Consider the following 72,089-nt stretch of genomic DNA (forward strand, 5'->3'; position numbering starts at 1 on the left):
AAGCAGTGGATCAGCAGAATAGCCAGGCAATTTGTATGTTTAAAAGGAAATAAATAAATATGGCAGCCTCCATATACCTTCTGTGTATCCAGCTTCAAGCCTGGTACACACACGCGAATTTGAATGGCCTATAACTAGCTCATTTTACTACATCCATGCAGTAGGAGGCACAATACATTTTGAATACTCTGAGGGCCCTTTTACATTTAATCAGTTGCTCTCAGTTATAACTGAAAGAAAATTGATTTTTAAAGTAATGCCTATGTTTTCCTATGGCACAGTTCACACTTAGGGCATGTTTCCACTACAAAGTGATGCGAGTGCGGCTACCTAGCTGCATCGCGTCACTTCCGCCGCTGGCCGCATCACTTCCGCATCTCCCGATGCGGAAGTCAATGGAGGAGATGGGACGTGGCTGCGGGCGGATGCGGCCGTGCGAGAATCTGCAGCATGCTGCAGATTCTCGGATCGCTCCACACCGCTCCGCACAACATGCACGCAGTGGAAACTCTTCCATTGCTGTGCATGTGTTTCAGGACACCTGTGGTGCGATGCGGCTATGTAGCCTCATTGCACTGCTCCTAGTGGAACCGGGTCCTTAACGCGTTTTAACTGAAATCTTTTTCACAATGCACTGCTATGGAAAAAATGCATACCAACAGATTAAGTGTAAATGGGCCCTGAACAGATTGTGCAGGCAAGCTCTCATACTGCATGGAAGTGGCAAAATTGGCCAATCATTGGCCAATCAACATTGGATATGTGTACACACCTTAACCACTTCCCAACCACAGGTTTTCCCCCTTAAAAATCAGAGCAATGTTCACATCACACTCCTCCCATTCATTCGCCAATAACTTTATTGTTACTTATCACATTAAAATGATCTATATCTTGTTTTATTCACCACAAATTAGTCTTTTTTTGGGTGGCACTTCTTGCTAATAATTATTTTATTTTATATGCATTTAAAAGGTAATAATAAAAAAAAAAAAAAAGAAAAAAAAGAATTATTTCTCAGTTTTCAGCCATTATGGTTTTAAAATAAAATATGCTTCAATACATAAACCCACATGTTTTATTTGCCCATTTGTTCCGCTTATTACACCTTTTAAATTGTGTCCCTAGTACAATGTATGGCGATAATATTTTAGCTGTAAATAAAAATGTATTTTTTTTTTGTTTAGTGATTTTTAATACTATATCATTAATTGCAAGCCTTTATTTGCAAAGTTTACAGTAATATACCCTCATGGCATACATATTAAAAAGTCCATAAGGTAACAATTTATGTTTTTTGTTTTTCTTTTTATTGTGGTAACTATAGGGTAGGGGTGTAAGGGGTTAAAATTTAATACAAATGTATGTATGTAAATGTATGCATCTATTAGTGTATTAGGGTGCATTTTACTTTTTGGCCACAAGATGGTGCACTGCTTAACGTCCTTGTTCTATTAATAGAACACGGAAGTACTGTTTATGTTCAGGTTTTGTGAATGAGAGGCCTCGTCTCGCTGCCGCAGGCTCCCATTCATTGCAGGCACCATGATCGGGTTTGAGAACAAGCTGTACTCATTCCTTGATCACAGAACGGTGAGATTGCGGCAGAACGTCGGGTCTGCAATGCGGCGATCGGGTGAGGTGAGGTAAACAAAGTGGGTGCATGTATTTACGCCACCGGTTGTAAAGCTTTGTGCGAGGGGGGGTGTAAATACATGTACCAGCGGTCGTGAAGAAGTGAACCTCCTGAGCGTTACGCCGCTCAGGAGGTGTTGTTAATTTTTGCCCGATTTTAAAATAAAAGTCTCAAATGGCTATTAATCCTCTAGCTAGCACTAGGCTAGCTAGAAGAAGTCCCCGGCACCCTTTGATCGCCGCCGCTCCCCCGGTTTATACGTTACCCAGCCTGGCTCCAGCAATCGGCGCAGCCTCCCCGGACAGCTCCGGTCTTCTATGGGGAGGATCGCACATGACGTCACCGACGTCATGATGTCATGCGCAAACCCGATCCTCCCCATAGAGAGACCGGAGCTGCGCCGGGAGGCTGCGCGATCGCTGGATCCAGGGGGGGGTAATGTATAAACGGGGGGGGATCAGCGGGGATCAGGCGGTGCCCGATACTCTTACTAGCTAGCCTAGTGCTAGCTAATGGATTTACAACCATTTGGGACATTTATTTAATTAAGGGGGACTCCTGGGGCAACATAGCGGTATGCCCGACACAGTGTCGGGCATACCGCTAAGGAGGTTAAAGGTGTCTGATAACAATACAACTTTATGAAAAATGCCATATTTTAAGCACATAAATCAGATCAAATTGTTGTTTTTTTGTTTTCTTTTTAAAAAAAGCGAAGTTGCTCTCAATGTATATACAGTAGAATCTCATTATAGTAAAATCTGACATAGTGAACCTCTGGCTATAGTAAACATTAAGTTTTCCTGGTCCTTTGGACTTTATTAAAGAGGGATCCTAATATATGTGTGTGTGTGTGTGTGTGTGTGTGTGTGTGTGTGTGTGTGTGTGTGTGTGTGTGTGTGTGTGTGTGTGTGTGTGAATACATGAGTGAGTGTCTGTTCACCTGGGTGCTGGTGAAGGTGATAGGAAGAATAGAAGCTGTGATCAGTGTGACTCCTTGGCAGATGTGGACTTGTTATACTGAACTTTTTTTTATAATTTTATTGGCACAGTATCTAATAGCCACAGTTGTGTGATATAGTTATATTGGACTTTTTATCCAATTTTATTGGTATAGTATTTAATGGGCATAGTTGTGTGAAGCGCCACCTTCTAGGATTTAATTGTTAATGTGAATAGAAGGGGCTGCTCCAACTTGAGTGGACCGTGTAGGTATCCACTACTCTTAGGTGTAGCGCTTTGCTCCTTGTATATGATACTCGTCAATGGAATGCCAAGAGCCGCATGAGTAACCTCTCATTTACACTCTGCTCAGGACTCTGCATAGGGAATAAGGCGCTTGGAGAGGTAAGTGAGCTACCCTTCTATCATTAGGCGCCTGTATGCATGTGCCTACAGTGCCTTATGGTAAATCCGGCCCTGGGTACAGGGTGACTGGTGCAGGAGGTGGGTGTCAGGCCGTGAGAGGTGGAGCTGGTGCAGGGTGACTGGTGCAGGAGGTGGGTGTCAGGCTGTGAGCGGTGGAGCTGGTGCAGGGTGACTGGTGCAGGAGGTGAGTGTCAGGCTGTGAGCGGTGGAGCTGGTGCAGGGTGACTGGTGCAGGAGGTGGGTGTCAGGCTGTGAGCGGTGGAACTGGTGCAGGGTGATTGGTGCAGGAGGTGGGTGTCAGGCTGTGAGCGGTGAAGCTGGTGCAGGGTGACTGGTGCAGGAGGTCGGTGTCAGGCTGTGAGCGGTGGAGCTGGTGCAGGGTGACTGGTGCAGGAGGTGGGTATCAGGCTGTGAGCAGTGGAGCTGGTGCAGGGTGACTGGTGCAGGAGGTGGGTGTTAGGCTGTGAGCGGTGGAGCTGGTGTAGGGTGACTGGTGCAGGAGGTGGGTGTCCGGCTTAGAGCGGTGGAGCTGGTGCAGGGTGACTGGTGCAGGAGGTGGGTGTCAGGCTGTGAGCGGTGGAGCTGGTGCAGGGTGACTGGTGCAGGAGGTGAGTGTCAGGCTGTGAGCGGTGGAGCTGGTGCATAGTGACTGGTGCAGGAGGTGGGTGTCAGGCTGTGAGCAGTGGAACTGGTGCAGGGTGACTGGTGCAGGAGGTGGGTGTCAGGCTGTGAGCGGTTGAGCTGGTGCAGGGTGACTGGTGCAGGAGGTGGATGTCAGGCTGTGAGCAGTGGAACTGGTGCAGGGTGACTGGTGCAGGAGGTGGGTGTCAGGCTGTGAGCGGTTGAGCTGGTGCAGGGTGACTGGTGCAGGAGGTGGATGTCCTGCTGTGAGCAGTGGAACTGGTGCATAGGGACTGGTGCAGGAGGTGGGTATCAGGCTGTGAGCGGTGGAGCTGGTGCAGGGTGACTGGTGCAGGAGGTGAGTGTCAGGATGTGAGCGGTGGAGCTGGTGCAGGGTGACTAGTGCAGGAGGTGGGTATCAGGCTGTGAGCAGTGGAGCTGGTGCAGGGTGACTGGTGCAGGAGGTGGGTGTTAGGCTGTGAGCAGTGGAGCTGGTGCAGGGTGACTGGTGCAGGAGGTGGGTGTCAGGCTGTGAGCGGTGGAGCTGGTGCAGGGTGACTGGTGCAGGAGGTGGGTGTCAGGCTGTGAGCGGTGGAGCTGGTGCATAGGGACTGGTGCAGGAGGTGGGTGTCAGGCTGTGAGCGGTGGAGCTGGTGCAGGGTGACTGGTGCAGGAGGTGGGTGTCAGGCTGTGAGCGGTGGAGCTGGTGCAGGGTGACTGGTGCAGGAGGTGGGTGTCAGGCTGTGAGCGGTGGAGCTGGTGCAGGGTTACTGGTGCAGGAGGCGGGTGTCAGGCTGTGAGCGGTGGAGCTGGTGCAGGGTGACTGGTGCAGGAGGTGGGTGTCAGGCTGTGAGCGGTGGAGCTGGTGCAGGGTGACTAGTGCAGGAGGTGGGTGTCCAGCTGTGAGCGGTGGAGCTGGTGCAGGGTGACTGGTGCAGGAGGTGGGTGTCAGGCTGTGAGCGGTGGAGCTGGTGCAGGGTGACTGGTGTAGGAGGTGGGTGTCAGGCTGTGAGCGGTGGAGCTGGTGCAGGGTGACTGGTGCAGGAGGTGGGTGTCCGGCTTAGAGCGGTGGAGCTGGTGCAGGGTGACTGGTGCAGGAGGTGGGTGTCAGGCTGTGAGCGGTGGAGCTGGTGCAGGGTGACTGGTGCAGGAGGTGAGTGTCAGGCTGTGAGCGGTGGAGCTGGTGCATAGTGACTGGTGCAGGAGGTGGGTGTCAGGCTGTGAGCAGTGGAACTGGTGCAGGGTGACTGGTGCAGGAGGTGGGTGTCAGGCTGTGAGCGGTTGAGCTGGTGCAAGGTGACTGGTGCAGGAAGTGGATGTCCGGCTGTGAGCAGTGGAACTGGTGCAGGGTGACTGGTGCAGGAGGTGGGTATCAGGCTGTGTGCGGTGGAGCTGGTGCAGGGTGACTGGTGCAGGAGGTGAGTGTCAGGATGTGAGCGGTGGAGCTGGTGCAGGGTGACTAGTGCAGGAGGTGGGTATCAGGCTGTGAGCAGTGGAGCTGGTGCAGGGCGACTGGTGCAGGAGGTGGGTGTTAGGCTGTGAGCAGTGGAGCTGGTGCAGGGTGACTGGTGCAGGAGGTGGGTGTCAGGCTGTGAGCGGTGGAGCTGGTGCAGGGTGACTGGTGCAGGAGGTGGGTGTCAGGCTGTGAGCGGTGGAGCTGGTGCAGGGTGACTGGTGCATGAGGTGGGTGTCAGGCTGTGAGAGGTGGAGCTGGTGCAGGGTGACTGGTGCAGGAGGTGGGTGTCAGGCTGTGAGCGGTGGAGCTGGTGCATAGGGACTGGTGCAGGAGGTGGGTGTCAGGCTGCGAGCGGTGGAGCTGGTGCAGGGTGACTGGTGCAGGAGGTGGGTGTCAGGCTGTGAGCGGTGGAGCTGGTGCATAGGGACTGGTGCAGGAGGTGGGTGTCAGGCTGTGAGCCGTGGAGCTGGTGCAGGGTGACTGGTGCAGGAGGCGGGTGTCAGGCTGTGAGCGGTGGAGCTGGTGCAGGGTGACTGGTGCAGGAGGTGGGTGTCAGGCTGTGAGCGGTGGAGCTGGTGCAGGGTGACTGGTGCAGGAGGCGGGTGTCAGGCTGTGAGCGGTGGAGCTGGTGCAGGGTGACTGGTGCAGGAGGTGGGTGTCAGGCTGTGAGCGGTGGAGCTAGTGCAGGGTGACTGGTGCAGGAGGTGGGTGTCAGGTAGTGTTGGGCGAACAGTGTTCGCCACTGTTCGGGTTCTGCAGAACATCACCCTGTTCGGGTGATGTTCGAGTTCGGCCGAACACCTGATGGTGTTCGGCCTTTTAAGTTCGGGTTCGCCCCGAACTACTAAATGACCGCGAACAGGGCCGAACAGGGCCCCTGTTCGGCCGAACAGGGCCCTGTTCGGCCAAATACTGCCCCCCTATGGGGTCGCAGGCATAAGGGGGGAGCATGCCCCAATCGCGGGGGGGGGGGGGTCGGAAACTCCCCCCACCCCCTCCGCTAGCGCTCCCCCCTCTGCCCGCTACCCCATACAAAAGTTTAATGAAGTAAAACAGTACCGGTCCGGTGGTAGTGGGTGGCTGGCAGTGGGCGGTTCAGCAGTAGTACGGTACTACTGCTGAACCGCCCGCTGCCCGGCCTCCCTCAACGCGTCACTCTCCGGACTCCTCCTCCTCAGTCACTCACTAAACAGTGCCGCCCACTGCCAGCCACCCACTACCACCGGACCGGTACTGTTTTACTTCATTAAACTTTTGTATGGGGAAGCGGGCAGAGGGGGGAGCGCTAGCGGAGGGGGTGGGGGGAATTTCCGACCCCCCCCGCGATCGGGGCATGCTCCCCCCTTATGCCTGCGACCCCATAGGGCCCCCAAAAGCGGGATGTTCGGGGAGTTCGGGGTTCGGCCCGAACATGCCGAACATCGCGGCCATGTTCGGCGAACTTTCCCGAACCCGAACATCCAGGTGTTCGCCCAACACTAGTGTCAGGCTGTGATTGGTAGAGCTCCACCGGTCACATCCTGACACCCACCTCCTGCACCAGTCACCCTGCACCAGCTGGACACCTAAGCAATGCCTGGCATCACACCGATATTATAAATGGACTTGTTTGGTGTTTATGCCTGCTGTGAATTATACTGTCATCACTCATCAGATGCCATTAAATTTAAAAAGGACGGAAGGTGCACGCTGATTTGCTTTTTTCTTGTGGACATTACTGCTTTTGTGGATTTTATTCTATATTGAAGCAGTGCACACGTCTGGGCGACAGTTAAGCTTGAAAGCAGGATAGCTGCTGCAGGGTTGAGGAATATCTTTTGCCTGTGTAGTTTTTCATCTCACCAATGAAGTGTATTGGGAAGTGCCACACACAATCCTTGCCTTTTTTCTTGTTTTTCTCAAGTTCACTGATTCTATCTACTTCTGCTCTATTACTGACTGTATACTTGTATTTAGCTAGCCAGTGAGTGATTATTAAGTTATTTGTAGTCAGTGTAGTTCAGTGGGAGAGTGTATTGAATACTGAATGCTGTTCGTAGTGCAGGCAGCCAGGTTCACTGATTATACTGCTCTATTAGTGATTGTATATCCTTGTATTTAACTAGCCAGCAAGTGATTAACTTCAGTTAGCAGTAGTCAGTGTCAGTGACAGTGTACTTACTGACTGATTTCTGTGCTTAGTGCAGGCCGGTTCAACTTCACACTGATTCCACTGCTCTATTACTAGCTAAGCCAGCCAGCCAGTGATCAACTTCAGTTAGTTGCAGACAGTCACTGCCACTGTTGTTCAGTCACTAAGTTTAGTCAGTGACATTGTACTGTTCTATTAGTGCACTGCAGGCAGACCGCTGTCCACTACTTTTTGTGTTCTATATTTTTCTGTATCTGACACTTGTATTCAGCTCATAGCCAGTGATCAACTTCAGTTAGTTGCAGTCACTGCCACTGTTCAGTCACTAAGTTTAGTAAGTGACATTGTACTGTGCTAGTAGCATGCAGCCTGTTACTTTGCTGTGCGCATAGTTCAGTCAGACTGCCCCTATCCAGTGATTTTCGTGTTCTATTACTATATTCAGTATTTGCGCCGTCTGCACGTTTGTTTGTATTTTTTTTTTTTTTGTTCTTTTCTGAAAAATCAATAAAAGCTCCCTGTTATATTCCATCTGTCCCCAGGCTCACACACGTATTGACTGTAAAAAGCAGCACACTTTCTCCACCTTGAAATCTTGTGCATAGTATACAACATGTCTGGCAGGGGTCGTGGGTGTGGCAGGAGATTAAGTGCCATTGCCTCCACCAGTTCTAGGACTTTTCTACGGCCAGGGAGAGGGCGCTCAGCTGTGGGGGGTGCAGCAGAAAGGCGTCAATCCGCAGCACAGCCTGGGCCAAGTCAGCCGACACCGGTGTCGCCCATTTTCAGCACCTTGGCTCGACCCCGTTTGGTTATTCAGGAGCTTGACTCGCATGCATTGATGGACATGATGACGGAGGAGAAGCCCATTATGAGTTTCTCACAGACCTCCGCTGTGAGCAGCACTCTCAGCAGCAGCAGCCAACACCCCACACAAATTTTGACATCCACCCCAGCAGCCAGTGGTCAGCAGCCCTCCCCAGACGAGAGCGTTGTGTCCCTCAGTCCGGCATCTGGGTGAGTATTGATGGCTGCCATTGAGGAGATGATGGGGCCTGATGTGGAGGAGGAGGTTGGGCTAGAGCCAGCATACCAAGTTTATTTTGAGGACGATGAGGGGTCTGTGTCTGGGGATTTTGGGGCGGCAGAGGTGGTGAGGAGGTCAGAAGAAGAGTTGTATTTTGATGAAAGTGATGATGATGATGATCGGCATCGTCTGTATGTGCCTCAGGCCCCAGAAAACATGTTGTATCTTTAGGTACTTAATCCTGTGCTCCCAATGCCAGGGTCCACAGATGGATACAATTGATGGGCAAAATTCTTGTGCTGTGGTGTCACCAATGAGGGGCCATGCCTTTCTGTGCTGCTGCTGAGTCCTTAGTCCTCCTTCTGCTGCTGCTGATGTTGGAATGTAATACTTAAAGGGAACCTGAAATTAGTAAAATTATTTAAAATAAACACATGATGTAGCTGCAAATAAATATTACAAACTTACCTCACTGATACAGGTTTTGGACTAGTCCATCTCTTTATAGGGGATTCTCAGGGATATATTTATTTTCAAAAGCACTTAGTGAATGGCAGTTCCTCTGTTCAATTGCCAAAAAAATGTGTAGGGAGCAGGGAAGCTGGCCAGCATCATTGTTTAAATCCTTTTTCAGGAATATCTTTATTAAGAATAAAAGCCTTGCTGAGAATCCCCTATGAAGAGATGGACTAGTCCAAAACCTGTCACTTCTGTCCAGGGGCGCCGCGAGGCATAAAGCGAACCAAGCGGTCGCTTGGGGCCTCAAGATCGTAGGGGCCTCGGCGGCTCAGTGACGTCGGCGTGACGTCACTGTTTCCCAGCAGCCCCGCGGGGCTGGCAGAGCAGAGCAGGGCAGGGCTACGGGAAGATGGCCGCCGCTGAAGCCCTGCTCTGGAGACTATTTATATGCCTCCAGTACAGGGCTTCGGGTGGTCATCTTCCCGTAGCCCTGATTCAATCAGCGCGGGAGATTGGAGGAGGGAGGGAGCTCCGTGGGAACTGCGCGCCTGAGGAGCTGGCCAGGAGAGGAGACGGGGAGAGAAGACTTCTGCAAGTGCCACTGCCAGGTGAGTAAATCCTTTTCTTTTTGCAGCTCTGAAAATGTGCCCTAATTGTGTTTGATTTCTGCTGAACTGTTCCCTAATTGTGTTTGATTTCTGCTGAGAATGTGCCCTAATTGTGTTTGATATCTGCTCTCTGCTGAACTGTTCCCTAATTGTGTTTGATTTCTGCTGAACTGTGCCCTAATTGCGTTCGATTTCTGCTGAACTGTGCCCTAATTGTGTTTGATTTCTGCTGAAAATGTGCCCTAATTGTGTTTGATTTCTGCTGAACTGTTCCCTAATTGTGTTTGATTTCTGCTGAAAATGTGGCCCTAATTGCGTTTGATATCTGCTGAAAATGTGCCCTAATTGCGTTCGATTTCTGCTGAACTGTTCCCTAATTGTGTTTGATTTCTGCTGAAAATGTGGCCCTAATTGCGTTTGATATCTGCTGAAAATGTGCCCTAATTGCGTTCGATTTCTGCTGAACTGTTCCCTAATTGTGTTTGATTTCTGCTGAAAATGTGCCCTAATTGCGTTTGATTTCTGCTGAAAATGTGCCCAAATTGCGTTTGATTTCTGCTGAAAATGTGCCCTAATTGCGTTTGATTTCTGCTGAAATGTGCCCAAATTGCGTTTGATTTCTGCTGAAATGTGGCCCTAATTGTGTTTGATTTCTGCTGAAATGTGGCCCAAATTGCGTTTGATTTCTGTTGAAATGTGGCCCAAATTGTTTGTTTTCTGTTGAAATGTTGCACAAATTGCGTTTGTTTTCTGCTGAAATGTTGCACAAATTGCGTTTTTATTTTCTGGTGTCTGGGGTAACTGTTGCTGCATTTATTATTTAATGGTCATAGTTGGCTATATTTTCTGTGCTACGGTTAAGCTCCGCCCATACAATGTAATGGCCAAATCCATCTGCGCGCGCCTCAATCACCCCCACATCCATTTTCCCCGCAAACAGCCCCGCCCCAATCCGCCATCCAGCTCCACCCACATGTCATGGCTACGCCCACTTATGCAGGATACCCACACCCATTTTTCAACGCGGCGCGCTTCGTGCGCCGCAGTATAGGGCCACTTCCTACAGTCCGCTTGGGGCCACAAAAACCTTAGCTGCACCCCTGCTTCTGTCAGATTTCTACTACCTACTGTAAGTGACAGCATTATAGGAGAAAAGTAATTTATGGCTCATTTTACTCTGGAAAAAAATGTACTTCTTATTTGTATATTTTTGCACATATTTTAAATTTTACAGTTTTCCGCTGTAGTGCCCCTTTAATACTACAAATTTCAGAATGTAATGTGATTTCTGCCCTTTAGAGATTAAAACACGGCTCTGCATAAACTACGTAATTTTTGGTGGAACTTTTGCCATGGATCCCCCTCCGGCATGCCACGGTCCAGGTGTTAAGCCCCTTGAAACAACTTTTCCATCACAGTCCCTCTAGGTTTTAAAGGGAAGGTTCAGGGACGAGTAAAAAAAAAATAAAAATCTGCATCCACTTACCTGGGGCTTCCTCCAGGCCGTGGCAGGCAGGAGGTGCCCTCGGCGCCGCTCCGCAGGCTCCCGGTGGACTCCGGTGGCCGACCCGATCTGGCCAGGCCGGCGGCCAGGTCGGGCTTCTTCTGCGCTCCAAAATGCGCCTCACGGCGGCGTGCTGACATCATCGGACGTCCTCCGGGCTGTACTGCGCAGGCTCAGAACTACTAAGCCTGTGCAGTACAGCCCGGAGGACGTCCGATGACATCAGCGGGCCGCCGTGAGGCGCATTTTGGAGCGCAGAAGAAGCCCGACCTGGCCGCCGGCCTGGCCAGGTCGGGTCGGCCACCGGAGACCACCGGGAGCCTGCGGAGTGGCGCCAAGGGCACCTCCTGCCTGCCACGGGCTGGAGGAAGCCCCAGGTAAGTGGATGCGGATTTTTTTTTTTTTTTACTCGTCCCTGAACCTTCCCTTTAAAATTCACCTGCCCATTGAAGTTTATGGCGTGTCGCCCAGTTTGCGAACTTTTGCGGAATATTCACATTCGTGAACTGAAAATTTGATGTTTGCTACATCACTGCCTTTGAATATGCACATCCTGTCAGTTCCTACTCAGGATGCTGGATATTACAATCAGGGCAGGTTCTAGACGTTTTGCTGCCTCGAGCAGGGACGGATCTAGGGGGGGGGGGCAGGGGGCAAGCGGGTATCTTGCCCCAGGCGCAGTTTGTTGAATTCTTAAAATGGCGGCAAAATGAATGGCAGTTTAGGCGCCAAAACCTGACCTTTAGGCGCCAAAACCTGACCTTGCCCCAGGCGTAACTTGGTCTTGATCCGTCCCTGGCCTAGAGCAAACATTGTGAGGACCCCCCAAAAAAAGGTTTTTGACCCTGCATATTTAGGCATGCGAAAGCAAATGCATATTTGCATGAGCAATGCAGGGACGGATCAAGACCAAGTTGCACCTGGGGCAAGGTCAGGTTTTGGCGCCTAAAGGTCAGGTTTTGGTGCCTAAACTGCCATTCATTTTGCCGCCTTTTTAAGAATTCAACAAACTGCGCCTGGGGCAAGATACCCGCTTGACCCCCCCCCCCCCCCCCCCCTAGATCCGTCCCTGGAGCAATGTCTCGTGATTAGCCAATAGGCCAAATTTGCAAAGCCAGATTTGTCAGGTTCACTTGGTTGATGCACACATTTTCTCTTTGTTGTAATTAACTATGGTGTAGCAAGCGTGCTTAGGTAGCCTTATAGGTGCCTCATTTCCAGCCAAGCGTGCTTTGGTGAAAAGTATATGCAGAGTGGCAGAGAGGGCAAATAGACAGGAAAAACCGGCACTGCTAAAATGCTGTATTTATTATCTTCATACAATGAAAGCGTAAGCGTACATGCAGTAACAATGCAAACTGGCACAGTGGATGATAAATCGAAGTGGGGTACCTGGTGGTGCTGTGGGTGCTGGTTGCTTAAGCCTGACGGCCGTTTCACGCACGTCTGCGCATCTACGGAAGCTGCAAGGGGAAGAGAGCAGGCTACCGGTATTAATAACCCAGTATGCATGGCGGCATTACGCCGCCCATCCGCTCCACTCCTACGTCTTCCTTCTGAATTAGCCAGACGGCTGGAACGCAAGCGTATCAGCAACGTCTGACGTAATGGCGGCAGGGGGCGCTGAAACAATCAGTGCGGCGTAAATTACGCATAGTTGCACGCCTGTGAAACAAGTTAGGCTGATCTAGCGCCATCTTGTGTCACAAAAAGAGAAGGCATCTCCAATGAGGCATCAGGATGAATAAATGTGATAGTTTCTCATTATAGTTAATAAATACAGCATTTTAGCAGTGCCGGTTTTTCCTGTCTATTTGCCCTCTCTGCCACTCCAAAAACAGTGTGACTCACTCATTGGACCAGATGGTGGAAGGCGAGAAGTAGTAGTGTGCCTAGAGACGCTGAAGCACGATAGCGTGCTTCCCAATGGACAGCCTGAAACCTCATAGGGCGTGGCTCCATTCTGTAGCAATACATTAAGCTATCACTATAGCTCCCCTTATGCATGCCTAGCGCGCCTTATCAGAGTTAATGTGCCTTATCAGAGTTGACGTGCCTTATCAGAGTAGCATAGCGAGCACTATGAACTTATGCCTGCTAATTGGATGAGAGTTCCACTCGTCCTGCCCTGAGCCCCTGCGGGTCCAATCACTTTTAAAGGACCTTATCCCCACACTTTGATTGGCCCAATAGGCTGCCTGTCCCTTGACAAGAAACTTGACAGGCAGCTTATTGGGCCAATCAAAGTGTGGGGATAATGTTTTTTAAAGTGATTGGAGCCGCAGGGGCTCAGGGCAGGACGAGTGGAGCTCTCGTCAATGCAAATTAGCAGGTATAAGTTCGTAGCACTTGCTATGCTATTCTGATAATGCACGCTAACTCTGACAAGACACGTTAACTCTGATAAGGCACGCTAAGCGTTCAGTAAGTAGCTATAGTCAGTGCTGCTCATCCAATATTCGGGTATCCGAACAACCCAGATAATCTGAACTTTTTTCACTATTCGAACTTTGAATAGGAATTCGGATATCTTTTAAAATACGAATAGCACTATCCGAGCAAACTCGGATTTGTATGTTAAAATCCGAAATCCGGTCGGATAGTTGGTTTTGGTATCAGAGTAGAAGCAAAAATCACCTTCAATGGCAAAAATCCCTTTCGGAGGCATTCAGTCCTAGAGAGAGAGAGAGAGAGAGAGAGAGAGAGAGAGAGAGAGAGAGAGAGAGAGAGAGAGAGAGAGAGAGAGAGTGAGAGGTTTAGAAGCAATTTAAGCCATTTTCGGGCCACTTCCAGTTTTCTATCAGAATATCCGAATCCGGCCAGATATCTAGGATATTGGGTTCGAATATCTGATTTTACTCGGATACCAAAAACTTTAGATTCGGATATCCGATTCGGATGCGGATATCTGGGTATCCGGATCCGAATTCAATTCGGATTTTGAAAGCAGCACTGGCTATAGTGATAGTGAATCAACCCCAATAATTTTTAATTGAATCTGCTAGCGTCTTCCTCTAGTAACTTTGGTTACAGATGTATCTTTATCTCTTCTCTCCACTTACCTTTATGGGTCCTGTCTCTTACCGCAGTAAATCATCTCTTCAGCTTTTTTTGTTTCCTCTAATAACTTCATGCTTTTCTATTCTGGATATTCCTCACTCAGCTGAGCACTATTTTCTCTCTTAATAATCAGATCTTCTTTACTCACTTCTTATCAGCCTCCTCCCTAGTTTCTTCTACAATCTCTTCCTTGCTTTTAAATATACATTTTTTTGTTGTGTCTTGTTTATTCAGCTGTTTCCTCTTTCTGCCTTTGCACTGTTTCCCCTCTCTTGACCTCTCTCTCCAACTTCACTTTACTCTCCTCTAGATGCTGCGTGACTTTAGTTTTCTATCCGCCTTTTCTGCATCTCACTATCTCAGCTGTCTCTTTCACTTATTTTCTTTTTACTGCTGCTGAATTGTCAATCCTGCTCCGTTGCTCCCTCCGGTAAGTTCCATCTCCACACATTGCTCCCTCAAAGCTCACTGTCTCCCCTCACAGCTCTCCTGCACAGCACCTCCTGTTCCCACAGACTCCTCTCACACAAGCTAGCTCTAACCATTTTTTTTTCAACTGAAAATCCAGCACTCTCTTCCAATCATTGGAGAGCCATGCAGACCCATCCAGCTGCGGCGCATGTGCACTGGCACTCATGCACCTGCCTCCACATCCTTCCTCCTTGGGCGGCCATCTTTACTTCTGGCCTGCCCACACTCTGCCATCCGGGAGACAAGATTTTGTCAGAACTAAAATATATCAGTTGCTGTCAGTCATATATCAGTTGCTGTCAGTTATAACTGAAAGGACAACTGATGAGCAAGGTAATGTCCCTGTTTCCCTACGGCTCAAGTGGGCAATACAATTTAACAGTGTGCTGACCAGGAAGCTGTTATGGGGTAACAGCCAATTTCAAAATGGAGGATGCAGAATTCCATCGATCACAGTGGACAAACAAGACACTGGAAATAAGAAAGAGATTGAGGAGTAGACTATGCAGGAGGTAAGTGTGACCTGTGTATGTTTATTTGACTTTTAATTTTCAGTTCAGGTTTGCTTTAAGGCCTATTTTCCATGGGCAGTTGATAGGCAGGGAAATGCCTATCAAACTCTCACAACTGGTAACTGCTCACTGCTGCCTGGCAACTGCTTGCTGAGCACACAGTTTAACTGCCCGTGGAAAATAGGCTTAAGGGCTCTTTCATGTGGGCAGTTGAACTATGTGCTCAGCAAGCAGTTGCCAAGCAGCAGTGAGCAGTTACCAAGCAGCAGCAAGAAGTTACCAGGCAGCAGCAAGCAGTTGTGAGAGTTCGACTGGCTTTTCACTGCCTATTAACTGCTCGTGTAAAAGGGCCTTAACAGATGAGTATGTGTTCACCAAACCAGGCATTAACTAGAAGCGCTTTTCATTTTAAGACCTTACAGCATTCATCTCCATACAAGCTTCTGTGTCTGCTGTAGTGCTAAGGATATGAGGCAATCTATTAGACTAGTTAGACTATCTGTTAGACTAGTACCCAGGTGTTGAGACCAAGGACCTCACACCTAAGACTAGGATTGATATACATACTGTTACCTGCTATGACCTCTGGCTTTCCTGACTACTCTCCTGTTCTCTGATTTGGTACTTCCGCCCAGGGGAGGACTGGGACCTTTTGGCCTGGGGGGAAAACACAACCTAGAGGCCCTTTTACAGCAGTCCCAGCCCAAAGCCATATCTTCTTTGTGAGCCAACATATATAGTGTAAAGCAGCATTACATGCAATTATGTAGAGAACCCCCCTGCCCTCAGCAACCCAGGCTTGGGGTAAAAAAAAGTTGCTATTAGCAGTGATCAAAAGCCTTGGTCGTTCTTCAGGTGGCCACACACCATACAATTTTAAAAGATCCAATTTTTTAACAATTTGATAATTTCGATCAGTTGTCCCAAAAAATGTAGAACTTTTCTTTGTTTTTGATCATTAAATCCGATTGAAGTTCCAATTGTTTTCAATTTTTTGAGATTGGACATGTTGGAAATTTCAGACCAACTTTTTGAAGAATTGTATGGTGTGTGATGGATTGTCAATTACTTGATGTACAGTTCGAATTTCTGAGTTTTCAATTACCGTATGTTATTCATGATTGGGGAAAAATTGAACATAGGTGTGTGTTACATTGGTCAGATTTTTGAATTGTTACAATCAGTCAGATAAATTGATTGCTATTCTTGAACAGATATTTTTTAAAAATTGTATGGTGTGTGGCCACCTTTCCACTAGTAAGTTAGTTGGTTTGCCTCAAATCACGTCTATAGTAAAAACAAAACGAGGACTATGGTAGGGATTAGAGTGTGAGCTCCTCTGAGAACAGTCAGTGATAGGACTATGTACTCTGTAAAGTGCTGCAGAAGGTGTCAGTGCTATATAAATACATAATAATACTATGGTAGGACATTAGACTATGACTATGGTAGGGATTAGATTGTGAGCTCCTCTGAGGACAGTCAGTGACATGACTATGTACTTTGTAAAGTGCTGCAGAAGGTGTCAGTGCTATATAAATACATAATAATAATATGGTAGGACATTAGACTATGACTATGGTAGGATTATAGTGTGAGCTCCTCTGAGGACAGTCAGTGACATGACTATGTACTCTGTAAAGTGCTGCAGAAGATGGCAGTGCTATATAAATATATAATAATAATATGGTAGGACATTAGACTATGACTATGGTGGGATTAGAGTGTGAGCTCCTCTGAGGACAGTCAGTGACATGACTATGTACTCTGTAAAGTGCTGCCGAAGATGGCAGTGCTATATAAATATATAATAATAATATGGTAGGACATTAGGCTATGACTATGGCAGGATTAGATTGTGAGCTCCTCTGAGGACATTCAGTGACATGACTATGTACTCTGTAAAGTGCTGCAGAAGATGTCAGTGCTATATAAATACATAATAATAATATGGTAGGACATTAGACTATGACTATGGTAGGGTTCGATTATGAGCGCCTCTGAGGACAGTCAGTGACATGACTATGTACTCTGTAAAGTGCTGCAGAAGATGGCAGTGCTATATAAATATATAATAATAATATGGTAGGACATTAGACTATAGGTGGCCATACAGCTGGCGACTTGGTGGCCGATTGACTATTATAATCGAATTGGATGAAAATTGGCATCGCCAAGTGCATGCCCAACCAACAATGCGACCAATTTCAGGACAAAAATTGGTCGCATTCTCAATCGCACTTGCTGCAAGATATTGGGTTGACTTGCTCGATCGGGTGTGCAATGGGAACGGCGTGCAATTTCGCGACAATCCACGAAACCCCCAGCGCTGTCCCCCTAATGTCAAATGTTCCCCCGTGCCTGGTGTAAAGTATACACTACCTGTCCGCGGCCTGCGCTTGTCCCTCCACTGGCTTCTGAGCGCATTAACTCTCCATACACGCAAGCCCCACATGGCTTTCTAGTAAGGGCGTGCATCTAACGTCCCACATGCACCCTTACTGGTAAACCACATGGGGTGTCTGTTTATGCAGAAGAGGAATCCTGGAAGCCAGCATGGTCTCCAAGCAGCAAGCAGAGGCCGCGGACAGGTAATGTATACTTTACACGGGGGCACAGAGAGGGGAATTTTACATCAGGGGGACATCGTCGGGGCGGCGAAGCGGACAGATGTGGCATCACAAGGCCGATTCCGGATCGATTTCAGCATGAAATTGATTGGGAATCGGCCTGTGGTGTATGGGCAGTCAACAGTTCTCTCTAATCAGATTCGATTAGAGAGAGATTTGTCTCTTGGTCGAATCTGCCCATACATTGCTAGATGTATGGGTACCTGGTAGGATTAGATTGTGAGCTCCTCTGAAAACAATCATTGTCATGACTATGTACTCTGTAAAGTGCTGCAGAAGATGTCAGTGCTATATAAATACATAATAATAATATGGTAGGACATTAGACTATGACTATGGTAGGATTAGAGTGTGAGCTCCTCTGAGGACAGTCAGTGACATGACTATGTACTCTGTACAGTGCTGCAGGAGATGTCAGTGCTATATAAATACATAATAATAATATGGGAGGACATTAGACTATGACTATGGTAGGATTAGAGTGTGAGCTCCTCTGAGGACAGTCAGTGACATGACTATGTACTCTGTAATGTGCTGCAGAAGATGTCAGTGCTATATAAATACATAATAATAATATGGTAGGACATTACACTATGACTATGGTAGGATTAGATTGTGAGCTCCTCTGAAAACAATCATTGTCATGACTATGTACTCTGTAAAGTGCTGCAGAAGATGTCATGTGTCAGTGAGAGAGAACAATAGAAACTATGTGGGAGAGACAGGGACAGATTCATGAACATAAGACAGGATGGAGAGAAATGTGTGAAAGAAAAATAGGATACATAGGAAGATGGGGGCATGGTGGGTGAGATTGAGAGGTATAGTGCATGAGGGAAAGGAGACACAGCAGAGATCTCAGCAGGACTGCAGCCTTCTCTGTCTCATTTGGGAAGGACAGGCTTGTAAAAGAAGCCATTGCAATTGAGATGAAGGAGATAGCAGGGGAGGAGGGGGGCCTGGGAACACACACACACACTCACTCACTCACTCGAAGAACAAGAGATAAGGGAGAAAGTCCGGCTAATCACAATTGTCAGAGTTCAGCTTACACTGAGGATGTGCTGTGCAGTCCTGCCTTCTCTCCCTTCCACATGTCCCACAGATGCTTGGATGCTCCCAGCCTGACAGCACTCCTGTCTCTGTTTACCTCTGCAGATTCATTGCTGGCAGACACACTTTGAAATTGCCGGCAAGACAGGGAGGGGGCGGGGCGCCACACAAGAAGAACAATACTGTGCATTGCCTGCACATACTCACGCTGCCCGCTCAGCTGATCTTCTGTCCAGGCTGATCACTGCAGCTTCTCTTCTGACAGGACACAGCAGGGAGGAAGTGAGGGAGGAAAGATGTCGGCCCTTTCCTCTTTTGTTAGGCATTCACGCAGCGGCCCAAAACACAGAGACATGAGGCGGCCCGGGGGGAGACTGCCCCCCATCCCCCCAGGCCAGTCCGCCTATGCTTCCGCCCATCTGATTACCTGTTGCCAACATTGCCTGTACCTGGATATCGAATCAGTCTTCCGCTTCTGTACTTTGTCTGTCCATGTGTTGCCGACCTGGCTTGTCTGACCATTCTGGCTGTCACCTAGCCCCTGGGTGATCAGCCTTACTGTATACATGTGATGCCTGCTCTTCAGGTGGTTAGTAGCTGCTATGTCAGGCCTATGGTCACCAGCTCCACTAGAGACCATCGTGCAGCACAGTCAGTGGGTCTCTACCTATCCAAGGTCCACTGGCTGCAGTACAGTCTGATTCCCTGCCTCTCAGGGAATCCTTGGCTGCAGTATACTCTGATTCCCTGCTCCTCAAGGAATCCCTAGCTGCAGACCAATCATCATCAATACTACTCCAGACAGTGATTCCTGCTCCTCAGGTATCCACTGGCTGCAGTACAGCCTGGTTCCCTGCCCCTCAGGGAATCCTTGGCTGCAGTAGTGTCTATATCTCTCACCTCATGGGAGATAACTTCTCTGATTACTTTTGCACCAAACACTATATCACATTGGGTGTCCTGTGTCTAGCTATACTAGCATTATTGGTGATTCTGCAGATCACACATAATCAGGTATAGCATCTGTATTATTGGTGATACTGCAGATCACCAATGATCAGAAAAAATCTGTGTTGCTGACACCAATCGTTACAATGCCCCAAAGGAATTTATGTGGGAGAAACAAGACAACCACTGCATGATCGCATGACACACCACAGGTTCATTATTAACAGCAGAAAAGAGGATATTACAAAATATACTGATCTCCCAATGCCAACACACTTTTGTTTACCTGGACACAGTTTAAGCGATTTTCGCGTCACTGTATTACTGGGCTGGCTTCAAATTGGAAAGCATGAAACTAACACAAGAAACAAAGTTTATGCATTGGTTCAAAACTGTAGAAGATGGTTTAAACAAGGACTCTAACTTCTTGTGCTGGTACGATGGGTTTTAAATGCCACAATTCTTTTAATTTTTCTATCTTTTCATTCATTGTGTGTGCCATATGCTGTGTAAGATAGTGTTTACTGTCACTATTCATTTTATTTGCTTTCATGTGCTGGTTTTAAATGCCACAATTCTCTTTAGCTTAGAATTAATGGTGCAGGTAACCAGCCCAGTTACAATTTTAACTCGGAATTTACGATGTCTCCCCATCACCAGAGTCTACTTTATGGAACTGTTGATCTTATCAATTTAAGCTACATACACATGAGGCACGGATGTCTGCAGTTGCATGGAGACAAGCAACAGCTGAAAGTCTCCAGCAACGACAGTTGTATACAAGCAACGATTGTATACACGCGGCAACAACCTGTCTGCAACATAGCGGAAACTGTTGCTCAGCAACTTCTGTCGCAGGTTCAGTGAACTGTCGGACTCACAAGAGTTGCTAGAGACTAGCATACACACGACCGCACCGACTTGAGACTAGGGATGGTTGCTGCAACAGCTGTTGCCGGGGATTGAACAAGTCAATCGCCTGGAGACAGCTCTGACTAGCAACAGTTGCTTGCGCGCGCCTCATACACATGGAGGACCTGTTGCAGCAACATGCGCGCGCCATGTGTTTCCAGCAACAGTTGTAGCCTGTGTGTATGGGCCTTACCCAGGATGCCTGGGAAATCCTCCTCAGTAAAAGTTGAGGCATCTAATTACATTTATGTTTGCTAAAGAATGTTTCTCCTCTGTATGTCACTGTATATAAGCTGTGTTTTTCAGTTTTTGTTAGGAACCATTCCGACGAAGGCTTTTTATAAGCCGAAAGCTCACTGTTTATTCATCTCTAAGTTAGCCAATAAATGGTATCATCCTGATTCAAAACTCCTCGCTATAGTCAAGTAAGGGAGAAAATTTGTCTGCTATTTATTAGCCTGTCTTGCCCTCCTCCTCCCCTTAGAGATGTGGCTCTGTTAGGAAGAATCTCAGTGGTCATCCCATTAGTCTACATACTTTAGAGGCAAAACTGATCTAGTTAGTTAATGAAAGATCTTCCGCTAAGTGTTTGGAAGGAAACGGATAATAATTGTAATGGAGATGTCATCAGAAAATTGTTTTTTGCACATTTTAAACCACAGACTGTATGATAACGAGGACATTGGCTGCATTACAGGCTCTGCAGAAGGACCCAGTTGCTTCTTCTGAGGTGAGCTACATGATGTGTTTGAAGCTTTGATTGCTTAGTTGTGGCTTGTAATTTGTTTTTATGTCCGATTGTTGTTTTCTGTGTATTTATTTTTATAACATAAATGAGCTACATTAGTCCAAACTCGCCCTCCGATCAGCAGTGCACTGACGATGCATATGTGAGTTTGTCTCGCTGTGAAGATCTTGGAACTCTGCCAGCTCCCCACCCCCTGGCTGTACGCTAGGGCTTCTATAAGCTGCACTGCAATAGCTAGGAAGATTCCCCATTCCCCTCCCTGCATATGCTGCACTCTTGCCCATGTAATGTAATGTGCCATCATTACTCACATATTTGTAATATATTTACAGATCAAGTCTCAGTTGATCAGTGGCATAGCAATATGTGATGCAGAGGTTGGGACTGCATCGGGCGCTAGGGACTCTGCTTCATCCAACTTATTAGTTTTTCATTGGTGCTGTGCTGGTAATGAGCACCTCTATATGTGAATGTAATAGTGGTAATTTTTAACAAACCATTTCCTTACTCTAAAGGCCACATCTGGTATTATGGAATTCAGTTCTGAGCACCACATTACAGGAAAGATAATGCAGTTTTAGAGCAGGTGCAGAGACGAGCAACAAAATTGATACGTGGGATGGAAGGTCTCGCTTACCAAGAAAGGTTAGATAAACTGGGTTTATTTAGTTTGGAGAAAAGACGCCTTAGAGGGGATCTAATTAACATGTATAAATACATCAGAGAGCAATATAATAGCTTGGCGGATGAGCTTTTTGTCCCTAGGCCTTCTCAAAGGACTAGAGGACATGATCTGCGCATGGAGGAAAAACGTTTTAGCAATTTATTTAGGAAAGGGTCCTTTACAGTAAGAGTGATTAAGATGTGGAATGCATTACCACAGGAAGTAGCTATGGCAAATTCAATATCTGCATTTAAAGGGGGCTTAGATGCTTTCCTTGCATTGAAAGACATCTATGGCTATAATTACTAGGTAATGCCCAGTGATGTTGATCCAGGGATTTTATCCAACTGCCATCTGGAGTCGGGAAGGATTTTTTCCCTTTTGTAGCTAATTGAACCATGCCTTGTAAGGGGTTTTCGCCTTCCTCTGGATCAACAGGGATATGCGAGGGAGCAGGCTGGTGTTGTACTTTGTTTTCTGGTTGAACTCGATGGACGTATGTCTTTTTTCAACCCAAATGACTATGTAACTATGTAACCTCTCTGACACTGCAGCTGTCCTTGGTGGGTTTTGGGGCTCCATATTAATGCAGTGCTTGGGGCCCCATGTAAAACTTTACACTGGGGCCCAAGCTCCTTAGTTACGCCACTGTTGGAATCCATTTCCTTTCCATATGTGCCCACATTACTAATCCAACTTGTTGCTTTGTAAACTCTTGAGGTCAGGCCCAGATTTACATCACAGGAGCCTATAGGTACAGAAGACCTGGCACCCTAGACTTCACCCTCCATGTACCAACAAACCACCGCTGAGCCGCACCGCAAGTGTTCTGCATGGTCCATCTGTCACTTCTCCTTTGTCCATCATTAGAGATGGCCCAAACTGTTCGCCCGGTGAATATTTTGTGAAGAAAAAACGGATGTTCATGTCTGTTCGTGGACATATGGCGTGTTCGACCCGCCCACTATACATAATAATGGAGCCAATAATTGATCCCTCACCCCAGAGTCAGCAGACACATGGCAGCCAATCAGCTATCCTTTCCACCTTGACCGCCCCCACCTATCAGAAAGCCAACACAACAACTATATTACACTCTGACTGTGTGCTGTGTGAAGCAGTTTAGGGAGAGAGCTGTGTTGCAGATAGGGAAAGCGTTAGTTAGGCCTGTGTTCTGTGTCCCCAGTGGAGTTTCTTGCTGCTACACTACCAATTCAACATCTACATAAGCCCCAAAGCCCTTCTAAAGGTTGTGTTTTGATCTTGTGATATTGCTGTTCATTGTGTCCACACAGTGCACTTTAGCTGTTGCAGACAGGTGCAGTTAGTGCTACAGTAGTTCACCCTTCTAAGGGCTGTCATGGCGAGAGTGCAGGCGATGGCGGTTTTCAAGCCCATATGGTCGGGCTGAGGTAGCTTAATGACAGAACAACAGTGACTGAGTGTCCAGCTGATCGAATTTGGTCTGTCCACAATGAAGCAATTACCTTATTATCTGCTTGGGTCAGGTGTGCTCCCCAACCCCAACACACTCATTTAGCCGGTCATTACTTCATTGTGATGCGCAAGCTTCTTCACCGCAGCAAAGTATGGTAATGATCATGAAGGGAAATTGACACATGTAAATGCCTTTTGTTTAGTTGTTGCAGCCGCAGTGCAGTCAGAAAAATTAGGCAGGCATGTACACGCACCAGAAAAATTATCAGAGCGGCCAATGCTAGCAGCGGCCTTAAAAATTCAGGAATCCACCTGGAGTCCTGGACCCTGTTGGTGCTGGCGGACAGAGCAGGGACAAGGTTCTCCAGCACCCAAGGCTGAGACACCAAAGTGCGCCCCTCCATCCCTCCCACTCCAGCTGTCACACACTGATTGCTATTAGACTAAGAGGGCCAGAGGGCCCACAACCTCCCCAACACCTTAATATCTAGTTATCTGGCTTGCAGTCACTGCTATGTATCCCCTTTTCTTATTTCTTTCTGCTTCATACACAATTAGGAATGACAGCTGAATGAATTGTGCGCCCCCTCCTACACTGCGCCCTGAGGCTGGAGCCTCTCCAGCCTATGCCTCGGCCCGGCCCTGCTGGCGGAGAAGGCAATCAAGCGCCCTGCAGGCAGAGATGCTGTGTGGGGACTGACTTAGTCTTGGGGCAGGCCTGATCATGCTTTGCAGACCAGGCATCCATGGTCAGATGGACCCTTGACCCAATGCTGTGTGCCAGAGATGACACCACTTACCTTTCAATATCACAGTACAGTTTGGATATCACCTTTTTTGAGAAATAATTGCAGCCTGGTATCTTCCACTTCGGTGTGTGGCTTTGCTTTTGTGTGCTGCTTTTCCTCAGGTGGTCATCCCATTGTAGTTTGTGCTTTTTCATCATGTGCCTTAGTAAGGTAGTTGTCCCTACGCGGGTCTTGGTCTTTCCACGGCTCAATTTTTGGTGGCAGAGAGTACAGATGGCATTGTTCTCATCTGAGGCAGACACACACAAAAATTTCCACACCGCTGAGCCCTGGGATGTTGCACTTTGGTGATGGCTGCCGACTGAGTGTTAAGTGGGGTGCTGGAATCAGAGCAGTAGGAGGAAGATATGTCACGCTTCCGTGCGGAAGCTGAGGAAGACAAAGTGTTCTGTGTTAAATAGTCAATTACATCCTGACAATATTGGGGGTTGATGGCATGTGCCTTCTTCTGAAAAATACTTTGGTGGATGGCCGCACAAAATCACGACAACACGACCTCAAACAGACCTGCCAAGTGGCCTGCCTCTGCCTGTTGTTTTGTCCTTATTGGGGGGGATGAAGTGAAAGATATGCACTGACTTGACTAATATGATGTGCAGTCACACAGGTGCAGTGAAAATGGATGCACTGACTGCTGGTATACCAATGTGCGGTCACACAGGTGCAGTGAAAATGTTGCTGAGACTACTGGTACAACAATGTGCGGTCTCACAGAGGTGCAGTGAACAGGTATGCAGTGACTGGCATTACAGTACAATGTGCAGCTGTCACACGGCCTGGTACATAAAACTGCGTGCGGTCACACAGAGGTGCAGTGAACAGGTGTGCAGTAATTGGTATTACAATACAATGTGCAGCTGTCACACAGATGCAGTTAACAGGTATGCATGGACTGGTATACAAAACTGTGTGCTCTCACACACAGGTGCAGTGAAAGGTATACAGTGACTGGTATTACAAATTACAATGTGCAGCTGTCACACACACAGGTGCAGTGAAAGGTATACACTGACTGTGCTGGACCTGGCACAGTATAGCAATTAGCAAGAACCACCTACAACAGAGAGGGCAGTATATGCAAGTGTCAGTGGGCCACACACAAAAAAAAACACATAACAAGAACATTAGCTCTCAAAAGAGCTGTTTTGGTGGTGCTTTCCAGCAACAAATATCAGCAAAGAGCAAGCTAACAGACCTCCTAATTGTCGCTTTCCCTATCTCTCCAATGTCTCTCCCTTCTCTCACTAAAACAGCAGCACAGTGAGCACACAGAGTGAGAACATGGCCGACGCTGCTGACTTGTATAAGGGGGGCTCCAAGAGGGAGTGCAGCCTGATTGGCTGCCATGAGTCTGCTGACTGTGATGTAGAGGGTCAAAGTTTAGCCCAATGATGTAGTATAGGGGCGGATCTAAATCGCATAAAAGTTTGTGATTTGACGCGAACGCGAACCAGCGATGTTCATGCATATAATTTTGTGGCCAAATCGTTTGGGCCATCTCTAACCCCAAGCAGTCCATAACTTGAGGCCCCCATCCATGAAGGTGAAAAATGGGCATGGCCAAAACATGATGTGGGAGGAGCCAATTACTAGCAGTTTCTAGGCTAAATTGCACCCAGGGCAAAGGCATAAAATGTGCCCCCCGCCACATGGAGACAGTTTTATGTGCCCCCAGTATAGGTAGCCTGTATAGTTGCCCCCAGTATAATTTAGATAGGTAGGTGCCCGCAGTATAAGTTAGATAGATAGGTGCACGCCAGGGCCGGATTACCGACCAGGCAACAAAAGCAGTCGCATAAACCTGCCCTTGCCATCCTGTCAGCGGTGGCTGGATGGTATAATGGTTAAAGGGACTCTGAGCAGTGCAGTAACTATGGAAAGATGCATATTATTTTAAAGCTCTCTTTCTCCTCTTTCCAATGATATATAAACAGCTGCTCTATGCCTTTTAGTTTTCGATATTTTCGCGATTGAAATCGCAGCCACAGGACGACTTTTCTCCAAAGTCAGCGGTGGCTGGATGGTATAATGGTTAAAGGGACTCTGAGCAGTGCAGTAACTATGGAAAGATTCATATCATTTTAAAGCTCTCTTTCTCCTCTTTCCAATGATATATAAACAGCTGCTCTATGCCTTTTAGTTTTCGATATTTTCGCGATCGAAATCGCGGCCACAGGACGACTTTTCTCCAAAGTCAGCGGTGGCTGGATGGTATAATAGTTAAAGGGACTCTGAGCAGTGCAGTAACTATGGAAAGATGCATATCATTTTAAAGCTCTTTTTCTCCTCTTTCCAATGATATATAAACGGCTGCTCTATGCCTTTTAGTTTTTGATATTTTCACGATCGAAATCACGGCCACAGGACGACTTTTCTCCAAAGTTGGCAGCTCGATTCAGCACAATGCAATGAAATATAAGGAACCCAGGGGGATATAATTACAAACATCATGCTGGTAGGTGTGAGGATGTAATGAATTAGTTGTGGGTATGCTTAAAGGCATATCCACAGGCACTGCTTGGAGTCCCTTTAAGGGCTCTGCCGCTGACACAGGAGACCAGGGTTCGAATCTCAGCTCTGCCTGTTCAGTAAGCCAGCACCTATTCAGTAGGAGACCGTAGGCAAGTCTCTCTAACACTGCTACTGCCTATAGGGCGCGTCCTAGTGGCTGCAGCTCTGGCGCTTTGAGTCCACCAGGAGAAAAGCGCGATATAAATGTTATTTGTCTTGTCTTGTCAAATGATGCCGTGCGCTGCTGATTGTCTTCAGAGCCAGGCTCTCCTCCTAGGTCCCCCTCCTGCTACTGTACGCTCTGCCGCTGCCCCCTCCACCCTCCCTTCCCACAGAGAACCACAGCTGCAGCAGGAATGATAGCAGCAGATGGCAAACGCTCACTCACCTATCCATGATCCAAGCAATAGAGATCCCGTCATCTGAAACCCATCTGTCTCTTCTACAGTGCAGCCGCTCGCTCTGAACTTCCTGATTCTCAGATCAAACATGAAGTAGGAAGTAGTAATAGTAGTAGTAACAGAGCGGCAGCACTCTAGAGGAGACAGATGGGCTCCGGATGACGGGACCTCTATTGCTTGGATCGCAATAGGTGAATGTGATTCATCTGGTGCTGTCATTCTTCCCCACTGCGGCTGCCTTCTCTGCTGGACTATCGTATTCACTGGGATGGAGGCTGCATGGTGGCTGTCTAGTTTGGGAGGAAATTGGTTGTTCGGTGGTGGGAGTGGTTATGTAATTCTGTCTGGGGAACGGCTTCCGGTTGGCGGTGTCCAGAGCTTTCTGCTATTGCCAGGCTGGAGATGCAGGGGGAAAGTGCTGCTGCTGTGATATCTGGCGCCCTCTTCACAGGGGTGCCCCAGCCCCTGAGTGCAAATGTCCCAGCCATTCATCTCTCACTCTGCATTTTGCCGCTGCTATTCCCTGCATTGTGCACCCACAGAGGAAAGCGTGCTGTTGCCCATAGCAACCAGTAGCTCGGCTGCCCGGTGTGTGAGACATATTGCTGTGCAGCTGCATCTTCTGATTCTATTACGACATGATGGGGGGCCCAAATCAGTTACTTTGCTTAGGGCCCCATTTAGCCTTAATCCGGCTCTGGTGCACGCAGTATAGGTTAGATAGGTAGATGCCCCCAGTATAGGTTAGATAGGTAGGTGCACGCAGTATAGGTTAGATAGGTAGATGCCCCCAGTATAGGTTAGATAGGTAGGTGCCCCTCAGTATAATTTAGACCGGTAGATGCCCCCAGTATAGGTTAGATAGGTAGGTACCCCTCAGTATAGGTTAGACCGGTAGATGCCAGTAGGTGTCTCCAGCAATAGGGGCTGGGCTGGGAGAGTGGGCAGATCAAAGTTTCCACTCACCTGCCTCGATCCTGCACACAGCCTCTATCTTCATCCTATCCCGGCGCCTGTTGCATCGGTAACAGCTCCCCCTGTGATGACATGCAGTTACGTTATCACAGGGGGCGCTGTTACCATAGCAACAGACACCACACGCCGGGACAGGAAGGAGATAGAGGCTGCGTGCAGGATCGAGGCAGGTGAGTTGAAACTTTGCTCTGACCGCTCCCCTCACCGCTGCGCACACCCTCCTGCCGCTCCGCTGCCAGCCACCAGCAGCAGAGTGAGGCCCCCCTTTGTGTGAAGCCCCAAGCAGGCGTGGCTCACCTGTATGCTGGTGGCGCCCCTGTATGTATCCAGTGCACCCATTAGCTGTTGGAGACAGGTCTGATGGTCCTGGTAGTGCACCGACCATAACCCAATAATCCTTCACCACCACTACTGGCATCTAGTATCCACTACTGCCTGTGCCCCCTGTATAAGGCCTCAGTGCAGAATCAGTGGTTTTTTTGGTCACTTAACTGTCATTGGACTACCTCAGCCCAACCATAGGGGCTGGAAAACCGTGATCGCTCACACTCCTGCGAATGTGCGCACAAGCATGAATATATAGGAAAGGGAGTAAAAGCCAGTAAAATATGTCAAGGTTATGAAAATAGACGAAACAAAAAAATAAATCAAAACAATTGGTGAGAGTGTGGTATGCATCAAAGCACTCTTTATTGCACAGTGCTGGCTTGTAGGGACATTTGGGGGAAAAAGTACCTTGAGTCTATCCTCCTCTTGTATTTGGCACACACTTTTCATTTTCTCTGGGGTGTTTGTTTCACTTATGGTGCCCATACATGGTACAATTTTTTCATTTTTTTTATTAGATAATTTTGTTTGATTATTACGTTAGATCAAATATAAAGATTTTTCCAACATGTCCGATCGGATTTTTATTGAAAAAAAAATAGCATAATCCTTTATTTTTCTAGATCGAAAAAACAGATTATTTTTGATTCGATCATCTAGTTGAAGAAACAGGTGAAATCGAATGTTTTTATTGTACCGGGCCCTTTTTTCCTGGCACTTTTTTATGCACACGTAGCCTTGATGGAGAAGTGGATTGATGAGCTTCACTACAATTTTCCCACTGATATTGATGTATTGTGGACATCCAGCTGGCTGTAAAATGCTGTCTTTGCCTTCATATATTCTGAAGGCAGGCACGTGCACAGGGGGGTGCTCTGGGTGCCCAGGCACCCCCCTTCCTAAAATCTTTAAAAAAGGCCCCACTCGCAATGCAAAATAAGCTCCGCCCCCGACCGTGATAAGCCCCGCCCACCCGCGGGAAGCTCTGCCCCCGCCTGGGACACTTTCAAGTGAAAAGGCCCAGACAGGAATCCTAGTGTAGCATACTGACCTCTCCCTCCACCTAGGACCCATACTGACCTCTACCTCCCCCAGCACCCATAGTGACCTCTCCCTCCACTTAGTAACCAGTGACCACTCCCTCCCCTAGCACTCACAGTGACCTCTCCCTCCACCTAGGACCCATACTGACCTCTCCCTACCCAGTACCCTCAGTGACATCTCCCTTCACTTAGCACCCACAGTGACCTCTTCCTCCTCCTAGCACCCACAGTGACCTCTCTCTTACCCAGAACCCACAGTGACCTCTCCCTCTACCTAGCACCCACAGTGACCTCTCTCTCCACCTGGGACCCATAGTGACCTCTCCCTCCACCTGGGACCCATAGTGACCTCTCCCTCCTCAGCACCCATAGTGACTTCTCCCTCCCCCAGCACCCACAGTGACCTCTCCCTCCACCTAGCACCCACAGTGATCTCTCCCTCCACCTAGGACCCATAGTGACCTCTCCCTCCCCCAGCACCCACAGTGATCTCTCCCTCCATCTAGCACCCACAGTGACCTCTCCCTCCCCAGCTCTAGCAGTGATCCTGCCTACCCCAGCACCTACACTGACCTATCCCTCCCCCAGCACCCACAGTGATTTTCCCTCCCCCAGTGGCTACCCTCCTGTCCCCTGCAGCACCCACAGGGACCTCCCATCCCAAAACCAGCACCTACAGTGACCTGTCCCATTGCCAGCACCCACAGTGGCTTCTCCCAACACCCAGCATCCACTCCCTCCTCCAGTAACCACACTGACTTCTCCCAGCACCCACAGTGGCCTACCCTTCTCCCAGCACCCACACTGATCTCTACCTCCCTTAGCAGCAACTATGCCATTCATAGCAGCACCCATAGTGACCTCCCACCCCCCTGCACCCACAATGACCTCTACCTCCCGAGACCCACAGTGATCTCCCCCAAAGGACCCACAGTGACCTCCCTTTCCTCCAGCAACTATACTGACCTCTACTTTCCACAGCACCCACAGTTACTTCTCCCCCAGCACCCACAGTGACCTACCCTTCCCCCATCAACCACACTGACCTCTACCTCCCCTAGCAGCAACTATGCCATTTATAGCAGTACCCACAGTGACCTCCCACCCCCTGCACCCACAGCAATCACACCAATATTCAGCACCCACATCACACTCAACCAGTAACCCCCACTATAGAAAGCACCCAGTACTTGCACCAAGCACCCTGCACCCAATACTCACATCCGGCCTCAATATGGCACTTAGTACTTGCATCAAACAGCCACATGACACCCAATACCTGCACCCCTTCACCCTATAGCTGGCAACCAGTACGCACACCTACATGGCACAGTACTTGCACCCAGCTCTGACATGTCACTCCCTTCTCACACCTGCACACAGCCTCCACATGGCACCCACTCACATAACCAGTACTAGCACCCGAAGTACCTGCACTCAGAACCCACGTGACACACAACACCCACCCAGAGTTAGCACCCAGTGCAGGCATGGCACCAAGTATTTGCACCTATGTGATACCCAGTACCTGCACCCAACACCCACATGTTTCATCTGCAGTAGTTCCAGTTGCACTAAACCTCAACTTGGTGCCCAGCACCCACACCAAGCACTCACATATGACATCCAGTACTTGCACCCAGAACTCAAAAGGGACTGAGTACCTGCAATCAACACCTACATGATGGTTGATACACACCCATACAGCCAGAATCCACATGACACCCTGTGCCAGCACCCAGAACCCACATGGCACCCAGCATCTGCATTCAGCAGCATGACAATCAATACCCCCCTTGCCAGAAACGAGGAAGGGGGGAGGGGCATGCGGGGGAAGGCATTGCCAGGCCCCTTTTTTAAATTTGAGCACCCCCCACTTAAAGACCCTCTGCACGGCCCTGTCTGAAGGTGTACATGTAGGCAATGCCATTCTCACCTAGCTCATAAAATTAACCCCTTACCTTACCTGCTTGGATGACCACTGCTGCTAGCTGCAGCTGTGTTGCCCACCAAGCCCCCTGCTATGACCTGAGACTGTCCCTCATCTGTGGACTTAGGCTCATCGCTCCTCAAGCGATGAAATGGGGGCTAGTGATGGGCGAACAGTGTTCGCCACTGTTCGGGTTTGCCCGGATTTTGGCCTGTTCGGGTTGGTTCTGCACCCCCCGAACACCTCATGGTGTGCCTGCCTGTTTATTTACATAAGCCCATCCACAGCACATATCAGGACATGCTTTTAGCCTGCATCATGAGAATGGGCTTTGTCCTCACAGAACAGAGAGGAGAGATATCAGCTTTTATCACAGCCTAACTGACAGAGAGCATATCACTTGCTAATGCCAGAATCTATACATGCCAGCAGCATGAATTTTACTACAGTGCCCCTTTAACCACTCTGAGGACCGGAGGTTCATACCCCCCTAGTGACCAGGCCATTTTTTACAATTCGGCACTTCACAACTTTAACGGTTTATTGCTCAGTCATACAACTTAGCAACAAAATGAATGTTACCGCCTTTTCTTCCCACTAATAGAGCAGTCTTTTAGTTGTTAATTGCTGCTGCAATCCTTTTTTTTTAATTAATTAAATAAAAAGATTAAAAAAAAAAGATTTCTTTTATTCTCCCCTCTTTCCCCTCAAATTAGCCCTAGACTGGGATACATACACTACACTACACATACATAAGCATCAGCCTATGATATGGATTAGATTGGGAGCCATTTGGAGGGACAGTAAAGTGACAGGGCTGTCCTCTGTACAGCGCTGCTCTAGATCGCAGCGCTGTACACATTTATTTGCTTTTTTGTGTTCAATTCAGCCTTCCAGCTCCTATCGCGGCTGGCAGGCTGATCGCAGCAGCCCCCTGTGTTTACTACAGGGAACGCACACTCAAGCAAGAGTTTATTCCCTGCAAATCTCACTCCTTGCTAGATCACGTCATATGGCATGATTGGGGAACAATAGAGCCGCTCTGCAACCGTCACTTTGCATTAGGTGGTCGCAGAGTGGTTAAGATGGTATTAGACTCCAAGATTTGCTTTAACCTTCCTGGCGGTAAGCCCGAGCTGAGCTCGGGCTATGCCACGCAGGAAAATATCTCAGCCCCTGGTGGGGCGATTTTGCTCATTTAAAGTGCTGTGCGCGCAGCTAGCACTTTGCTAGCCGCGCGCACAGCTTGATCGCCGCCGCTCTGCGGCAATCGTCCACATGCAGCGGCGGAACAGGCCCCCCCCCCTGCAGAGCCCTGCGCTGCCCGGACCAATGAGTTCCGGGCAGCGCTATGGGCTGGATTGGAGGCGTCTGACGTCAGGACGTCGGCTGACGTCCATGACGTCATTCCGATCGTCGCCATGGCGACAGGAGAAGCCAAACAGGGGAACGCGTTATGTACGCTTTCCCCTGTTTGCTATTGATACCGGCGACGATCGCACTAGAGGGACACATGCGCCCTCTAGTGGTGTTTCATGTAGCTACCACTCTGGTAGCTTTACATGAGACAAAAAAAAAACAAAAAAAAATTGATTTATGCCTATTTGGCAGAAAAAATAAACCTCCAGGAAGGTTAAAATAATTTTATTAAATAACATTGTAACATTGTAATTTTATTTTCTGTTCTGTTGATTTTCAGCTCCAGGGGAATTGAGTTTCCGCAATATGTGCTATCCCACTGGAGAAATTGTGGATCTCATTGAATATCAAGTGAAGTCTTCTAATGTCCTTCGCTATTCCATGTTTGCGCTGACCATGGTATCATGTGCTGTAGGACTAATTGGAAACGTCATTGTCATTTTTTTTACTGTATTTGTAATGAAGAAAGAAAAATCAAGAATTTGGTTCCTGAACTTGGCCATCAATGATTTTGTTGCTCTTCTCTTAATGCCAGTTCATGGTTTTGCTGTATTACATGGTAAATGGTCCTACGGACCACATGTGTGTAAGTTATTTCTCTTTGCCATCTGCATTAATATGCTTGCTGGTATATTCTTCCTTACAGCCATAAGTATCATCCGTGTCCTGTCTGTGGCAAAGCCAATGTTTCATCAGAAGTTCATCTCCCAGCATGCTTTGCGCTGGACCTGCATAGTGATATGGATTATCGCTTTGGTGATCAGCTTCCCTGTGCTGTTTTTTGGCAGACAATTTAAATTTGGAGATAACACATATTGCACTTTTCTGAGTGTTACCGACATGAACAACAGAACATTTGATCTTGTGTCCAATTTAACTATCACACAACTAAACCTGCAAGGGAAGGCTCATCTTGAGACATACCAGAAGTATTACCAGTTTTTAATGACTTGTTCATCAGACGAATGTTGCTCTAATAAGGGCATAATTGCCATATGGAAAGACTTAGCATTTTCTGTAAAATGTTTTTTTATCCCTTTACTGATCATTGCTTATTTCCTTCCAATGTTTGCTATATTATTTTCTAATATCATCATTGCCATAAAGGTAAAACAATCCCAGGCAGTGAACCCCCACAGGCTGTACCGGGTAGTCATCTCCATCATTGTGGTGCATTTTGTTACAGGGGCACCAGCGATACTGGCAGAAATTATTTTTATGGCCACTGCTATGGAGAGAAACCTAATTTTGATGCTTAAAGTGGTAATCTTCATGCCATTTCTTTACAGCGTTGCTTATACTAACTGTTGTTTGAACCCCATCATGTACGTCTTGATTGGCAGACAAACCAGGACCAGCCTTAACAATTTTTTGAGTAGAGTGAGGAGTAGCTGAAAACTCAGACGTGCAACCTACAATTTGCTTTAACTCTGCATGTAATCCAGAATTATTTGCATCTCACCATCTCTAAGGCCTTGTTCACATTAGCGTTCGCTGTCCGGATTCGCCGGGCTGGATCCAGACCGTATACTGTACAAACGGAACAGACGTTCGGCATAGCAATGGAAAGTCTATGCGGCCGTACACACGTGTCCGTTCCGTACGGATCGGAGCCGGACCAGATCCGGACTCCGGAGACTTTTCCAACATGCTCTATTTTTTAGGTCCGGATCATCCGGCCGACGCACCCGGACCGGAGCCTGACTGCACTGTCCGGCAATAGAAACCAATGGGAAATGGAAAGCACAGAACACACTGGCTATAAAAACCGGACGTTCTACCCCACTTCCTATGCGTTTTGTATGGTAGTAATAGCGGCCATTTTGGATGGGGACACATGGGCCCAGCATTTCTGGAGTGGAGCAGCAGTGACTTTGTGCTGGAGCTGTTTGGCAGTATATGTCGGACGTGGAGGTGAGGCCCAACACAGCGGAGGACCTGATTCTACAGGTGCAGCTACTGCTGCCCTCCCAGACCCCAGGAATTTATATAGTGTGTTATCTCTTTAAAAAAGCGGATCCGGATCGCAGCCGTGTTCATACCTGATGCCTGACGTATGCAAACGGACTGGATCCGGATAGGAACCGTACGGGTCCGGTCCGGTACGGTCCGGATCCGGTCCGGACATCCGGTCCGCTTTTCCGTAAAACGCAAGTGTGAACGGGCCTTAAACTCACCAAAATATTATTAAGTAGACTATAATGCCTGGTAAATGCATCCAATTTTGATTGGCTAATCGCTGTCCAATTTGACTACTTCCAGGTAGTATGAGAACTTACCTGCACAATCTGTTTATAGTATTCAAAATCTGTTTGTCCTCAATCTGCATGGAAGTGGCAAAATTGGTCACTGAGTGGCCAATCAAAATTGTTTATTCACACTAAAGGTCCCAGTTGTTAGTACAGTTTTTATGCAAAGATTACATACTGTATTTCAATTACTCAAATCAGAACAAAATGTTAAAAAAAAGCAATTGCTCAGATTAATAGATTAAAAATGATTATAGTAAATTGTATATAGTTTGTCAGTAAACCTGGCAGCCTTTTATGATCAGATGTTAATTATTTTAAAATTCTTATTTTTAACTTTATGTTTCCTACATTATTTTGTGATCCAATTTTTCACCTTGAGATCAGGGGCGTAACTAGAAATCACTGGGCCCCCCTGCGAATATTTGGATGCCCCCCCCCCCCATAGGTGCCAAATAATCGTAATGGGGCAGCGTTTCACTGTAAATTAATTGTAAAGTGGGCAGCATTTTACCAGACAATCGTAATGTGGGCCAGAAAATCGTAATGTGGGCAGAGTTCACCAGAAAATCGTAATGTGGGCCTTTAGAAAATCGTAATGTGGGCAGAGTTCACCAGAAAATCGTAATGTGGGCACCAGTCACCAGAAAATTGTAACGTGGACAGCATTCACCAGACAATCGTAATGTGGGCAGCGTTCACCAGAATATCGTAATGTGGGACAGAAAATCGTAATGTGGGCAGAGTTCACCAGAAAATCGCAATGTGGGCAGCAGTCACCAGAAAATCGCAATGTGGGCATCAGTCACCAGAAAATCCTAATGTGGGCAGCAGTCACCAGAATATCGTAATGTGGGCAGCAGTCACCAGAAAATCCTAATGTGGGCAGCAGTCAGTCACCAGAATATCATAATGTGGGCAGCACACACCAGAAAATCCTAATGTGGGCAGCAGTCACCAGAAAATCCTTATGTGGGCAGCACTCACCAGAAAATCGCAATGTGGGCAGCAGTCACCAGAAAATCGCAATGTGGGTAACAGTCACCAGAAAATCCTAATGTGGGCAGCATACACCAGAAAATCGTAATGTGGGCAGCAGACACCAGAAAATCGCAATGTGGGCAGCAGTCACCAGAAAATCCTTATGTGGGCAGCAGTCACCAGAAAATCGCAATGTGGGCAGCAGTCACCAGAAAATCGCAATGTGGGCAGCAGTCACCAGAAAATCCTAATGTGGGCAGCATACACCAGAAAATCGTAATGTGGGCAGCAGACACCAGAAAATCGCAATGTGGGCAGCAGACACCTAAAAATCGTAATGTGGGCAGCAGACACCAGAAAATCGTAATGTGGGCAGCAGACACCTGAAAATCGTAATGTGGGCAGCAGACACCTGAAAATCGTAATGTGGGCAGCAGACACCTAAAAAAATCGTAATGTGGGCAGCAGACACCTGAAAATCGCAATGTGGGCAGCAGACACCTGAAAATCGTAATGTGGGCAGCAGACACCTGAAAATCGTAATGTGGGCAGCAGACACCTGAAAATCGTAATGTGGGCAGCAGTGACCAGAAAATCGCAATGTGGGCAGCAGTGACCAGAAAATCGTAATGTGGGCAGCAGACACCTGAAAATCCCAATGTGGGCAGCAGTGACCAGAAAATCGCAATGTGGGCAGCAGTGACCAGAAAATCGTAATGTGGGCAGCAGACACCTGAAAATCGTAATGTGGGCAGCAGACACCTGAAAATCCCCCTGCAGAATTTCAATGTGTGTGGGCAGCGGGCAGCGGGCAGCAGCGGGATACATACCTTCTTCCTTGCGTTCCATCGCCGCCTTCTCGCTCTAGCGGCTGACGTCACTTCCGCTTCCGGAAGTGACGTCAGCCGCTAGAGCGAGAAGACGGCGATGGAACGCAAGGAAGAAGGTATGTATCCCGCCGCCGCTGCCCGCTGCCCACACACATTCACTAGCTGGAGGGGAGCGCAGAGGGGAGAGCCCCGAGGTGAGGGAGAGGGGGGAACTTCCCCTCTCCCCGCCGACTGTGGGCAAGGCTTTCCCCTCATGCTGCCACCCCTCCAGCCCCCAAAAAACGGCCCGAGCGGGCCCCAGGGGGGGGCCGGGCCACCCCGCGGGCGCAGGCGCTGCAGGGCCTATTGCTACGCCCCTGCTTGAGATATATATTTGTTTACTTGTTTTTATTATTTGGAAACTTTTTCCAGTATATTAAATAGCCCAAATATTTTTTGTCAAGTCAAAGAACACTTGTCAGAATTAAATCATTGTCATTAGTAATTATTTTCCCTGGATCTAATAAATGACATTTAGATAAAGATCCTAAATCATTGCTAATAAGGTATGATCAGTTCTTCTGTATGTGACAGATTCATTCTTTTTTTTTTGCAAAAAAATTGAAATAAAAAAATGTTTGTCACAAAGGATTATTTCCAACTGATTATTTTCATTTAAAAAATGGATTGTATTTTAGAATTGTTCATAACAATAAATACATTTAATGGATACTTTAATTCTGTCCTGGGTAAAGTTACAAACTACACTGGCTTCACCATAGACCATGGAGTAAATTCATGGTTTGAGGCTAAACACTTCTCTTGAGGAAGTGAACATATTAATGAAAAACGTTGAGCTGGGGTCTTAGTCCTATCCATTGATTGGTTTCTACCCTATGCAATGTATGCTTTTTCAGTTGTGCTGTAGATAGCCCGATTGGTTCTTCTCAAGCTGACTCGGATAAGTGATTTATCATACCTGAACTGAGAATGTAAAGGTATTTTGTATGTGTGATGTAACACTTACCAGGGCACCTCCATGCTTTTTAATCATGTTTGTATCTGTGTTTATCAGTGATGCTCGAATGTACCCAAATTCGATTTGAGTACATTCGAATTCGGGTCCGGGTCAAATTCGGGTTCGGCCGTGATCACGACCAGTAAAATTCGATTTGAATTCGAGACATGATCGGTAATTGAATTCGGAAATTAGCCCGAATTCGTGATCACGAATTCGGATGGCCTTTACGCTATTTTTTTTAAAGGGAAATCACAATTAAATAGGTGTAATTTAAAAAAAAATGATGGAAAACTTTTTTTCTGCATTTTTTGTTTATTCTTCTTCACTGTCTTCACCTTCTTCTTTTTCTTCTCTCCATCTTTTTCTTCACCGTCTTCTTTTTCTGTTTTATCATCTTCTTTCTCATCACCATCATCTTCATCATCTTCTTCTTCACTGGCACCTGGTTCTTCTTCTTCCTAACCTGGTTGTTGTTGTTGTTCTTCTTCTTCTTCTTCTGGGTCATCCTCACTTGGTTTTTCATCTTCTTCTTCACCAGGTTCTTCTTAGTCTTCTTCTTCTTCTTCATCATCATCATCTGGTTCTTCTTCTTCTTCATCATCATCTGGTTCTTCTTCATCATCTGGTTCTTCTTCTTCATCATCATCTGGTTCTTCTTCACCTGATTTTTCTTCTCCTTCTTCACCTGGTTCTTCTTCTTCTTCACCTGGTTCTTCTTCTTCTTCTTCATCTGGTTCTTCTTCTTTTTTTTTTCTTCACCTGGTTCTTCTTCTTCTTCCCCTGGTTCTTCTTCTTCTTCCTCTTCACCTAGTTATTCTTCTTCTTCTTCACCTGTTTATTCTTATTCTTATTCTTCTCCTTCACCACCATTTTTTTTGTGTTCATATTCTTCCTCTTGTACCCAACTTAATGTTTTTTTCCTTTATAGAACTCAACTGTTGTAAAATTTGTTCTTCAACAGCATAGCTAAATTTGTAGCGTAATAATAGCTAGTGGCGCATGGCAGCAGCGCATAATTATGCAGACACTGGCGGCGGAAACACAGACCGCAGGAGTTTAAATGCAGCAGCAGGAGGAGGAGTGTTGTGTGGCAGCAGGCAATGTAACGGGCCATGGTACCTAGCGTTGGTACCATGACTGTAATAATAAACACCATACAGCAGGACGTTCCGGACAGCAGTCGTGAAGCCCACATTGTGTCCAATACACAACTGGGACAGCACAGTTTTCAACCCAGACACCTCAGATTTTTTTTTTACAACAAAATGTAGCTATTGTAGTGGCGTAATAGCTAGTGGCGCATGGCAGCAGCGCATAATTCTGTGGACCCTGGCGGTGGGAACACAGACAGCAGGAGGTTAAATACAGCAGCAGGAGGAGTGATGTGTGGCAGCAGGCAATGTTGTAGGCCGTGGCACTTAGCGTTGGTACCACGGCTGTAATAAACACCATACATCAGGAGGTTCCGGACAGCAGTTGTGAAGCCCACATTGGGCTTGATTCACAAAGCGGTGCATACCTACTTAGCACGTCCAAAGTCTTTAGACGTGCTAACCAGGGTGCTAAGTAGGTTAGCACCGAATTTCTGAATCAGATCGCGTGCTAAGTACCGCGCGCAAAGTTTTGCGCGCGCAAACTCCGTCCAGCAGAGACATCAGGGTCAGTGGCCTCAAGTTCGCTGTCATCCTCCTCCTCTGGCCCCTGAGCCTCTTCCTTCTATCTCCACCCTCTCACCACTGCTGCTGCGCTCTGCTGTTCCCCCTCAACAGCAACATGCGGCACCTCCAACTCCTCCTCCTCCAACAACTCAAATTCCTGCACAGAAGTGGACTGCACAGGCGGCTGCTGTTCCAGCTAGTTCAGGGCCTCCTCTCCCACATCCATCAAATCACAAAGTGCCCTGTCCAGCAGACAAACAAAGGGCACCCACTGGCAGAGGAATGCCCGTTCCTCGCTCACCAGGTTGGTTCCCTGCAGGAAGGAAACCAACACCAATCAGACCTGCTGCATCTGCCCCCACTGTGCGTTGGAGATGAGCTAGAGTTTGGTGGTGCCGGCGACAGTGGCCTCAACAATGTAGCAGTGGAAAGCCCTCCTCTACTCAACCAGCTGCTCCAACATCGCCAGGGTGGAATTCCAGCGAGTTGGCACATCGATGACTAGCCAGTGTCGTGGCAGGCCCTCGCGCTGCTGAATGTCGGCCAGGTTTGCTGCGGCAGCGCTAAGCGCCAGAAACTGTGAACAATTTTCTGAGCCGCTTCCAACAGATCCTCCATCCCCTGGTAGGTGCGTAGGAACTTCTGCACCACCAGGTTCAGGACATGGGCCAAGCAGGGGACGTGGAACAAATGTCCCCTGCTGATGGCAGCCAGCAGGTTTGCCGCATCGTCGGACACCACCAATTAGACTCTGAGGCCTCTGGGGGTCAGCCACGTCATCTCCTGCTCCCTCAGATAGCGGAGCACATTGGCTGCGGTGAGACTGTTCTTCCCCAGGCTTCTCATCTCCAGCAGCGCTTGGCAGTGGTGGGCCTTCACACTGCTGTTGATGCGGGGTCACTTGGCGGTGGGAGCTGCTGCTTCTCCCCTGACCCCGCGTGGTGGCACCACATAGTGTACAACTGGTGCCGTTGCTGCTGCTGATGTGCCCGAGGATGGACCTGCTGCTTCCTCACTGGCGCATTCCACTAGGCTGACCCAGTGAGTTGTGAAGGACAGGTAGAGGTCTGTCCCAAAACGGCTGCTCCAGGAGTCCATGGTGATGTGGATCCACTCACTCAGGGCGTGATCGAGCAAGCGGCTCACGTTCACCATAGCAAAACAGTGCAGTGCTGGGATCACCGTGCGGGAGAAGTAGTGGCGGCTGGGGATTTGCCACTCCGGGATCCCATACTGCAGGAGCATTCTCATGCCAATCCCCTCCTGCACAAAGGAGTATGGCAGGAGCTGGGAGCACATGGCCTGGCAAGCAACCTGTTCAGCACCCGGATGCACCTGTTGGTGGCAGGCAGAACCTTGGTCACACCGGGAAAAGACTCTCTGAGCAGGATCTGGCGGCATTTGCCTGCACGGGAGGATGAGGAGGCCACTGTGGAGGGAGCAGATGAGGCCACTGAGGACTGGCTGCCTGGGGGGGAGCAGTGACTTTCTGTGCTCCTGCTGCTGATGCTGTATGAGCAGGAGGGTGGGATGCTGCTGCTGCTGCTGCTGCTGAAGTCTGTGCAGTGGCTGTCTGCCTCTGACCACTGCCTGTGCCACTGTCCTTCAGCATTAGGAAGTCACTGTACTCCTCAAAATGTTTGGTCTTCAAGTGGGTCTGCACGAGGTACCCAACTTGTTGAGATCATGACCTCTGCTCAGGTGGGCACCGCAACTGTGGCAAATGGCATGGGTCTTGTCGTCATCACACACAGTGAAGTACCGCCAGACTGGGGATTTCAACTTGGCATTTCCGCTTGAGGGCTGAGGAGTTTTTTTGACTTTGGAAGGCTGTTTTTTTTTTTTTTTTGGAGGAGCTTTGGTGCGGGTGGTGGTGGTAGCGGCTGAAGCAGCAGGCTGTGGCTCCTGCCTTCCACGCCCTGTGCTGGCCGCCATGCTGCTGCCGCGCAACCAATCAGAGGAGGCTCCCCTCCTCTGATTGGTTGCTAGGGCCTCGGCTGGGGGCCTTCTGATGTTCCAATGATGTAATCCCCTGGATACCGAAGCCGAATTCGTGATCACGTGTTAACACCACCGAATTCAGTTAACACCGCCATGATCACGACCGAATTCGAGAAGCACTATTCAGGTAAATTCGACTTCGAATTTGGGAGCAGTATCGCTATTCGAATTTAAATTATACAATCATGAAAAACTACCCGTAATCACGGGTAAATTCGAATTCGCGAATTCTGAGAGCAACCCTGGTGTTTATTTAAAGTGATAAAATGTGTATTTGAAAAAAATGACATATGAATGTAATTTTGGCTCTTTACTACCTATCTCCTTAAAAATTCAGAGGCCTAAATCCAAATTCTACCTAATACTTTTTTGTAAAATAGTGCCTATATCTTCCTAGAGATCACATTCATATTTCTATTTCTTAAAGAGTAACTGTTGGGCATAAAATAAAACATAAATTCTTTATTTTTATCTGGTAAACAAGTAATAAGCATGCTAACCACACAATCCAAAAGTTAAAAATCACTCTTATTTCTCTTTATTTATGAAAAAAACACAGCACTGCATTATCAAAATTGTAAAAAATAAAAAACCAATGTCACCATGCTCCAGATGTAATAAAGTGCAGCTGGCTGCTCACAGAACTGCTCATAAGAAACACACATACCACACACACCTGAGATCTCCACATACAACAATGGTCTTTTAGTCCCAATGGACCTCTTAATCGGTTCAAATATCACTGAAATGCTAGATGAATAGCAGGTGGGCATAGAGTTCAAGCAAATGTATTAGACACCCCACCAATGCATCAAATGTTTTTCAGCCAAATGTGTTAGTAAGTTATGCAAAACTAGGCAAATTCTCTGTATAAGCGAGGTCTCACATCGGACAAGCTGCTATAATATTAGGCACAAGTCCTTAGCATGAGCTATGCAGAAAGCACTTCGTCTCATAGAGGCTCTCACCCTCCTTGTCAGCCCAGCAGAATGGAGATATGGCTTGATTTCCAGCATGATGCTCCGGAATTCCAGACTTGCCATTTACTTTAAATCATGTGCGCACATGTGCTGATGAGCTATGTTTGCCAGCTGCTTCGTCCCCTTCATTTAAGCCGTTTTCTGCTTGCAAGCCAGCTGGGGCACCTGTATAGGCTGGAAAGGATGGCGGTTCTGTAGATGCAACCGGAGCGCAGTGACTCAAGCCTCACCACGTTTATCGGCCACTTGTGGCCTTAATCATGTGATCGGCGGACAGTAGCTTCCTCCAAGTTCATATAACGTACAATACGCATGTGCTTATGCATAGTGCCAGTGCCACCTGCTTTTCGCCATCACTAGATGAGCAGTTCTGTAAGCAGCCGGCTGCATTTTATTACATCTGGAGCATGGTGAGGTTTGTTTTTAAATTTTTACAATTTTGGTAATGCAGTGCTTTGTTTTTTTTAATAAATAAAGTTAAACAGTGTTTTGAAGCAAAGTCTGGATACAAATTTCTGACAGAGTAATGGAGGAAATTATGTCAAGATTGGCTTCAAGATAAACACAGACAAAATGGAAAATTCTAAGAAGGATTTTTTTTTTATTGTAGAAAAATCACAATCAAAATCAAAATGTGGACAGTGCGGTACATATGTTATGTAAGTAGAACAAGTATTTATCTACTTATATATCTGTTTTTTTTAGAGATAGTATGGCTGACAGCTCCACTGTAATAATAAGAAAACAATGTATTTGCACAGGTATAAAGTCCCCTGCAGACGATCGGTGCCCTCGCAGCTCCGGTCCGATGCTTCTGGACCCGCTGGCGACGACTTCCGGTCTTGCCGTCACCGGCCGACAGGCATGGGAACGCGAGTGATTCTTCGCATTCCCAGCCTGTATATCGCCCCCTATGCTGCTATTGCGGCCTCCTGAAAATAAAAATGTTATGGCTTTTGGTTAAGTTTGTCACTAAAAAGAATTCACAAGACATAGGCTAAAATACTATAAAATCTATTCTGCAACTTATCACAGTTAAAATAATACCACATATCAATGAGCTGATGGCTACTTGGCTAGATGGGCATCTAGCAGGCTAACAACCAGGGCTATTCAAAAGTTGGTGTTTTGTAAGCTATCAACCCATGTAGGTTTGCTGATAAAGCATTCCCAAGTTTGATCATCACTTTAAAAATGACATTTTTTTCCACGATGGGTTGAGTTTGTCCCTAACTTATTTTATGTAACAGGGGCCCCAAGCTATAAGACACATTTTTGCAGTTCATTCAGATAGTGGCTAGTTAGTGTTAGGAGTAGATGTTGGGTGGTTAGAGTTAGGAGTAGTTGAGGGGTAGTTAGAGTTAGGCATAGTTAGCGGATGGTTTAGGTAGAATTAGGTTACAGTGGATGTTACTGTTGAATCTCAGAATAGTGAACTCTGATATAGTAAACCTCTGGATATAGTAAACTCAAGTCCTCTGGTCCCATCCCAGCAAATTCATCTGCATAAACATACAATGTAAGAAAAATTCTGATATGGCAAACTATGTTTCCTGGTCCCTTAGAGTTTACAATAAAGGGATTCTACTGTAGTAGAGAATTGGTAAAATTACCCATATTCTATTACCATTATTTTCTGCCTACTACCATCATTTTTGCACCCCTATTTCCTTGTAGTGCTTTTATACGTATGCGCTGTTTATGTCTAACGCTAACTCTTCCCTATCTATGCCTGACACTAGCCACCCCACACAGACTTCTAACACTAATCCTCCCCAATCTATACCTAACAGGAATGGTCATTAGCATCGGCATCCATGTAAAATGTCACTAGCAGCTATTACAGTACATTTAGGCACCTGAGTCACCCAATACAATAACGGGCACTGGGACCGCTCAATATAGAAATTGCGGCTATAAACAACTGGTACCAAAGCATCCACTATTTTTATATTTATAGCTGCTATATCTATAGCTGCAGTTTCTATAGTGGGCAGTCCCTTTGCCCGCTATTTTAACAGGTGCTGTTGTTACTTGTTTTCATAATGGTTACTGTTACTAGCTGTAACAGTCATCATTCAAGTATAAGATAAGTACCCAGGTGAAGATGTATCGGGCATCAGCAGTGACCAGCGATTATGCTTCGATCCATCTTTACTACCGCGGTACTGACAGCACGAACAATCGTTTAAGTGGCTGTTTTAACGATTGTGATAAAATTATCATGGCAGGCTATGGGGATCTGAGTGATGAGTACAGATCGCCACATGTCACTAAACATTGTTTGACTAATTTCCATTAAAAAACATTATATGATATTGTAAAAACAATCATTCATCGTGAAAAAAGTCGCCCATCCCCAAAAAAACCTGCTCCTAACCTCCTCCGTTCGGCTCTGAGTCCAATTTGCCCTCTGCTCCAGCCACACATTCTCTACTTCTGTCTTGATCTTCTGTTGATCACATGAGTATACCTCTCAATGTTTGTAGTCAAGAAAAGGGTTTAAGGCCATAGGGATGCTCATTTGGATTCCATGGAATTTAAATTTCCGAATTTCTTAAATTCAGGCTTACCGCATTGTAAATTGGATTTTGTCGAAAATGCAGCACTACCGCGACTTGGTCATTTTAGCCCAATCACAGAATTCAAAAGCATTGGACCAATTAGAGAATGCAGAATTTTTCTGTGAAAATTTAATTACCGTGGTAATTCTAGACCAATCACAAGATTTGGATACTACCAAATATTTCTAATTCTTGTGATTGGCCTAAAATTTCCATGGTATTCCACTTACCACTGTAAAATTGTGCATCCTCTGGTCCAAAAGGTATAGACTAACCAGCAAGCTCATGGTGAACCAGAACTCATTGGAGTGTGTAAGGGGCTACAATGGTCCTAAAAGCCGCCTTACTAAATGCTATGGAAAACAAAAGTTTGCTTTCTTAAAACAGAAAGAATTTGCGATAATTCAGGTTGGAGTGAGCTTGAGATGTCTCCCAGTGCATCACTGCTGAATATATGCAAATTAACCATTGTTGCCCTTAGAAGCTAAACACTCCTCCAGATCCGCTGGAATGCAGTGACGTGTCAGCTTGTTAATTTGTACAATACTCAGAAGTATTATAGTTAACTAACATTATTAACAAATGGATATGCAGCGCATATAGCGCTTTGCAGTAAGAAAAAGGGTGTGGCTGTGAGAGGTTGTGGGTTGGGTCAAAGCAATGTGCCTTCTCTCTTTGAAGAAAAAAGAAGGCCCTAAATACCACATAAAAAGACATTTGAAAAATAACAAAATAGACATTTTCCACAGTAACAGTTTCTTTGATTATATTTAACATGAACCCAAGCCAAAGCTCGGATACAAAGTCACGTACTTACCCAAGAAGAGGGAAGCCTCAGGATCCTAATGAAGCTTCCCTCTGTGTCCTCGGGGTAACCCATTGCGACTCGCGGACCCTCCAAAGTTTACCGACAAGGGTTTGTTGGTAATCTGATCAGGGCCTTGCTCCACAGGAAAAGCCTGTTTTATGCCTGGAACATACAATGCAATTTTCAATCAGATCAAGTAGAATCAATACCTTCCAACAGGTCCAATCTGACTTCCAACTGTTTTTCTGATCAATTTTTTAATTGCTTCTATAAAAAATGTATTTAACACATCAATCTGATGGGAAATTGTGTACCAGGTATTAGTGACTCGTGTGTGTGTGTGTATATATATATATATATGTGTGTGTGTGTGTGCAGTATGTTTCCTCTCAGCTGACAAATTATTGTATATCCTGTCATCGAGTCCCTCAGTAGTGAAGTAGCAGAGCTGAAGGCAGATAGAGCAGTGTTCATCTCCCTCTCTGTTCTACTGTAATCAGACACCTGTTGCTCAGCTATTACAAGGCATCACCTAGCTGATAAGAAAATTGCCTTCATTAGACTCAATTATTGATTTTTTTACTGATGGCTAACATGGTACAATACTCTACCTTTAAAACGAGTCAGTAAGGGTTTAGGATAGAGAATGCTGCTTTCTGTTTAACCTCCCTGGCGGTAAGCCCGTGCTGAGCACGGGCTATGCCGCCGGGAGGCACCGCTCAGGCCCCGCTGGGCCGATTTGCATAATTTTTTTTTGCTGCACGCAGCTAGCACTTTGCTAGCTGCGTGCAGTGCCCGATCACCGCTGCTACCCGCCGATCCGCCGCTATACGCGTCGCCACAGCTGCCCCCCCCCCAGACCCCGTGCGCTGCCTGGCCAATCAGTGCCAGGCAGCGCTGTGGGGTGGATCGGAGTCCCCTATGACGTCACGACGTCGATGACATCGGTGACGTCATCCCACCCCGTCGCCATGGCGACGGGGGAAGTCCTCCAGGAGATCCCGTTCTTTGAACGGGATCTCTTGATCTCCGATCGCCGGCGGTGATCGGAGGGGCTGGGGGGATGCCGCTGAGCAGCGGCTATCATGTAGCGAGACCTCGTCTCGCTACATGAAGAAAAAAAAAACGTATTTGCTGCCCCCTGGCGGATTTTGACAAACCGCCAGGAGGGTTAATGCCTGGTACATACCATGCAATTTCCTGTCAGATAGTCGGTCAAATAGATAACTTCTGACAGGTCCAATCTGATTTACCATCATTTTTCTGATTTATTTTGCGATCACGTCTATACAAAATAGAGCAGAAAAACAATTGGAAATCAGATCGGACCTGATAGAAATGATCTAATCGAGCGTCTATCTGATGGGAAATTGCATGGTGTGTACCAAGCATAAGATTGATGAGTCCAGGGGGGAGAAGGAATAAGAAGTGGCTGACAAGCAATACTGTCTGACAGTTCTTATGCTGGGAATACACCATGACATTTTTTGCCAGATAGATGGTTCGATAGATAATTTCCGACAGGTCTGATCTGATTTTCGATCGTTTTTTGAATCGATTTCTCATTGAAGTGAATGGAAATCGTTCAGAAAAACAATCAGAAAATCGATCGGAAAATCGTTTGGGCAGTAAAACTGCTGAAAAATCTCATCATGTATTCCCAGCATTAAGTGGAGCTGAAATGCACGTGAATGTGTGCTGTCGGTGCAGGAAACCTTTTTATTTAAGAGTTCTGTTCCTACCATCCTGGCACAGTGGCACTAATCACTGGAGCTTATATGTCCCAGGATCATCAGGACACAGCAGATGCAGCATAGCAAGCTGTGACTGTCTCATTGCACAACAGGAAGTAAGGAAGATGCACAGAGCTCTGGAATTCAGGCTGTGTACAGCAAAGCAAGGTGGCTACATGACCAGAAGAAATTATTTACTTTGACATGTGGCCTCATGTCTCTCAAGTTCTGACGCCCTTCTTGTTTTTGTGGTGCCCTAGGCTATGGCCTTTGTGGCCTTTCCAGAAATTCGGCCTGCTTCCACCCCCTTAAAGTATTCCCTGGTGGTCTAGTTGCCCCCTCCCTCATGGAGTATTTCCTGGTAGTCTACTGGTACCCCATCCCCATACAGCTTTCCCTGGTGGTCTAGTTATCCCCACTCCCCAATTACAGCTATTCTTGGTAGTCTAGTGGTTCCCCTCCTCTAGTATTACTTGGTGGTCTAACAGTGACCCTGCTTGGCTCTAGTTGTCTAGACTCAATTGATTCCCAATCCCCATATAGATTTTTCTAGTGGACCCCTTCCACTTACAGAATGGCCTAAATAGTCTAGTGACACCCCTCTCCTTTCAGCATAGCTTTTTCTGGCAGTCTAGTGATTCCCCTCCCTCTCTCGTACAGTGTTTCCTGGACGTCTAGTGGTCCTAACTCCCCCTTACAGTATGCCCTGGTAATTAAGTGGTCTCCTACCCCTTCACCATATTCACTGACGGTCTAGTGGTCCCTCCTCATACAGCATACCCTGGTAGGGTAGAGGTCCTTATCACAGGCCCCCTAGTGGTCGGACCGCACAATGACTTCCAATCGGTTTCAGCACACAGACCATCTAATCTCATGAACGCAATTGGTGCGTGGAAACCACTGGAATTTGGCGGCAGACAGATTAGAAGGAGGCGTGTGAACTATACAACACAAAAAGACGAGGCTGCCACCATCTCTTTTTAAATGGGAAAGAGAAGCCCACTCTGACTGATTCTAAGACCTGCGGATAAAATCTATTAAAACACACTCTATGTTATCTGGCTATATGAACAGTAGAAGTGACTCTTCGGAAAGCTAGGATTTGTTCTGTGTGGCTGAATAGTAGGTGTAGCTGAGAAATAAGTAACTTTTAGAAGTCTTTGATTATACATGCAATATAGATAATTAATAAATACAGAAAATCATTAAAATCAACAATTAAAGAGACAGGTAACCCAGTATAAAAAATAAAAGGGAAAGAAAAAAAAACAAATACTTAAGGTTCCTATGCATTATGTCCTTTTTGTGGGAAAGCAAGTTAAGTTCCTTTGTTTGCAGATCAGGGGACACAGCTGCAAAGTCCAAACAGGATGGATGCCAGCATGGCCTCAAGCTGGCAATATGTAATCCGGATGATGTTCAAGGTGGAGGACTGCCTCTCCCTGCCTGAAGCTTGGTTTTATTGAAGCTAGTTTTGGGGTGGGACCAAGCCTGCCCCCCTCTGTTTTACAACCAATCACAGTTCACCTCCTTAGAGAGAGATTGCTAGGTTTAACTTTGGACCACTGTAAGTCAGAAACAATAACTGCCATATTTGGTCTGCTGACAGATTCATAATCCTCAGGATATGACAGTTCATATGACATCAAACTTGGTTAGTGACCAATGTCCTGGCACGAAGCAGCTGAATACCTCGGGGACTGGGTATGTCAGCGGCGTAAATTTAATATTCAAAGATTCAGTGGATCAGGACGGGCAGAATGATAAAATTCTTACATCCATCATATAAACGGTATTCCTTAAGGCATGTACACATGGCATACTGCCGCAAACTACGGGTCCGTCAGACCCTCCCACTGGGGGGACGTTCAGCCGACAGTAGCACGTGTGTACGCACTGTCGGCAGACTGATAAGGCTGTTTCTGAACGATCCGCTCATCTCATGAAAAGAGGTCTGCTAGCAGCTGAGATGGCCAGATTTCGCCAAAGGAAAAACCCCAAGGCTGCAGTCTGCTATACCTAAACATACAATTTTGATCCGACCCGTTAACCACAATCAGTGCAGAAAACTGATTGTGATTGAGTTTTCTTTTTTCACGGCTCTTTCGTGACAGTTCTACCTCCCACTTACAGTATTTATTGACAATATAGTGGCCCCCTCTCCCCCCTTACAGAATGATCTGGTAGTCTACTAGTCCCCCCCCCCTCCTTCACCTCACAGTATTATCTAATGTAGTGGTCCTCCCATCCCCATATAGCTTTTCTGGTTGTCTGGTGGTCCCTCCTCCCCTTACAGTATGCCCCAATTGTCTATCAGTTTGCCCTCTTTCCCTCCTATGCAGAGATGAGTGCAGAAAGCAATGCTGCGTAAGGAATTCACCTCTCTACAGCGCAATTACAGCTCTCCCATTTTCCGCACTGGTACACAGTTCTACACCAAGTCTAAACAGCAAACTGAATGTATGTATGATGCAGTTCCAATGTAGGATTTACATACGTTCCCTGATCTGCTGTGTGGAAAACAAACAGAGCTTGACATGCAGGCTGACTTGGAACTAGGAAACATCGAGTTGGAGACTGCAGCAGATGAGGACAGATTGGACGCAATGCTGAAGTAGGTAAGATACTAGAACCACCTCAGTGCTTCTCTGCAAAGGAGAGGGGAGCACGGTGTGAGTTAGAGATGAGTGAGCAAGAATACAAAGTTCCATCTCCTGATGAATCAGGCCTTTCTTGTTTTCCAAAGTTTCTTGCGAGAAAAGGTCCAGTGATTCCTCATGTGGTCACTATGTTGATTAACAATCTCATTCAAAACTTGGGGGAAAGTAATAGGCTCCTGCTGAGAGAATCATTTGCTCCCAGAATACACAGCAAACCCTTGCAGCCACGGAGAAGAGATCCCACCACATGCAGTTGGAAAGGGGAGGTGGATGGAAGGGGTCTGTCACTCCATCTTGCATTGTTGGTGTGATAGGAGTTAGAGAGACAGGGACAGGTAGAGAACTGTATGCTTTAGGGAGCAATTGCTTGTAGTTAGGTCTGTTTTACTATCATACAACTGTGATTTATAAGGTGTGCTGTGTACATACTGTAGGTTGGAACTGTGTGTACTTAGTGACAAATTACAGCAAGGTACCTAGTCCCCCAGCTTGTTTTCTAGCTGTACAATACACTTAGTACTCAGGGCCGGATTTCTGGGCAGGCCCCCAAGGCAGAGGACTAGGGCGGGGCAATGCAAAGGGGCGGGCGCTGTGTGGAGAGCCGTCCACATCATTACACACACACATGCTATATATCGCCCATCCATTCACAGCCGCCTGCTAGGCTGCGCAGTGCGCACATTGAAATCTGTGCATGTGTGCAGGCAGGGCAGCGGGCATCTAAATACAGGAAGTAAACCGGAACAGAGGGAGAACGGAGAGAAGCATATCGGCAAAAGCCAGCAGCAGCTGCACGGACATTGCAGCTTAGCCTGCTGTAACAGTGTGTCTCTTCAGCTCTCCCTCCACCTTCTTCAAAACTTCTGGTCAGCTGCTTGCAGGGCGCGGATTGAAGCAAGTGAGTGGTAAGAAGAGGAGTCCGTGCTGTGTGTGTCTGCAGCGGTTCTGCATTAAATCCTCCACAATTCAGCTTACGTTAACCTGCCTGGCGTTCTATTAAGATCGCCAGGCAGGCTGCGGGAGGGTTTTTTTTTAATAAAAAAAAAACTATTTCATGCAGCCAACTGAAAGTTGGCTGCATGAAAGCCCACTAGAGGGCGCTCCGGAGGCGTTCTTCCGATCGCCTCCGGCGCCAAGAATAAACAAGGAAGGCCGCAATGAGCGGCCTTCCTTGTTTTGCTTACATCGTCGCCATAGCGACGAGCGGAGTGACGTCATCGACGTCAGCCGACGTCCTGACGTCAGCCGCCTCCGATCCAGCCCTTAGCGCTGCCCGGAACTTTTTGTTCCGGCTACGCTGGGCTCAGGCGGCTGGGGGGACCCTCTTTCGCCGCTGCTCGCGGCGGATCGCCGCAGAGCGGCGGCGATCAGGCAGCACACGCGGCTGGCAAAGTGCCGGCTGCGTGTGCTGCTTTTTATTTCAGACAAATCGGCCCAGCAGGGCCTGAGCGGCAGGCTCCGGCGGTACTGGACGAGCTGAGCTCGTCCAGACCGCCCAGCAGGTTTTAATGTCACCTTCACCCCCTGTGCCTGCGATCTCTCTCCCTGTCCCTTCTACTAATTAGCTCTCAGCAGGCTGTCTGCAGCCAGGTATAGTTGGCCAGTTGCTCAGAAGTCTAATCTTTGCAATCTTTACACCCGTCATCAGGAGTTTAGAGGTCTTGCAGTTGCCTGGCTGCTGGGACTGACATAAAGTGTGTGAATGAAGGAGAAAGCTCTGATTTCAATTGTTTCCCCTGCCTGTGTTGTAACCCACACACAAACTTACTCACTCTTCAACCTTTTAAAGTAAGCCTGGCTGACAAACAAAATGACCAAGTATATATGCTTACCTAAACTGCTTCCAGCAGCCCCCTGTAGTCCGTTGTGGTCCCCTCCATTCTGCCATGGTGGAGTCAAAAACAGAATTGTTTTGCATAAGTGCAATGAACATCTTTGTGAACTGTCCATGCACAATATGCTCCCTGCAATAGGAGCACAATCAGATGCTGCACACAGCCAAGGACGTGAATGCGCAGTGGCCCATGACTCAGTCGACTTGATAAATTTAAAGCCTGACAACAGTAACTCTGGGGGAGTCGGGAGGACACATGATATGTGCATAGCTTAGTGCCTAAGAGTACCCAAAATATCCCCCCTTCCCCTTAATACTAAATAATAAAGACCAGGACTGCTTATTGACAAATGGAATTATTTATTAAGGCCAAAGCAGCCCTTAATTATAATAACAAAATAATTCTGTATAAAATATATAACTTTACTAAGTAAAACACCAACAATGTAAACATGTTGAGGGCAAGAGCTCCGGAATAAACTTTTACAAAACTTAAGGACGAACCACCTTTTGCAATGCAGCCTGCAGTATGCCGGCCCCCGCCGCATGGACCGGCTCAGGGACAGCTGCATGCTTGCTCCTCCCCGTTTCTCTTAGCAGGCGCCCTTCAAGAACCTTCAAAACAGAGCTGGGAAGATTTTAATTACCACCACCATCATTAATTGCACCAATCTCCGGAGCCCTACACCCTGTCAGCTGCAATGACAAACCACCAACAACATATAGAACCAGAAACACATAATAAAAAGGGAGGGTGGGTGGGAAAACACGTCCGTCTGCCTCACTGTCTCCTGTGCGTCTGCCCTTCCCCGCTGACGTCACTTCCTCCTAGCGCGTCACTTCCCCGCTCCCTCCACAGCGCGTCACCTTCAGGGGCGCGCTCCCGGCCACAACATTAGCCCACCCCTACAAGCCACTTAACCCTCTGCCTGCCAAGCTAGCCCTATCATGTGGGCCCTACGCTTTATCTGGCTACGCTGCAAACGCTACAGGCCATGCTTGATATGTGCATAGCTTAGTGCCTAAGAGTACCCAAAATATCCCCCCTTCCCCTTAATACTAAATAATAAAGACCAGGACTGCTTATTGACAAATGGAATTATTTATTAAGGCCAAAGCAGCCCTTAATTATAATAACAAAATAATTCTGTATAAAATATATAACTTTACTAAGTAAAACACCAACAATGTAAACATGTTGAGGGCAAGAGCTCCGGAATAAACTTTTACAAAACTTAAGGACGAACCACCTTTTGCAATGCAGCCTGCAGTATGCCGGCCCCCGCCGCATGGACCGGCTCAGGGACAGCTGCAAGCTTGCTCCTCCCCGTTTCTCTTAGCAGACGCCCTTCAAGAACCTTCAAAACAGAGCTGGGAAGATTTTAATTACCACCACCATCATTAATTGCACCAATCTCCGGAGCCCTACACCCTGTCAGCTGCAATGACAAACCACCAACAACATATAGAACCAGAAACACATAATAAAAAGGGAGGGTGGGTGGGAAAACACGTCCGTCTGCCTCACTGTCTCCTGTGAGTCTGCCCTTCCCCGCTGACGTCACTTCCTCCTAGCGCGTCACTTCCCCGCTCCCTCCACAGCGCGTCACCTTCAGGGGCGCGCTCCCGGCCACAACATTAGCCCGCCCCTACAAGCCACTTAACCCTCTGCCTGCCAAGCTAGCCCTATCATGTGGGCCCTACGCTTTATCTGGCTACGCTGCAAACGCTACAGGCCATGCTTGATATGTGCATAGCTTAGTGCCTAAGAGTACCCAAAATATCCCCCCTTCCCCTTAATACTAAATAATAAAGACCAGGACTGCTTATTGACAAATGGAATTATTTATTAAGGCCAAAGCAGCCCTTAATTATAATAACAAAATAATTCTGTATAAAATATATAACTTTACTAAGTAAAACACCAACAATGTAAACATGTTGAGGGCAAGAGCTCCGGAATAAACTTTTACAAAACTTAAGGACGAACCACCTTTTGCAATGCAGCCTGCAGTATGCCGGCCCCCGCCGCATGGACCGGCTCAGGGACAGCTGCATGCTTGCTCCTCCCCGTTTCTCTTAGCAGACGCCCTTCAAGAACCTTCAAAACAGAGCTGGGAAGATTTTAATTACCACCACCATCATTAATTGCACCAATCTCCGGAGCCCTACACCCTGCCAAACCACTCGGGCGTGAAACCTTACGCCCGGGAGGCCCGCAAATACAGAGCCCTCTGAATACCGTCACTCAAAGCTAACGTCCATAGGTCCGTCCCGATGTCGCTAAGGTGGACCCCATCCCTTGCTAGAAAAGACTCCGTGTCCGTCTCCAATTCTATATGCCGTACCGCCACCCCCCCGTTGCTAACAACAAAACGGGACACTTCCCTGTTTAACTTCTTCCTAGCCCTGTTAACACGCTCTACAGACCTTGCCAATCTCCAGCTTTTTCTAGCTATAACTTCTGACCAAACTACTATTGTGGCCGGGCACTCAATTCTGATTGTCATGAAGTCGGATTTGATATCTTTAATGATTTGCCGCGTAGTCCGAGCAGCCAAATCATTGCCCCCCACATGCAAAACTAAAATGTCTGGAGCCTTATCCCAAGCCACAAACTGCCGAAACTCCGGCAGCACTCTATGCCACAACATTCCTGGCACTCCGATCCATCTTATGCGAGCCTGATCCCGAGGAAAGCCCAACTGCCGACCTTCTGCTCGAACCTGCGCCCTCCTAGCACCATGAGCCACATATGAGTGCCCGAAGATCCAAACCAGACACGAAGAATCGCCTGTAAAACAAAGAAAAGAGGGGGACACACAACACCCAACCACCACCAGTAATAACAAAAACAGCAACAAAAAGAAAAATAGAAAATTTTTTACACTCAAACCAAGTGTGGTCGCACATAAGACAAAAATCTCGACGATTCCCATCTACCAATCTTTTTTATGATAGTGTCATCCAACCCCCAACGGGCCGCCTCTGTTGCGGCCCCGATACGGAAAGAATGTGATGCATACTCTAAAGGGGGGGCCCCCACCCTCTCGAGGCCTTTTCGTAAAACTGACACAAATTGATATTTCGTCAAGGGGGTCCCATCCAAATGACAGAGAAACGATGGGCATCCATTCGGGCGCGCCCTTGAAAAACCCGCCAACACTCTTACCGGGCACAGGGTATGGCCAGGTATGCAGTGCAACACAATAGTACGGCCCTTGCCGACTTTGTCCGTCTTTGAACGACGCAGAAAAATTTCAACTGTTTCGCTTAACAGCACAACTTCATCCGATAGGATTCCCGACGCTGTTACTTTATTAGGGCTCACCAACTCGCTAATCCGGAATGCACCGAAGAAAGCCAGCACGAATGCCGCTGTGAACAAAAAGGCCTCGAACGGGGAATTGCAAATTACCGGCAATGCCGCCACCAGAGAGGCAAGAAGCTCAAACGTGATTGGGCGACGTGCATCCCTCTTCACTGGGCTAGACCTGAATCCCCTCAAAGCCAATTTTACCCGGAAATCTTTTGTGATGTCGACTTCCCCCCGTAGCTTAAACAAAAAGGCCAAAGCCGACACCTTCTTGGCCATAGCCGAGGGCGAAACCCCCGCCGTGCCATTCTCCACCAAAAATTGGAACAGCTGGCACAATCTATCCGACCCTGACGGTGAGTGTCCCGCCTGGGCGGACAGCTTATCCCATTGCTCCCAAACTGCTGAATATGCGGACCATGTTCCCTCAGCCAGAGCATGAGACATCCATTGCTCTACCGTTCGAAAGGAACCTCCCACAATTCTTGTGGGCAAGGAATTCCGGATTGCGCCGCTCCAGGGACGAGGCTTCTGAACCGATGCCACTGAAATCGAGAAAGCGCATCTGCTACGTCATTCTCGGTTCCGGGCAAGTGTGCTGCATAAATAAACATATTAAGCCGCAGGCAGATTAGGACCAGATGTCGCAACAGCCGAATGGCCGGTGGTGACGATGCTGAGACTCGATTGATAGCCGTTACTACCCCCAAATTGTCACAATTGAATTTGATTTTCTTGTTGGCCAGATGAGCCCCCCATAACTCCACCGACACCACTATAGGGAATAATTCGAGAAGCAACAAATTCTTTGTGTAACCCGCTTCCCTCCAGGCCTCCGGCCATTCGGCTGCGCTCCACTCTCCTGCAAAAAATGCCCCATACCCATGTGTGCCCGACGCGTCGGTGAAGAGCTCCAGGTCATGATTCTGAATGCTCTCCTCCATCCACACCGATCGGCCGTTAAAATCAGAAAGGAAATGCTGCCACATCCTCAGATCGTCTTTATGTTCTCTGCACAAACGCACCCGATGATGTGGGGAAGAAACCCCAGCGGTTGCCATTGCTAGCTTTCTACATAGGATTCGTCCCATGGGGATAATCCTGCAGGCAAAGTTGAGTTTTCCTAACACTGACTGGAGCATGCGCAAAGTAATTTTTTTATGGGCCAAAACATCCTGAATAACCGCCTGCAAATCCAAAACCTTCTCCTCTGGCAACCGGCACTCCATTGCTAATGAATCAATTGTAATACCCAGAAATTTTAACTCCGTCTGAGGCCCTTCTGTTTTCTCCTCTGCTAGGGGAATCCCAAAACTTGCACAAATCTGACGCATAGTCGCCAACAGGTATGCACACTCCGATGAATCGCCCCTACCCATGAACAAGAAGTCGTCCAAGTAGTGTATTGCTGACCCTACCCCAGACTCATCTCTTACCACCCATTCGATAAACGAACTAAACTTTTCGAAGTAGGAGCAGGATATGGAGCAACCCATCGGCAGACAACAATCGATGAAATACTTGCCCTCCCAAAAACAACCCAAAAGATGAAAACTTTCCCTATGGACCGGGAGCAACCGAAAAGCGGACTCGACGTCCGTTTTTGCGAGCAACGCGCCACGCCCCAATCGCCTAACCCACCGCACAGCCACATCGAAAGACGAATACGCCACTGCCGCATCCTCCGGATCAATTCCATCGTTGACAGATCTACCCTTCGGATGCGACAGGTGGTGTATGAGGCGGAAAGAGCCCGGCTCTTTTTTGGGAACTATACCCAGAGGGGAAACAATCAAATCCTTCAAAGGGGGGGAGTTAAAAGGCCCCGCCATCCGGCCTAAACGCACCTCCTTCTCCAATTTGGCCGAGACTACCTCCGGACAGCCAGAAACAGATTTTAAATTTCGAAAAGGTGGAAAAGAACGAGCAGCACCCGTACTGGGAATACGGAAGCCCTCCGAAAAACCCTGTCGTAAAAATTCAGCCGTATCCGTGTCCGGATACCTATTTAGGTACTGCTCCATCCTTTTGAGAATTACTGGGGTCCTCCCTCTTTCCGGAAGGCTCCCCACTCCTGCTCCTACCCTGTTTGTAACACCTTGACCCAGGATGCCCACCTCCGCAGTTAGCACATTCGTGCTTAAAACGGCAGGAGCTTCCAAACTTGCAGGAGCTGTCGTTGTACTTCCAACACACTCCTGGGCGCTTATTGGCCAGCTGCCCCGAATTGCCGGAGTTGCTGGCCCCCCCTTGAAAGGGCTGGGAACTTTTGCTGGCTGGGATCATCAGCTTCATCCATAAGATGACATCCTTGTGGTCCCAGCGAATCTCCGGACGCACTGCCTTCCGTTGACGAAACTCCTCGTCATAGCGAAGCCACGAATTGCCTCCGTATGACCTATAAGCTTCCCCGATACTATCCTGATAGCCGAACAAAGCCGAACACCATTCCGGCTGTTTTTCGCCTATCACACTCGCTAGAATGGCGAAAGCTTGCGACCAATTTTGATGTGTGCGTGGTATAAGCCTATAACGCCTACGCTCCTCTTCTTCTTTTTTGCTGTCGTCCGGCTTACCCCGATCTAAATTAAATTTGGAAAGTTGCAATAAAGAAAAAATCTCGACATATTCGCCCTTCCAGATTTTTTCTTTTACCTCTTTTTTTAAGTGTGTGCCCAATGAGGCTTCCAAGCAAAGGTATACCTCACCCTTCGCCGAGTCTGACAACCTAACCGTGTCACTTTCTTTGTCCGCCACTATAGCAACCTCTACTGGTGCCGCAACGGGGTTCACCACCGGGACTGCCGGTAATGCTACCGGGGTCATTGGAAGTATCGCTTGGGGAGAAGGCGCTATCGCAGGTCCCACCATTGCGGTCGAAACCGCAGGTGCACCCCATGCCACCGCCGGGGAAGCTATATTAGCCACCCCACCCCCCACACTCCCTTGTAACGCGTCTCGAATTCCCAGCAATAGCGTGTTCACGAACGATATTGCCGGAGCCATGGCACTATCGTTCGATATTTGTGGTGGAACCAAACCCATAGAAGCGGTCGGTACCAAGCCGCTTGTAACCCCAGCATTAAAGGTAGCAGGAAGTGTAGTAGTGAAAATTGCCTCACCTGGCTGCACCGGACGTCCGTCCCGACCAGCCGAATCCCTGGATCGATCCGAAGACCCTCCAGCCTCCTCCTCGGAATGCGACGACACTTCGTCCTCAGGCGACTCATTGCCACGTCCAGAATGACTGGCGCCATTGGCGGGGGCCGAACCACCTTGCCTGCTCGAAGATCTGCTGCCGGATGAAGATTGCTGGCTCCGCACGGCCGAGCTGCGCGAGCCGCCATTGCCCCTGCTACTCGAACTGCGGCCTTTTTGCTGCGCCTGTCCATGTGGCTGGGACACCTTCTTCCCTTTTCCTTTTCCTTTCCCTTTGCTGTGCGGGCGTTTGGCCTGGGCCTGGTAAGGCACAGCCGCGCCTCCGTGGTGAACAGCGGACCCTGGGGATATTGAGGGGCCCTGTTGTTCATCCGCCCTATGATGGGTGGCGGATGCCCTGAGTCCCGATGGCCCAGGCTGCTGTGTGTCTCCTGTTGACCCCTTGTGAGGCTCCCTGTCCGCAGGCATGTCATGTGGTCCCGGCTGCTCAGAGTCCCCTGTACTGGACGCCGCTGGCGCTCCTGCCGGGCCCTGGCCCTGTTTTGGTGGCCGCTTGGCGGAGGGTGCTGGCGGGGTCTGCATGGGGCTGCCAGGCCGCCTGTTTGCCCGAGGGGTTGGATCTGGGCTGAGTCTGACTGGGGGGCGGGTGACACGCGCGCTGGTGCGGGGAGCCGCTCCGCCTGCCGACATTGCTGCCATCTGGATGGCCACCCACTGTGGCCCGCGCGCCTCTGCCTCGCTTCTGACTGTCCGCAGGAGCTCCTCTATACTGTCCCCCATGGCGAACTTACTTTGCAGGCAGCGGCGAAAACACGTCCGTCTGCCTCACTGTCTCCTGTGCGTCTGCCCTTCCCCGCTGACGTCACTTCCTCCTAGCGCGTCACTTCCCCGCTCCCTGCACAGCGCGTCACCTTCAGGGGCGCGCTCCCGGCCACAACATTAGCCCGCCCCTACAAGCCACTTAACCCTCTGCCTGCCAAGCTAGCCCTATCATGTGGGCCCTACGCTTTATCTGGCTACGCTGCAAACGCTACAGGCCATGCTGGACAGCAAAGGAGCTAACTGACTACAGGGGGCTGGAAGAAGCCCCAGGTAAGTATACATCCTTGTGGTCGTTTTGTCTCAGGTACACATTAAGCGGAATTCTCACCTGACAACCCAGGAAGATGAAACCCAGTGATGTCCCTTGATGACGAATGTCCCCGATCCATCTCCCTGCGGGTGGTACACATGATGGCACACAACAGATGTGAACGGAAAGTCAAGCAATCACTTTACTTTGAGTGGAGTCGCCAAGGATCTTAAAGATCTGATCTGCTGTGATGGACGTTATCACCGCACATCTCCAAACGTCGCTCGCATAATCATGCATCTATACCAACGTCGCTTGATCGCAGAAACGATCGTTTGTCACTTGCAAAATTGCCTGTCATTGGTAAAATTGCACAGTGGGTGTGGGCCTTTAAGCAAGCCTGCAGTGAACAAAAATACATTTATTAGAAAGAGCAAAAACCAAAGGGATAGCTTAAAGAGTACCCCTTCGGTTTTTGTTCTCAAAAATAAATGTGTATATATAGATACCTTAGGTATTATTTGTATATAGATATTCCCTTAGTGGGATGCCTCTGGATAGTCCTTAGGTTTCCCGTAACACGCAATAATTGTCGCCCCTCTGGGATTTTGACACAATCTCTCAGGGGAAAATACAGAGACAGCCGCTGTACAGAGGGATCACTAGCCTTTCAGCAAGAGATGCATTCTTTTGTTATGGAGGGGTGCGGATGGATGACAAATGGCACAGGAGGGTGCTGATTCCTGTGTATGTAGCGCTGAGGGGTAGTTGGTGAGGATATTGTTAGTTGGGGGCGGCCTATGACAGTGGGCCTTGGGCGGTGAAAAGTACAAATCCGGCCCTGTTAGTACTGTGAGAAGAACGATCAGGTATAGGATTCATTCAGTGCAGATTTACAACACATAGGTTAGGTAAGAACTGTGTGTGCTTAGTGACAAATTACAGCAAGGTACCTAGTCCCCAGCTTGTTTGCTGGCTGTACAATACACCTAGTACTGTGAGAAGAACGGTCAGGTATAGGATTCATTCAGAGCAGATTTACAGTACATAGGTAAGAACTGTGTGTGCTTAGTGACAAATTACAGCATGCATGGTACCTAGCCCTGACGCTGGAGCCCCACTGTGTGTATCTGAGGATAAGCGCACACTAACAGAAATGCTCACAATACTTAATTTGTGCTATATGCAAGTGAAGGTGTAAACATTGGTATATTTGTGTGCTATTTATCAGCCAGAAATGTTGTGGTCAGTGGTCGCATGTTTTTCAGCAACACTCTCTTTTGCCGTGCTCCTCCCATGCTGTCCATCATGCACCCTCCCTTTGTGACCGGTGGAGAGGGGTGCGGCCCAAGAAGAGAGGTAGCGTCCAGATAGCCAGGCTCATTAGGAGTATCACACAGAGTCTGATAGTCTACTTAGAGGGAGGGTCACAGCCCTCCAATATTATTTAAATATACCAATCCTTTTAAATAAACAATGCTGTATCCCTGGTTTGTAGAAAGGTTTAATTGGTAATTAAAATTATTATTTTCATGAAATTTGTTTTAATATTTTTGACCCTTTCTGTATGTTAGGAAGAATCTCAGTGGTCGTCCCATTATTCTACGTACCACGGAGACAATACTGATATAGTTAGTTAATGAAAGATCTTCCGCTAAGTGTTTGAAAGGAAACGGACAATAATTGTAATTGGAGATGTCAGCAGAAAATTGTTTTTGTGATTTTAAACTACAGACTGTATGATATTGAGAACAGTGGCTGCATCAAAGGCTCTGCAGAAGGACCAGCTGCTTCCCCAAGACTCAGGTGAGCTGCATGATGTATTTGAAGCGTGGATTCCTGAACCATTTTTTCTGGAGTGTATTTAGTTATGATGTCTGATTGTTGTCTTCTGTGTATTTATTTTGTATTTATAACATAAATGTGCAACATCGGCTCAACTTTGCCTTCTGATCAATGGTGCACTATTAATGCATATGTGATCTCAGAACCCCACCCGCTCCCCACCCAGTTTATCAGCTGTGCATTAGGGCTTTTATAAGCTGTACTGTCGTAGTCAGGAAGTGCCTCTCACTTCACTCTTCTTATCCTTCACTCTTGCCCATGGCCGTGTTCCATTATTATAGAACAGTTAAACTTAAAGTTTTGTACACAGTATGGAGAAATGGCAGGGCATCCAAAACCAGGCTGCATTTGAATGAATTAACAGCAAGAAGGTGTGCAGAGCCTTTTTAAAGGCATAAATACACCCAACTGCATCTGAAACAGGTGCTACAATGTACAAAAATGGAGGATATTAGCTTCCAAAACAGTTTGCATGCAAAAAAAATTGTACAAGACCCCTCCACCGCATTGAGGACATCCTATCGGAAGGGACCCTAACCTCTAGCCATTCTACATATTTTCCACAATAAAAAGTTAAATTTACATAATTACACAAATATCTGTGATATAATGTTTCTTCATCAAGTCTGATTTGTTCAGTGGTCTCTGTAATCCTTTCCATCGCTGCCCACATTACTAATCTGACTTGTTGATTTACTAAAAACACATGAAACAAGGTGTAGTGAAGTAGCTACCCAGTGTAGGTAGCCAGCACATGTGTTGCTTTTCATTACAGGTCTGCCCAATATAATATATCTAAATGGGGCAGTGCTGAATTGTGTCCAAATACATATACATGCATTCTTGTGTGCTGTCTATGCACACTGTCTGATGTCCCTGCATATTGTACACTGATAGATGTTGCTGAAACCAGCATAACAACACTACAGTGTGTGTGTGGGGAATGGGGGGAAGGGGGGGTCCACACCTGCCTTACCTTAGAAACCGCCCTGTTCCAGTACATATGGGAACAGACTACTAGCTATGTTACAAGTAGAGATGCTGGCGAACAGTTTGCCAGCGAATCTCTATGGGCCAGTACTACTTCCGGGTTGCTATGACCCATAGTAGTAAGGCTGCGCTGGCCCGGTGGTGCGCATCCTTGATCACGCGCCTGTTGCTGGGCGCTCTCTGCGCATGAGTGTGACGTCACTCATGACGTCATGCACATGCGCAGAAAGTGCCCGGCAACAGCCGCGCTATCAAGGACGCACCCACCAGGCCAGCGCAGCCTTACTACTATGGGTCATAGCGACCCGGAGGTAGTACAGTGTGAGGTGTTTGCCGGCAAATGGTTCGGGAACCATTCACCGACATCTCTAGTTACAAGTTATGTGCTATGATAGGGATTTTTTAGGGTTTAGGTTTTGGCTGTAAAATTGTACACTGAGGGTAGACTTTTAATATGGACCTGAACTCTTGCACAGGACAGAAGGAAAACATAGAGAAATGCACCATGTATGTGTTTAGAGACTTAAAATGAATCTGCAGGGAAATGTAAAACAAAAAACAGATACTTACCTAAGGAGAGGGAAGGCTTTGGGTCCGATAGAGCCCTCCACTGCAAGATCAAACTAGAAAGGTTTGTGTGGTGATCCGGATTTGCGATCTCTGATTTGTACAGCTGCAATTGCCACACAAGATATGGTGTATTCTGATCACCAGGTGAGCAGCTGCAATGGGCAGAAATTATCATTTTCTTTTGTACATAAATAGTCTTTTGTACATAAAGAAACATACCAGTGCACGCATTTCCCGATTCATAGCTAGGTATTGCAGTGACTGGTGGTCAGATTGCTTTTCTTATTTAACAAATAAAGTTAGGCTGTGTAATTAATGTGATTTTTTTTTTCTAAACCCTGTGCTCCCGTGCATCCACCATACAGGCTGAGATTGGCGAAGAAGTCAGCAAAATTAAGGTGTGGAAATATTTTATTTGTCCATTACGTTAAGAGAAATTTTCCTTGTTTTTCTTTGTGACCCTCTTTCCTGACCTGTCACTTCTAAGTCACTAGAAGTTGCCCGTCTAGTCGTCTATCTAACTAGAAGGAACTTGTCAGCTTGCTTGCAGCCTCCCCAACATTTTCTCTCTACAAGTTGTGCTCCTGAATTTCTGTGCTGCCACCAGCCCAACCTCTGCTTACACAGCCATGGTCAAAAACATTGGTACCCTTCCATTTATGTCAGAACATGCACCACTTCTTCCAAAATCATTGGAACCTCACCAGAATGGTATGAATCACACTGTATTTCAACTTTGTGATGCTACATTAACCACTTGCCGACCGCACGCTTATACCGTGCGTCGGCAAAGTGGCAGCTGCAGGACCAGCGACGCAGTACTGCGTCGCCAGCTGCAGGCTGATTAATCAGGAAGCAGCCACTCGCGCGAGCGGCTGCTTCCTGTCAATTCACGGCGGGGGGCTCCGTGAATAGCCTGCGCAATAGCTTACATTGTACGGCGCTGCTGCGCAGCAGCGCCGTAAGGCAGATCGGCGATCCCCGGCCAATCAGCGGCCGGGGATCGCCGCCATGTGACAGTGGACGTCCTGTCACTGGCTGCACAGGACGGATAGCGTCCTGTGCAGCCCCGATCCCCAGAGGAGACAGATAGGAGAGGGAGGGGGAGAATGTCGCCGCGGAGGGGGGCTTTGAGGTGCCCCCCCCGCAACATGCCTGCAGGCAGGAGCGATCAGACCCCCCCTGCACATCATCCCCATAGGGGGGAAAAAAGGGGGGCGATCTGATCGCTCTGCGTGCCCGCTGATCTGTGCTGGGGGCTGCAGAGCCCACCCAGCACAGATCCCAACAAACAGCGCTGGTCCTTAAGGGGGGGTAAAGGGTGGGTCCTCAAGTTGTTAACTAGTTGCCCTCCCATGGGATGAGTATTTACGCCCCTGAAAAGTTAAAGGGGTTTTAAACTCTGACAAAATATTCAATAAAAGTGCATTTTCCTACTTTTTATAACCCATACAATTATCATATTTGCTTTTGTGCACAAGTATTATTATTCATTTAGAAATTATAATTATATTATTCCCAAAGTTCAGTTTATTTACTTTGAAAGCTGCTGGTGCATTTTATTCATAAATGTTGTATTTCTATTTTAAGTGTACCCAGTAATGATTTCTGAGCCGTGTTTCAGTTCAAGACTCATTAGCAGAAGTTTCAGCACTGTCAGAGAATGTGTACTTAATTGTATCAAGTGAAGAATGTACAAACACAAGATAAGGTTATCACCAGTTTGGATGCGGCTGCCCCTGCAGGAGAAAAAGTCAGTCCTGTGATTTAACCCTTTAAATGCTGTTTTACAAAAAAAAATTGTGTTAGTATATTGTATGCTGTAAATAATCGTTTAGAGCAAAGAAGAAATGCTGGGTTTCATTCCACTTTAAGTTTAGCTCCCAGAGACATAGATACTCGTCTTTCTGTGGTCACGATCGCTCACACCCCCAACGTCACGTGGCAGTGCATAGATTGGTGAATGGGAACATGTGTTCCCAAAGCCAAAGTGTCTAATAACTGAATGATCACTGATGCAGCCAGTAACAGTGACGATTCATTGTAAACAACACAAACTATCACTTCCTTCTAATTTAGAATGCTGTGATTCAGCATTCAAAGTAGACAGGAGACTGCTGTGTGGGGACATCTAGTGGAGAAAATATTTTTTTTTTTAGAAAATACATTTTTTTATACCTATAATATGCTCATTAACCCCTTCTTCCTCCCTTTCCCACCACATATAACACTCTTGTAAAAAAATGTGCCAAAGTGACGGAGTGACAGAGTTTAAAAGAGAATACATAAATTGTTACCTTAGGGACTTAGATTTTTAAATATGTATGCAATGAGGGTGTATTACTGTTATTTTGCAAATAAGGGCTTGTAATTATTGATAAATAACAATAAGAAAACCAAGAATCTAAAATGGACAAAATACACCTTTATTTCCAAATAAAATATTGAAACCATGCATTGTACTAGGGTCACAATTTATATGTTGTAATAACAAAGACAAATTGGCAAATAAAATGTGTGGGTTTTATGTACAGTAGCACATTTTATTGTAAAACTATAATGGCTGAGATCTGAGAAATAATTAATTTTTCTCAATTATTTTCTTCTTATTTCCGTTACATAGTTACATAGTTACATAGTTATTTTGGTTGAAAAAAGACATACGTCCATCGAGTTCAACCGTTAAAATGCATACAAAATCAAATGATTCTTAGCAAACAGTATGAATTCAAAGATTGCCTTATTTGTGGTGAAATAAACACTATATAGATCATGTAAGTGTGTTAAGTAGTGATAAATGTATCGCCAAATGAATGGAAGCAGCGCTGAAAGGTGAAAATTGGTCTAGTTTTTAAGGGAAAAAAACCTTTAGTGGTTAATTTGTAATTCAACTCACCTGTAGCAATCATAGGACTATTAGATACTTCCTTTAAATTCCTTTTATTAGATTGCAGTAAAACATAGAAACTTTATTTTCTGTTTTGTTGATTTTCAGCTCCAGGGAAAATGAGTTTCCACAATATGTGCTATCCCACTGGAGAAATTGTGGACCTCATTGAATATCAAGTCAAGTCGTCTGATGTCCTGCGCCATTCCATGTTTGCACTAATTATGGTATCATGTACTGTAGGACTAATAGGCAACGCCATTGTCATCTTTTTCACTATATTTGGAATGAAGAAGAAGAAATCAAAAATTTGGTTTCTGAACTTGGCCATCAATGATTTTGTCGCTCTCCTCTTATTGCCACTTCATGGTCTTGCTGTATTACGTGGTGACTGGTCCTATGGCCAACATGTGTGTAAGTTATTTCTTTTTGCCATGTCTATAAATTTGTTTGCTAGTATATTCTTTCTTATGGCCGTAAGCATCACCCGGGTTCTGTCTGTGGCAAAGCCAATGTTTCATCAGAAGTTCATCTCCCAGCATGCTTTGCGTTGGACCTGCACAGTAATATGGATTATCGCTTTGGGGATCAGCTTCCCTGTGCTGTTTTTTGCCAGAGAATTTAAATTTGGAGATAACACATATTGCACTTTTCTAAATTTTGGAGACTTTGACAATAGTACATTTGAACCTGTGTCCAATTTAACTATTGGGCATCTAAATCTGCAAGCGAAGGCTCATCTTGATAAGTACCAAAAGTATTACCAGTTTTTAATGATGTGTTCATCAGATGAATGTTGCTCTAATGAGGAGTCAATTGCCAAATGGGATGATTTAGTATTTTCTGTAAAGTGTTTTTTTATCCCTTTTGTGATCATGGCTTATGTGCTTCCAATGTTTGTTATATTATTTTCTAATATCATCATTGCCATAAAGGTAAAACAATCCCAGACAGTGAACCCACACAGGCTGTACCGGATAGTCATCTCCATCATTGTGATGCATTTTGTAACGGGGGCACCAGCGATACTGGCAGAAATTATTTTTCTGGCCGCTGCTATAGAGAGAAACCTAATTTTGATGCTTAAAGTGGTAATCTTCATGCCATTTCTTCACAGCGTTGCTTATACCAACTGTTGCTTGGACCCCATCATTTACGTCTTGGTTGGCAGACAAACCAGGACCAGCCTCAAGAATTTTTTGAGTAGAGTGAGGAGCAGCTGAAAAATTATTTTTTAAAATAACAGAAGGGTGAGTTATCTAATGGCTATGAAATCGCCACAATTATTTGCATCTAACTATCTCAAGACCTCAGCAAAGATATTGTGAAGCAGATTAATACTATACCGGGCAAAGATACACATTATCCTTGTTATTAGGACTCAATTTATAGAACACTATGCAGTGGCGTTCCTACTATGGGGCGGCAGGGGGTGCCCTGCTCCGGGTGTCGGTGCCCCAGGGGGTGTCATCAAGGCCTCCCACAGAGGGGGAAGCAACACAGAATGGAGGGGTGGTGGGGAAAGCGGCAGGGAGGGGGGACGGACCCCCCACCTCCCTCACCTGGGTCCCCTCCCTCTGGCGCTTCCCCCCTCCTAATTATCAGCAGCTTTAGATATGCAGGCAGGAGCGGGTGGAGCGGACTTACTCACCTGCTTCCTGCGTTCCAGGCGATGGCGCATAGCGTCATCGTCACGTGACGCTGCTTTCCGCCTTCTCCACCGCCCACTGTGCTTCCTGATTAGCGGAAGCGCAGTGAGTGACAGAGAAGTCGGAGACCAGCATCACGTGAGGATGACGTGTGCGCCATCTCCAGGAAGCAGGTAAGTCCTCTCCGCCCGCTCCTGCCCGCATATCTTAAGCTGCTGCTAATTAGGAGGGGGGAAGCGCCAGAAGGAGGGGACCCAGGTGAGGGAGGTGGGGGGTCTGGCCCCCCTCCCTGCCACCCCTCCTTCCAAGCTTCCCCCATACCGGGGGCAACTATACTACTGGGGCAACTATACTAGCTATCCTGGGGGCAACTATACTGGCGGCAACTATACTAGCTTTACTGGGGCAACTATACTGGGGGCATCTATACTGGGGGCAACTATACTACCTATACTCGGGGCAACTATACTAGCTATACTGGGGGCAACTAAACTAGCTATACTGGGGGCAACTATACTAGCTATACTAGGGGCAACTAAACTAGCTATACTGGGGGCAACTATACTAGCTATACTTGGGGCAACTAAACTAGCTATACTGGGGGCAACTAAACTAGCTATACTGGGGGCAACTAAACTAGCTATACTGGGGGCAACTAAACTAGCTATATGGGGGGCAACTATACTACTGGGGCAACTATACTGGGCAGTGGGGGCAACTATACTAGCTATTCTGGGGGCAACTATACTAGCTATACTAGGGGCAACTATTCTAGCTTTACTGGGGGCAACTATACTAGCTTTACTGGGGGCAACTATACTAGCTTTACTGGGGGCAACTATACTAGCTATACTGGGGGCAACTATACTAGCTATACTGGGGGCAACTGAACTAGCTATACTGGGGGGGCAACTGTACTAGCTATACTGGGGGCAACTATACTAGCTATACTGGGGCAACTACACTAGCTAATACCTTAAATTACAGTTAGCTCCGTCCTCATCTGGTCATGACCACGCCCAAGGTTGTGGCCACGCCCATTTTTCGGGGGGGGGGGGGGGGTGTGTCTTTTAATACCCAGCATCGGGTGCCAAAAGCCCTAGGTACGCCACTGACGCTATGTACCTGCATGCCAATTCTGAGGAGGTCTGAAAGTGACAAAATAAATTATATGTATCCACATGATGGAACAACCATATTTTTTTCTCTCCAGGTGTTTGCCAGCATCTTCCAGGCAGGGGCATAACTGTAAATCATTGACCCCACCAGCAAAACTTAGGTGGGGCCCCCTTAATGTTCATAACCCTTCCCTTGCCTCCCCCTGGTGACCCTCATAACATGGGGGTCTATCATACAAGGGTCATAAACAAGCGTGACCATCAGGATCTTCTCACCCATACCTAGTGTTGGGCGAACAGTGTTCGCCACTGTTCGGGTTCTGCAGAACATCACCCTGTTCGGGTGATGTTCGAGTTCGGCCGAACACCTGACGGTGCTCGGCCAAACCGTTCGGCCATATGGCCGAACTAAGAGCGCATGGCCGAACGTTCCCCGAACGTTCGGCTAGCGCTGTGATTGGCCGAACGGGTCACGTGGTTCGGACCCGAACGCGCTCTGATTGGCCGAACTGTCACGTGGTTCGGGTAAATAAATACCCGAACCACGTCATATCTCCGCCATTTGTCTGTGGGTTTAGCTTTGGGTAGGCAGGCAGGGTAGTTCGCGCTCCAGCCACGCTAGCCAGGGTCCCCCCCAGTCATTGTGTGTCGCTGCTGGGAATAGTAGTACACCGCTCGCTCAGCATTCTGTTTACTGCCACTCTGTGTACCTCGCTCAGCCACACTATATAGCATTCTGTTTACTGCCACTCTGTGTCTGCTGGGAATAGTAGTACACCGCTTGCACAGCCACACTATATAGCATTCTGTTTACTGCCACTCTGTGTACCTCGCTCAGCCACACTATATAGCATTCTGTTTACTGCCACTCTGTGTCTGCTGGGAATAGTGGTACACCGCTCGCTCAGCCACACTATATAGCATTCTGTTCACTGTTCTGTGTCTGCTTGGAATAGTGGTACACCGCTCGTTCAGCCACACTATATAGCATTCTGTGTACTGTTCTGTGTCTGCTGGGAACAGTAGTACACCGCTCGTTCAGCCACACTATATAGCATTCTGTGTACTGTTCTGTGTCTGCTGGGAACAGTAGTACACCGCTCGCTCAGCCACACTATATAGCATTCTGTTCACTGTTCTGTGTCTGCTGGGAATAGTGGTACACCGCTCGCTCAGCCACACTATATAGCATTCTGTTCACTGTTCTGTGTCTGCTGGGAATAGTGGTACACCGCTCGCTCAGCCACACTATATAGCATTCTGTTTACTGTTCTGTGTCTGCTGGGAATAGTGGTACACCGCTCGCTCATCCACACTATATAGCATTCTGTTCACTGTTCTGTGTCTGCTGGGAATAGTGGTACACCGCTCGCTCAGCCACACTATATAGCATTCTGTTCACTGTTCTGTGTCTGCTGGGAATAGTGGTACACCGCTCGCTCAGCCACACTATATAGCATTCTGTTCACTGTTCTGTGTCTGCTGGGAATAGTGGTACACCGCTCGCTCAGCCACACTATATAGCATTCTGTTCACTGTTCTGTGTCTGCTGGGAATAGTGGTACACCGCTCGCTCAGCCACACTATATAGCATTCTGTTCACTGTTCTGTGTCTGCTGGGAATAGTGGTACACCGCTCGCTCAGCCACACTATATAGCATTCTGTTTACTGTTCTGTGTCTGCTGGGAATAGTGGTACACCGCTCGCTCATCCACACTATATAGCATTCTGTTCACTGTTCTGTGTCTGCTGGGAATAGTGGTACACCGCTCGCTCAGCCACACTATATAGCATTCTGTTCACTGTTCTGTGTCTGCTGGGAATAGTGGTACACCGCTCGCTCAGCCACACTATATAGCATTCTGTTCACTGTTCTGTGTCTGCTGGGAACAGTGGTACACCGCTCGTTCAGCCACACTATATAGCATTCTGTGTACTGTTCTGTGTCTGCTGGGAACAGTAGTACACCGCTCGTTCAGCCACACTATATAGCATTCTGTGTACTGTTCTGTGTCTGCTGGGAACAGTAGTACACCGCTCGTTCAGCCACACTATATAGCATTCTGTTCACTGTTCTGTGTCTGCTGGGAATAGTGGTACACCGCTCGCTCAGCCACACTATATAGCATTCTGTTCACTGTTCTGTGTCTGCTGGGAACAGTAGTACACCGCTCGTTCAGCCACACTATATAGCATTCTGTGTACTGTTCTGTGTCTGCTGGGAACAGTAGTACACCGCTCGTTCAGCCACACTATATAGCATTCTGTTCACTGTTCTGTGTCTGCTGGGAATAGTGGTACACCGCTCGCTCAGCCACACTATATAGCATTCTGTGTACTGTTCTGTGTCTGCTGGGAACAGTAGTACACCGCTCGTTCAGCCACACTATATAGCATTCTGTTCACTGTTCTGTGTCTGCTGGGAATAGTGGTACACCGCTCGCTCAGCCACACTATATAGCATTCTGTTCACTGTTCTGTGTCTGCTGGGAATAGTGGTACACCGCTCACCCGTCACTGTATAGCATTGTGCTCTGTGTCGCTGCTGGGAATAGTGGTACTGTATAGCATTTCTGTACTGCCACTGTACTGCTGCCAGTCAGCGTGTACTGTAAGGATAAGTGAAATGAGGAAGAAATCCGGTGAAAGAGGGAGGGGCAAGGGAAGAGGTGTTTCCCCTGACGGTTCACGTACAGGCCACAGGGGAGCACCCAAGAAAACCCACTCAATACCACCCATGTTGTCCAGGACAACAACCCTCACAAATCCAAAAGAACAGGACCAGATAATTACTTGGATGACCTCTCAAGCGTCCAGCAGTGGGTTAAGCAGCACCAGCACATCACGCACGAGGTCCGAGTCCTCAGCCAGTTACAAGGAGCCAGTGGGCACAAAGCTGACACAACCGGCAGCGACACCACGCACACAACTGCCAGATAACCAGTCCGATGAATTACCTCAGGACACAATGGGGTATTCGCAGGAGCTATTCCCAGCCCAACAAACTTCCACCTTTCAAAGGTCAATGGAGGAACAGCCAGAAATGTTGTGCCTGGATTCACAACCGTTAACTGTGGGAAATGTACCGCGCACTGAAATACGAGGCGAGTCCGAAGAGGACTCGGAAACCCAAATCCCAGAGCAATTTGGGCAGGAGGGGTTGCAATTGCAGGAGGTCGGCCGACAAGATCTGGAAGACGACGTTGGAGTGTGCTGCGCAGAGGTTGTTGTGGGGAGCTCTACTCCACGGCGGTGGCCCACAATGACATATGACGAGTTTGAGGAGATGGAAGAGGAGGGTATGGACAATGTGGACAGAGACCCAGATTTTGTTTGTGAACGAGAACATCGCCGTCGTAGCAGCAGCACAGATGAGTCTGTTGAAGAACACACTGCTGCACGAGTTCGCCTTGTGCCACAAGGTAGGCGGCGCGCAATTTCAGGCACCACAAGCGTGGAAGTTCAAGTGAGAGGCAAAAGAGGAGCAAACAGAAATCGCCAGCAAGGAGGCAGGTGCTCCAAAG

The sequence above is a fragment of the Hyperolius riggenbachi genome, chromosome 7 (genome assembly GCF_040937935.1).
Source record: "Hyperolius riggenbachi isolate aHypRig1 chromosome 7, aHypRig1.pri, whole genome shotgun sequence".
Classification (NCBI taxonomy): Eukaryota; Metazoa; Chordata; class Amphibia; order Anura; family Hyperoliidae; genus Hyperolius; species Hyperolius riggenbachi.